Source organism: Erythranthe guttata, chromosome 13, assembly GCF_056151865.1.
Source record: "Erythranthe guttata isolate IM_541 chromosome 13, IM_541, whole genome shotgun sequence".
NCBI lineage: Eukaryota > Viridiplantae > Streptophyta > Magnoliopsida > Lamiales > Phrymaceae > Erythranthe > Erythranthe guttata.
In genome coordinates, this window is record NC_142545.1 from 3,998,954 (window position 1) to 4,071,042 (window position 72,089).

General features: G+C 33.9%; 4 protein-coding genes across 5 annotated transcripts; 1 reads left to right on the forward strand and 3 right to left on the reverse strand.

Annotated features, from left to right (window-relative positions):
- The first annotated feature begins 1,040 nt into the window (after positions 1-1,040).
- Positions 1,041-7,838, forward strand: LOC105966344 (protein DETOXIFICATION 40). 2 transcript variants are annotated; one of them, XM_088812026.1, is made up of 8 exons: positions 1,041-1,143; positions 1,303-1,389; positions 2,736-3,367; positions 6,039-6,095; positions 6,370-6,608; positions 6,894-7,012; positions 7,141-7,227; positions 7,613-7,838. In XM_088812026.1, the coding sequence occupies exons 1-8, from the start codon at positions 1,060-1,062 to the stop codon at positions 7,676-7,678; spliced, it is 1,371 nt and encodes a 456-aa protein (XP_088668152.1). In that variant the 5' UTR covers positions 1,041-1,059; the 3' UTR covers positions 7,679-7,838. The 2 variants fall into 2 exon arrangements, with proteins under 2 accessions (XP_088668152.1, XP_088668151.1); XM_088812025.1 differs by having other exon boundaries at positions 1,041-1,389.
- A 10,213-nt stretch (positions 7,839-18,051) lies between these two features.
- Positions 18,052-24,703, reverse strand: LOC105966345 (protein DETOXIFICATION 40). The gene is made up of 7 exons (XM_012990905.2): positions 24,268-24,703; positions 21,786-22,417; positions 21,064-21,120; positions 20,061-20,299; positions 19,548-19,666; positions 19,333-19,419; positions 18,052-18,488 (listed from the first exon to the last, which is right to left on the reverse strand). The coding sequence occupies exons 1-7, from the start codon at positions 24,655-24,657 to the stop codon at positions 18,423-18,425; spliced, it is 1,590 nt and encodes a 529-aa protein (XP_012846359.2). The 5' UTR covers positions 24,658-24,703; the 3' UTR covers positions 18,052-18,422.
- A 14,115-nt stretch (positions 24,704-38,818) lies between these two features.
- On the reverse strand, positions 38,819-41,582 carry LOC105966346 (protein DETOXIFICATION 40). Its single transcript, XM_012990906.2, has 7 exons — positions 41,152-41,582; positions 40,247-40,878; positions 40,049-40,105; positions 39,720-39,958; positions 39,473-39,591; positions 39,281-39,370; positions 38,819-39,050 (listed from the first exon to the last, which is right to left on the reverse strand). Exons 1-7 carry the CDS (start codon positions 41,470-41,472, stop codon positions 38,982-38,984), a joined length of 1,527 nt encoding a protein of 508 aa, XP_012846360.2. The 5' UTR covers positions 41,473-41,582; the 3' UTR covers positions 38,819-38,981.
- A 17,364-nt stretch (positions 41,583-58,946) lies between these two features.
- LOC148765705 (uncharacterized) lies at positions 58,947-60,406 on the reverse strand. The gene is made up of 7 exons (XM_088812309.1): positions 60,313-60,406; positions 60,039-60,135; positions 59,827-59,954; positions 59,639-59,723; positions 59,420-59,549; positions 59,273-59,331; positions 58,947-59,064 (listed from the first exon to the last, which is right to left on the reverse strand). The coding sequence occupies exons 1-7, from the start codon at positions 60,404-60,406 to the stop codon at positions 58,947-58,949; spliced, it is 711 nt and encodes a 236-aa protein (XP_088668435.1).
- Positions 60,407-72,089: the final 11,683 nt, after the last annotated feature.

The window sequence follows — 72,089 nt, forward strand, 5'->3', positions numbered from 1 at the left end:
ATAAGAAAGTCACCAAATATTCCCTTTCAACTTCTAGTGACAAATAAGCGGCTGATAGATTGGTATCTTATAGAGACGTGACATACACTTATCACCTATCAAAAAATACAAAAATCTTGAATTAGAAGTGGAAATGTAAATAATTGTGAGTCAGATCAGCAGGGCTGGTTCTGACTATAGGTGAGAGAGACGGTCGCTTCCGGCCCCCAATTTATAGAAAAAGATTAGGGGCCATCAAATAATATTTTTGTACGCTTTATATATACTGGTCATAGTATTAAATGGTATTTAAAATATATAAACAGTTCAATAATTTGAATAACCATAACTAAATTATTTTACATAGTTTAAGTATATGTTGGAAATTCTCACACTTATTCTTGCATTTGTGAAATGACTTAGCTCAGTTATAATTAGTTACATATTCATTTCTTCTATCAAAATTTTATCTATTTCAAAGATTTTAAACTTTTTTTCCATTAATCTTTGCAATTTTAGTAATCTACGCATCCTATTGCTAATTGAAATATACTATATTTTTTTTTATTTAAACCAATGTTACATATTTACTTGTTCAATAATATTTAAATGACTATTTTCACAAAAAAAAATCACGGTTCTGCCCTCAAACCCCATAAATATTTAATTTATTTTAACTTCGTTAATAATACAATCATATTTTCTCCAAAAATCTTAGTATCTAATCAAAAATTTCTTGTTCAGCTATGTTCCATCAAAATGAATTAGAGTGTACATTATATATCACAAACAGGGACCCATTTATACAAATTCTTAAAGCTAGCATCGCACTCCCAATTTCTCAGGAACGGTCCTGAGTCGACGTGCACGACCAAAATGCCAATTTGTATACAAACACCACTAATTAATTTTGATGTGACTAATTATAGCCCGAAAACCACATACAAATAATTAATTTTTGACCAACAACAAAAAAGAATATTGAAATGGTCCCAAATTATATATATAAGCCGCTACAAAATACCATATTTATCAGCCACACGTGAAGGCAGCCTTTTTTCTGCCGAGCCGAAAAAAGAAATGGGTTCCTCAGAAAACAAAGGGGCGGTGAACCAACCTTTGCTTGAGTCCTATAAACCGGCGCTGCCGGAGGCGGCGGAGGAGGTAAGCTCCGAGCTTGAGGAAATACTGTCGGACGCCACCTTGTCGTGGTGGCGCCGCTACCAGAAAGCAAGTGTAGTCGAGCTGAGGTACCTTTTCCGGCTGGCGGGGCCGGCTGTAATAGTATATTTGCTGAACAATGTAACATCAATGTCAACTCAGATATTTTGTGGGCATTTGGGAAATCTTGAACTTGCTGCTTCTTCACTTGGAAATAATGGCATCCAGCTTTTGGCCTATGGTCTCATGGTATATTACTTTTTATCCACACAATTTATTATTCCTTTTTCTTTGCATCTATTATTACTTATCCAACATAAATAAAATAAAACTTGAATTTAAAAATAAATAAATAAATAAAGTAGTATTTTTATTTTTATTTTTTTATAGAAAAAAAGTATTGTACCAATTTAGCTCTAGCTAAGTTCAATATCAATTATCAAGTATGGAATGTTGTAGAGAGTTTATTGCAATTAATACCCTCCGTTGTTTTGAATTGTTAGAAAACTAGCCTGTACTGTTTTATTGGCAAAACCCTGATTTAGGCAATGTTTGGATTTGTTTCGGAAGTTATTTCTATTTTACTTTGGGTAACTATATTTTTTTCATTTATTTACTATATTATTTTTCAATTTAAGATACTATGGTGTTGTAAAATGGAATACCAAATCATGAAATCATATGGTATTCATAGTATAGAAAATAGAGAAAAAATGAAAAAGAAGAGAGAGAGAGAGAGAGAGAGAGAGAGAGAGAGAGAGAGAGAGAGAGAGAGAGAGAGGGAGGGGGGTGGGTAAATAGAGAAAAATAAGGAGAAAATTATGGAAAAGAAGGGTATTAGAGGAATAACTAAAAAACTACACGGGTCATACAATTCAGAAAATATAAAATAGATTTGTTTACAAATCTCGAATTATGAATTGGACCCGGCCTTTATTATTTTATGTATTGAGGGAGTTTTCCTTTATTTTCCCTTGTTTATATTTTAAGGTGAGAGAAAATATATTGTATTAGTCAAATTATGTTTAAGTGTATTTTAGAAGAATACTTTGAAACTTAAAGTGCTGTCAATGTGCTTATTAGTGAAGACATTTTTTACTATAGTAGTAAAATCTAATGTAGCAGCCAAATCATGTCTGGATGAGAGAAAAACTTTACAAATTGATATGGGATTTTTTTATTTAAAAGCTAAATAAACACGAATTCGTTTTGGTGAAAGAATAAAAATGAAATGAAAACATAACCAAACATTGCCTTTTAGTTTTCTTTCGCAATTAGTACCCCTTATTCAGGGGGTTTGTGCTAAAAAACAATTGAACCATAGGGGGGTTTTGCTAAGAAAATAACATGGATACTCTATTAGCAATTCAATATAATATTGCAATAAAACCTTGTTTTAGTTTTGATTTGTACCGCAATTTTTGTAGCTATAAGTTCCGTTTCAATTTCCAAATGTAAAGATTTCGTGCATGATGATAAAAAAAAATCAATAAAACGACTCGCATAATTAAATTCGTACATGTTTATTGATACATGTGGATTTTAGAATTGAAACTTTTCTATGATCAAATTTGAATCTTGTTATTGACGACCAGCTGGGAATGGGAAGTGCAGTGGAAACATTGTGCGGGCAGGCGTACGGGGCCCACAAATACGAAATGCTTGGAATATATATGCAAAGGTCAGTAGTCCTACTAATGCTAACAGGGCTTCCCCTAATGCTTGTCTACATATTCTGCAAGCCAATATTGCTCCTCCTCGGCGAATCAAAATCAGTTGCCTCTGCTGCTGCTCTCTTCGTCTACGGTTTGATACCTCAAATATTTGCGTACGCCGCAAATTTCGCGATACAGAAATTCCTGCAGGCGCAGAGCATAGTGAACCCGAGTGCGTATATATCGGCCGGTGCGCTGGTTGTGCACATTTTGATGACGTGGGTTGCTCTGTATGTGTTCGAGTGGGGGCTATTGGGGGCCGGTTTGGTTCTGAGTTTGTCGTGGTGGATTATTGTTGTGGCTCAGTTTGTTTACATTTTGACTTCCGAGCGTTGCAAAAAGACGTGGAACGGGTTCAGTTTGATGGCTTTTTCGGGGCTTTGGGAATTTTTTAAGCTGTCTTCTGCTTCTGCGGTGATGCTCTGTTTGGAGACTTGGTATTTTCAAGTTCTTGTTTTGATTGCCGGTTTGCTGCCTGATCCTGAAGTTGCTTTGGACTCTCTTGCTATCTGGTAATTCATTTACCAACTCTTTGACATAATTTATTCTATCAAATAATAATCTTTTTGGTGTTTATTTTGAATTGGTTTGATAAATATATAGTTTCAGGTTCTTGTTTAGATATTTTCTGTTTTCGCACATTCCCCCATGAAAAATTCAAAAATAGATAAGTCCCCTTTGAAATATTTTGTTGGTTGTACTTTGCCCAAAAACTAGGTTTTTCGCCGGAATCAACATTCTTCAGTCTTCTTAATATAGTATATTTGTCCTTTTGGGTTATATATGTATTTTACATTGTCCATCTGAAATCCCTAATTTCATTTTTTTTTTGTTATAACTCAAGAAACGCAAAATTGGGGCATAGAAAATTAGGGTTCTTGTTTCCTAAATCGGTTCTCCTTTTCAAAGGTGAAATACTATTCTATTGTCTTCAAAGGTGAAGGGATTGTGCAAAGTAAGATTTTTAAGCTTTCACCTAGGTTTATGAAGTCCGAGCTTCGTCTGTGAATTTTATGATTTACGGCCTCCAAGATTTTTTAGCTAAGATTTTTGGGTCTATGAACTTTGAGCCAAGTATTTTGGCCCTCATTGTTTTCGAACCTCTGGATAACCACAATAGCTTGCTAACTGAAGATGAATAGAAGATTCTGATCTCAATTGTGAGACCACAAATTTTAGGAGAAAAATCCCTAATGTTTGCTTCATAAATTGTGTTTGTGCTTGTGGACTGTTAGAAACGAGAAGGATAATAGGGATTTGGGTGGGAATGATGAAATCACGAATATACCCTTCAATAAGACTGAAAAATGTCAATTCCAGTGAAAACATCCATCGGGAATTGGCTTATGGGGCAAAGTGCAACGAAAATGATATTTCAAAGGGGTGGTGTCTATTTTTGGAATTTTTAGAGGGGAAGTCCGAAAATAGAAAATTTCTACCGGATGAAATGCATTTTGTCCACATTGAACTTTATATTAATTTTCTTGTAGAAGCCTTCTCGTTGACTATAATTATATAATTTATATTGGGGCAAATGGCAAAAAGGCCCATCACATGGGACTTAAATGCATTTTGGTCAAAAAAAAAAAAGTATCTCAATTAAGCCCATTCCCATGTCTTTAGTCAAAAATACCCTCAATAATATAATTCTTATCAATTCCACCCATTATACTCTAACTTCCTTACTATTACACATTGACCCCGAATTTAAACAAATATATCACATTAACCCCCAAAACTTTTTTTTTTCAGAAATAATTTTTTTTCTGAAATGTTTTTTTCCGGCCAGATTCCGGCGTTGACTTTTTTTTTTTGAAACTTTTTTTTTTCCAGAAATTTTTTTCCGGCCGGTCAACCACCGTTGACCGCCGGTCTCCAGCGTTGACCTTTTTTTTTTTTTTTTGAATTGTTTTTCTTAGAAAAAAAATATTTTTATTAATATTACTGTCTTGACTACTAAATTACTGTCTCAGACAGTAATATTACTGTTTGGGACAGTAATATTATGAATATTATTTTTCCGAACAGTAATATTATTAATATTATTGTCTAAATTACTGTTGGAGACAGTAATTTAACATCTAAGACAGTAATATTAATTAAAATAATTTTTTTAAGGAAAAAAAAAAAAGTCAATTAACAGTTAAATTACTGTCTCCGACAGTTAAATAACTGTTGGAGACAGTAATTTAGCAGCCAAGGCAGTAATATTAATTAAAAATATTTTTTTAAGAATAAAAAAGTCAATTAACAGTTAAATTACTGTCTCCGACAGTTAAATAACTGCTGGAGACAGTAATTTAGCAACGAATACAGTAATATTAATTAAAATATTTTTGAAGAAAAAAAAAAAAGAGTCAATTAACAGTTAAATTACTGTCTCCGACAGTTAAATAACTGCCGGAGACAGTAATTTAGCAGCCAAGACAGTAAGAAAAAACAAAATAAAAAAAAAAAAAAATAAATAAAAGTCAACGCCGGAGACCGACGGTCAACGGCGGCGACCGGCGGTCTCCGGTGGTGGCGGGTCAAAATTGGGGTCAAAATTGAAATTAGAGTTAAAATTGGTTAATTAATGAAATTTGGCTAAATTGGGGTGTAAATCATGAAATTGGAGTTAAATTGGGTTTCAATGAATTGGGGGTAATTTTGGTATATATAAAAGGATTTTCCTTATTTGCAAATAAGTTTGAATGAGTTGGATTTATTTGAAAGACAAAAAAGTTGGATGTTCTTTTAATTAAGTGCCCTTGTCATGGGCCTATTTGCCATTACCCATTTATATTGATATTACCCATTTATATTGATGTGTCTGCCATCCAAATTGTACATTTCAACGTCATGCAGTGTGTAAATTTCTTACATCCCCTATAAAAAAGGTTCAATGTAAGAAATTTACAAATTGCAAGGGATATTTGCAGTAATTATGGAAAAATGAGGGGTTTTTTTTTTCGTAAATAGACCTTACCTCAGTGGGCGGTTGAAATTTACCCATGAAAAAATTGTTGTTACACATTCTAAAGACTAGTGAAGCTCAATCTAAATCACCATGTATGCCAACATTAATAGTCCATTTTGCCCTAATTTCAAAAGATGCTCATTTGCATAAGAGCTCATTTTTTTTAGCCATTAATTAAACTATATGTCAAAAAATTGAAATATCGTGTCAATTGCAATTTGCAGTGGGACAATCCTTGGATGGGTATTCATGATCTCAGTGGGGTTCAACGCTGCAGTTAGGTAATATATATATATATATATATATATATATATATATATATATATATATATATATATATATATATATATATATATATATATATATTACAATTTTCTAAGAGCTTGATTGGATTGATTGAATCATGCATGTGATAACTAATGGCTTTGAAATTCCTTCCTATTTGGAGTAATTCTGTTTGGTTTCATTTCAAATCGTTCAATCCAAATGCATATATATAATATATCAAATAATCCAAAATCTCTAATTATAATGTGTTTTGGCTCGTGTATATAGTATAAGGGTTAGCAATGAACTCGGAGCCAAACACCCAAGATCGGCTGCTTTTAGTGTGGTGGTGTCTACCGGAACATCTTTCATCATAGCGGTTATTTGTGCAATAATCGCAATTGTCTTCCGCCATGAAATGAGTTATGCCTTCACCTCCGGCAAAGTTGTTTCCGATGCAGTTTCGGACCTTACTCCGCTTTTAGCCGGTGCCATTGTGCTTAATGGAATCCAACCTGTTTTGTCCGGTAATTAAATATTATCTTCCTCTTTTATTTATTTTATTTTTTTGGCCAAAAAAACACAAACTGTTATTTTGTTAATTAATAGGGAGGGGGCCTTGTTAAAACCTTGTCACAATAACAAGGAAAAGTGTACCCCTATATATTATTTCGTTAATTCAACAATACTATTATTCAATGCGTATTTTTGTCACTAATATTATAGATTTTCTTCCTACTCATTATTGATTGTTTTTGCCGGGACGAAATATAATGTTACGTACTGTTTTATTTATTTATTATGACAATCAGGTGTGGCTGTTGGGTGTGGATGGCAAGCATTTGTTGCGTATGTGAACGTCGGTTGTTACTATGTGGTCGGCATTCCAGTCGGTGCAGTTCTAGGTTTCAAATTTAACCTTGGCGCCAAGGTATATATATTTTTTTTAAAATCATAAATAACATATTTATTGATTTTTTTTGTATTTTTTTTTATTGAATAATAATATTAATTGGTTGAAATTATATTAAGTTGTTGTGTGGTGAGCGGTGTGTGTAGGGAATATGGGCAGGGATGCTGGGAGGCACGCTCATGCAGACCTTAATACTAATATGGGTTACTCTCCGCACTGATTGGAAAAATGAGGTGCTATATATATTACCTATTTTTGTCACCTTTTGGTTGATAATTTTGGTTAAAATAGAAATCAGGGTAAATTACGGTTACCCGTTGAGGCATGCTCAAATTACAAAACCCCTCCTCATGTTTGGATAATTACAACACCCGTCAATTATGTATTGTCTTATACATCCATCCTTATGGTGTCAAATTTACCTACTCAATGAGGAGTTTTTTCGTGAGACAATACATAGTTGAGAGAGGTGGTTGTAATTATCCAAACATGAGGTGTTTTTTCTAATTTGGGTTTACCTGAGGGGATGACCGTAATTTGCCCGAGAAACTATAAAATACGTTGAAGTTAAATAATATATGGAGGTTTACTACAACGTGGAATTTCTTGATATTTCAGGTGGAAAAAGCAAGTATTCGGATAGACAAATGGAATGATTTGAAAGAGAGACTTCCTATTGAATGATTCACCACCAGAGGAACTGTCTGTCGTTTATATATATATATACACTAGTGAAGGAGCATCGCGCAAGGCACAGTTCCATTGTGTGAGATGTTTGTATTCATAGACTTTGAAGTAAAAACCAAAACAAAAGTTAATATGAATATAAATACATAATTTTATATCTATGGGAAATTAATAGCTAGGGATCAAGGGAGTACAGATTGTCGAAAGAACTATAAGATTTTTTTTTTTAAATGAATAAGCTGCAAACCCAAAACATCAAGTAGATCGGAGATCTCCGCCGGCTCAGTCCTCGTTCCCAATGTCCTCGTTCCCAATGTACCTGTGCTCAACATACAAAGTATACACAATTTATTTGCAGAAAAAGAAAAATATTAAGCTACAAAAGCAATAAAAAATGAAATACAAAGTAAATCAACCATTGAGTCGAATTTAAGAAGAATTTCCAATCAAGATCTGAATTTCTCAATCAACAGGCACTTCGTTCCCATATATGCAATCGATTAAATTCGGATGGGATCTTCTCAAGTTTAATTATGCCTTTTTCAACTATGTCTCGATTAAAGTGGAACTTAACATCAATGTGTTTAGTTCTATGGTGAAATGTCACATTTTTCAAAGTTGTATACATCATTTTTGTCCTAATAGACAATTATTTCACCTTTAGCAAAACCAATTTTCGTGAGAAGCTCTTTAAGACAAATAACTTCTTTTAAAGCCTCAGTTGCAGCAATATATCCTGATTTAGTAGTAGATAGAGATACTATATGTTGCAACTGAGATTTTCAACTAATGCACGAGCCAAATAGAGTGAAAACATATGAAGTAGTTGATTTTCTATTATCTCTATCATTGAAATAATTAGAATTCAACCATCCAATTAATTCAACACCCTTACTAAATTTGGAAAATTTAACCCCAAGTTCAAAGACCATTTCAAATATCGAAGAAGTCATGTACGCGCTTTCCAAAGCAGCATACCGAAATTTTGACTGTTTTATTTTTGTTGTTGATAGAATGGAAGTCGTGTGTGGGGAATTTCTGCGGATCGGAAGTTTCCTTCCTTGATTTGTGTGAGTCGTGAAAATTTGCTAGTTGTGTCAAACGCTAGCGGTTGTACTCGTTGTTGGATTATGTGTTTATGGGAGCCGATGGAGAACTCTCCGATGTACTTGCTGTTTTGGGTTTGCAGTTTATTTATTTTTAAATATTTTTGTTCTTAGTGTTCTTAGAATAATCTGTACTCCCTTATTCCCCAGCTATTCCCATAGATATTGTTAAAACTAATGAACAATGAACATAGTAAAATATTTTGTGTGTGTATTGTTGGGTGCTAAATACCCACACGCAAGTGCACGTATCGCAAACTAGTAAAGTAGACTCGTGAGAGTCGGATGTCGATCCCACAGGGAATACGCAAATTATTTAATCCTAAGTACCAAATCTTAACAATTACGATTTTTATCCAGCCTACGCAAGTTTGTCAAATTAATTAACTAAATAAATTAAACTAATTAAGAAAGCAATTAAACAAGAGAAAATATCAATATAAAACGGATCTAGGATTTTATCTTCCCCCTATGCGATAATTCTTCACCCAATTAATCTCCTATCATGCAAGTTACGATTCCCGATTATTAACCCAAGACACGAAATTACTCATAACCAGCTGTCGCTGTGTTACAAGCCTATTATTCATAAAAGATTCACTATATGTCTATGCAAATCTAGTATAAATAAAGCATTAAATAACAAGTCTCGTAAACGGCTACCTAAGGTATTATCTGTATGTCTACGATAATACATGCAATCAACACACGCATTCGGTGAAAAACTACTCGAAGGCTCTTCTATCCCTGTTCTAATTATTAAAACGATCAGTCAATCAATTCTAACAATAACAAATAGCAACATAAATTAGCTACGTTCATGCGCTAAATAAGATCAAGATAGAAGAAATAATCGAAGAATTAAACTTGCATAAAAGTAGAAAAATAGGTTCGAATTACCACATAGGGTTCCAACAAAATCCTAGAATAAAAACTTAGCTACTCATGTTCGTAACGAAAAGCATAATAAAAATACGAAAATTCATAAAAGTCAGAAAAGAAAAGTAAAAAGGAAAACTAGGATGAAGATTCGTCAAGTCTTCGTCTTCGTTCTCTTCCTCCTCGATTGCTTGTAGAAAGATGAAAGATAAAAACTAAAAAATAAAGCTAGATGATAAAAGATAAAAGATCCCTCTAATTGTGTGCTTTTGGCCTTTAAATAGGGTGCAAAAATATAATAGGGCGGGTTTCCTTGTGTAATTAAACTTCCTTCACTGCGCCCCTACGCCCATCCGGACGGCCGTGCGAGAATAGGCTCTAAAATCCGGATGGCCGTCCGGTCTTCAATTCTTCAGATTTTCGATATTTTCACTTTTGGCCCATTTTTTCTCCGAATTTGCAGTTTTCACCCCAAAAGTTGCCAATTCTTCAATTTGCACCTAAAATACAAATATTAACCATTTTAAGCACCAATTATCGTTAAAACACACCAAAAGTTCCAATTAAAAGGTACAATTAAGTGTATAAATATACACTTAACACACCCCCAAACTTGAACTTTTGCTTGTCCTCAAGTAAAATCAAATAAAAGAGCACAAAACACGACTATACATCTCATTACATAGATCGATTGGTCAACTTCGTGTTTTCAGAACTTGCAACTATGATGATAATTCCTAGGTATTCGCAAGCTTAACATTCAACGGCACTTAGTCACTCATTATTACCAAAAACCACAAATCATACAATTGCTTCAAGTATCCAATATTTGCAAGTTAAAGAAAGAAAGAATTTATACTTACATGCATATATTTGACTCCAAATACTCACCAAATTATTCTACTCAACTAATATCGAACAATAAGCTCTTGGGATCATTGGGACTTTGTGGCTTTCAATTGTTAGGCTCTTTGGTCCGAGGTAGGTAATATGGGTATGTGTGGCTAATTTTCTTGAATTGAGGTGATTACGCCAAAATTTGAAAGATAGGCGTTTGAAACAATGAATTCACCTCTAAGGACTTTAATAAACTCGATTCTTAAGAGTTCAAAAGTCTCCACTTTTGCTCTTAAGAGAATGGATCGAGCTTTCAACACAATTCAACAACTAGTCCTTATTTCTCCTTTCTAGTCTATTCTTCTTCTTTTCGCTCTCTCTCTTTTTTTTTTTTTTTTTTTTTTCGAATTTAGATATATATGTGTAGAATTGCACATATATTTTTCTGTTTTTTTTTTCGAAGAAGAAGAAAGATCTTATAAAACATTTCGACCGAACTCCAAGGGATAATTATTCAACAATCTCCACTTTTCTACCTTCCACATATTGGCTAAAAGAAAGAACACCTTTTCTCCGAGGCTCAAATCAAGGTTCTAAGGATAATTTGACAAAAAAGGTAGGCTTGAAAGGCTCAAACGGTTCAAAGAAGGCCCAAATCATATCCCAAATTACTTATTACCCAATACTTCGTATCATAAATGTCCTAAGGTGAGATTTAAAACCGAACAAAGCATGATTTAGCACAAATAAATTCCAAATTTAAAATACAAAACATTCAACCAAAGCAATGCATAAGGTGTGATTCCTAGCAATAATTCACTTCTACGTTCCGTTGAATCGAAAGCTAAACAAATACCAACTCCTTATCACATAAAGCAAGCAATTTCATCATCAAACATTGGCCATCTCCCATCATCATAATTCATCGATGCGTCGAACCAATTTTTTTTTTTTTTTCTTTTTTTTTTTTGTTTTTTTTTTCGAATAATAAAACGATAACTAAAACAAAAAAAATAACGCAAGCAAACTAACAAACAAGCAAAACACAAATATAACCACCCCCAAACTTAAAATTCACATTGCCCTCAATGTGATTCGCCCAAAGTTTAAGGATAGAAAACACCTGTTTAAACGGCGGGACCATCGTCGGGTTGCTCACCAACTCCACCATGTGCATGAGCATCATCCTCCTCGTCATCCTCCAATAGCTCGGGTACCGGCTCAATAATCGGTGCGGGAAAATCGTCAAACACCTTGTGGGCGTTCTTGGTGGAATGGGTTTTTCGAGAAAATTGCACCGTTCTTGAATCTCCCTGCGCAAATCAACAACAAACCCCCTTGATTACGTATTATATGTGTGTAGTTGGTAAATTTTCGGTGAAATTTGTCAAAGAAAAGGGAAAATTTCGAAAACAGAAGGCGAGGGTTCGAAGTGGGGGAGAGAGGGGATTTGGGAATTATGGAAATTGTTTTTTTTTTTTTTTTTTTTGATTCGCACGGCCGTGCGAAATTTAGGTGAAACATCCGCACGGCCGTGCCATTTCTCATAATTGGGCAGTAGCCTCTTCAAATTTCGCACGGCCGTGCGAGATTTAGGTGTAAAATCCGCACGGCCGTGCCCTTTTCCTATTTTGGGCAGTAGCTTCCCCGAAATCTCACACGGCCGTGTGAGATTCCTGCCCTTTTCTTGCACGGCCGTGTGAATAATTGCAATTAGGTCCCTGCAAAATAAAAACTTCCTATTAGTGCCCCTAAAACATTTTTTTTTTTTTTTTTTTTGAAAAATAAAATAAAATAAAAGCCAAACTAAAAATTTAAAATAACATAAAATACAAAAAACGAAAGCTCGGGTTGCCTCCCGAGAAGCGCTAAGTTTACAGTCTTCAGCCGGACTTTGTCTGCTTCTTTGTTCAAGCTAACGTGACCGAAGTCACTTGGCAATTGAATTCCTCTCCCCGATGACGCTCGTTTGATTTTTTAGGTGGCCACATCCTCCTTGCACGTTCATCACCGTTAGCACCCCAACTCTTTTGACTATCTCTCGGAGGAGTTGAAATTGAGTCCGCACAATATACTTGCTCCTTTTGACTGCCGTTTCCGCCGCCATCTCCTGCACTCAAAGATGCTTTCCCATGGTCTAAGATCAAAACGTCAAAATCTTCATGATTTGTAAAATCCACAAGATCAATAGCATAACAATCTTTATTATCACATGGATTTTTATTAGCGCTAAAAACGTTAAATTTGATCGTTTGATCGTGCACCGTCATTGTAAGATCACCACTAGCACAATCTATTAGAGTGTTTGACGTGGCTAAAAACGGTCTCCCTAAAATAAGAGGTATCTCCCTATCTTCATCAATATCGAGTACAACAAAATCAACCGGGAAGATAAATTTGTTCACCTTTACTAGCACATTCTCTAAAATACCTTTTGGGTAAACCAAAGACCTATCGGCTAATTGAAGAGTTATAGCCGTAGGTTCAATCTCACCTAACCCAAGATTTTTATAAGTGGAATAAGGCATGAGATTAATGCTAGCACCTAAATCAAGGAGCGATCTAAAATTTTTACCTCCTATAGTACAAAGGATAGTGAACTTACCTGGATCGCCGAGTTTTTGTGGAAGGGGTCGTGTAAGAATTGCACTACATTGTTCCGTGAGTTGGATCATCTCGTTTCCGTGCAATTTCTTTCTCTTTGTCACGAGATCCTTGAGGAACTTCACCCACTTTGGCATCTTTTGAAGGGCTTCAATAAACGGAATATTTATTTGAATTTCCTTCAACTTGTCCAAAAATCTTTGATAATCGGCATCGAGCTTCTTCTTTATAAGCTTCTGAGGATATGGAATTGGAGGGGCTCGTGATTTCACTGGAGATGATAGTGGTTCTTCGTGAGTTGCTTCTTTTTCCCCCATCACGCTCGGTTCCTCGATTACCGTGTTTTGCTTCTCCTTTCGTGGGGCTTCCTCCAATTGCCTCCCATTCCTTAAACTCACAGCGTTGCACTGCTCGACGTTGTTCTTCCGAGGATCTTCAGTATGTGACGGCAGTGCTCCCGATGGCCTCGCGGTTAGCTGGGTTGCAAGTTGACCCATCTGTGTCTCCAAATTTCGGATGGAGGCTTGGGTGGTTGTCATAAATTGCGCCAATATATTTGCGAGATCTCCTCCTTGAGGTTGAGCTTGAGGCGGATTTTGAAATCCGGGAGCTGGTCGTGAATAATTAGGCGGTTGGCCTTGAGGTGGTGCTTGCCTTTGCCCTTGCTGATTTCCTCCCCACCCAAAGTTAGGGTGATCCTTCCATCCCGGATTATATGTGTTGGAGTACGGGTTCCTCTGTTGTCGGTTGGTGTCATGCACATAATTCAGAGACTCCGTTTCTTCTACGCGCTGGTCGGGAGCTTGGACTGCATGGACTTGCTGAGTCTGCAAAGCCGCTACTTGCTTCGATAGCTTCTCCAATTGGGCCGTGATTGCAGTGACCCCATCTAACTCCAAAATTCCTCCCGTCTTGACCGCTCCGCTATTCGACCGGTCCGATGCCCGCATGTATTTATTTCTAGCGATTCGCTCCAAAAGCTCGTATGCTTCATCGTAAGTCAAACTCATGAACATTCCTCCAGCTGCGGAGTCGAGCACGGTTCTCGAGTTGTCTTGTAGCCCATCGTAAAATATTTGCACTTGGCGCCACTCTTGGAGTCCGTGATTCGGGCACCTCCTTACTAGCTGTTTGAACCGGTCCCACGTCTCGAATAATGCTTCATCGGCTTCTTGTATGAAATTTTGAATTTCTCTCCGGATTCTCTCAGTTTTTGTTGGGGAGTTGTATGTGTTCATGAAAAGTTGTGCTAGCTGGGCCCAAGACGAGATGGAGTGGGGTGCGCGAGTTTGTAACCATTCTCGGGCTGCTCCTTGCAGGGAGTGCTTGAACAGGCGGAGTTGCAGTGCTTCGGGTGTTACTCCGTTCATCTTGTGCGAATCACACGTTTCGAGAAAGTTGACCAAGTGAAGATGTGGATCTTCGTGAGCCAAGCCGCTGAATAACCCATTGTTTTGGAGCATCGTGAGGAGTCCCGCTCGAATTTCGAAATTGTTGGCTTCAATGGGGGGTTGCTGGATGCTTGATTGGAAACCATTGAGTGTCCGAACGGTGTACTCATGCAGTGCTCGTTGACGAGGTGGTGGATTAATTAGCTGGCGTTGCTCTTGCTCGATAACGACTTTCCCTGCCGCATTCGGTAGGAGTCCTTGACCCTCTCCCCTACGATTAATTTCTTCTTCCATCGTTGCGGGAGTGTTTCGAGTTAACCGTTGATTTCTCCTGGCTTGCCTAAATGTCCGCTCAATTTCGGGATCAAGAGGTAGCAAGTTCGTGTCATGTCCTCTTCGCATAAAAAGTACCTAAAACAAAATAAAAAAATAATTAAAAAAAATAAAAAAAAAAATTGGCTGAAGTAAGAAAAATTGCTCAAATTTAATATTAGGATAAATAAATAATTTAGCCGTATTCCCCGGCAACGGCGCCAAAAACTTGTTGGGTGCTAAATACCCACACGCAAGTGCACGTATCGCAAACAAGTAGTAAAGTAGACTCGTGAGAGTCGGATGTCGATCCCACAGGGAATACGCAAATTATTAAATCCTAAGTACCAAATCTTAACAATTACGATTTTTATCCAGCCTACGCAAGTTTGTCAAATTAATTAACTAAATAAATTAAACTAATTAAGAAAGCAATTAAACAAGAGAAAATATCAATATAAAACGGATCTAGGATTTTATCTTCCCCCTATGCGATAATTCTTCACCCATTTAATCTCCTATCATGCAAGTTACGATTCCCGATTATTAACCCAAGACACGAAATTACTCATAACCAGCTGTCGCTGTGTTACAAGCCTATTATTCATAAAAGATTCACTATATGTCTATGCAAACCTAGTATAAATAAAGCATTAAATAACAAGTCTCGTAAACGGCTACCTAAGGTATTATCTGTATGTCTACAATAATACATGCAATCAACACACGCATTCGGTGAAAAACTACTCGAAGGCTCTTCTATCCCTGTTCTAATTATTAAAACGATCTGTCAATGAATTCTAACAATAACAAATAGCAACATAAATTAGCTACGTTTATGCGCTAAATAAGATCAAGATAGAAGAAATAATCGAAGAATTAAACTTGCATAAAAGTAGTAAAATAGGTTCGAATTACCACATAGGATTCCAACAAAATCCTAGAATAAAAACTTAGCTACTCATGTTCGTAACGAAAAGCATAATAAAAATACGAAAATTCATAAAAGTCAGAAAAGAAAAGTAAAACGGAAAACTAGGATGAAGATTCGTCAAGTCTTCGTCTTCGTTCTCTTCCTCCTCGATTGCTTGTAGAAAGATGAAAGATAAAAACTAAAAAATAAAGCTAGATGATAAAAGATAAAAGATCCCTCTAATTGTGTGCTTTTGGCCTTTAAATAGGGTGCAAAAATATAATAGGGCGGGTTTCCTTGTGTAATTAAACTTCCTTCACTGCGCCCCTACGCCCATCCGGACGGCCGTCCGGTCTTCAATTCTTCAGATTTTCGATATTTTCACTTTTGGCCCACTTTTTCTCCGAATTTGCAGTTTTCACCCCAAAAGTTGCCAATTCTTCAATTTGCACCTAAAATACAAATATTAACCATTTTAAGCACCAATTATCGTTAAAACACACCAAAAGTTCCAATTAAAAGGTACAATTAAGTGTATAAATGTACACTTAACATGTATTCTTCTCAATAGAGGTATGAGTATTTATACACAAAATAATAAGCTAAACAAGGAAACCTAATCAAATCAATTCCAAAATTACATTCTAATCAAATCACATAATTATGGTACCTGTATATATTAGTATCTAATCATATCCTATAATTATGGTACTAATATATCTTAACATCCCCCCTCAAACTCAAGTTGGGTCAACACATATCAAATTGAGTTTGGTAACAAGGGTGTTGAACCGACTGGTGAATGCACTTTAGTAAAAAAATCAGCAGTCTGAGCAGCAAAACTTTCACAAACAGAATTTCCTTGATAGAACTCCCCTCAAATTAGAGGAGTATGCAGTAGACAACTCGATAAATCACGATCACAAATGGAAATTTTCACCATTCTCTTCTTGAACAAAGGATAAGGCTGCCACAAATGGCAGAGGAAAATGCTGCCAACAAAGGTAGAGGAAAAGGCTGGCACCAAGGGCAGAGAAAAAGACTGCCAACGAGGCAGATGACTAGGCTGCCAACAACGACAGAGGCTGCCAACGAGGCAGATGACAAGGCTGCCAACAATGGCAGAGGCTGCCAAGCAAGGGCAAACAAGGCTGCCAACAACGGCAGATGACAAGGCTGCCAACAAGGCAAATAAAAAGGCTGCCAACAATGGCAGAGGAAAAGACTGCCAACAATAGCAGAGGCGGATTTGCAGTAGCATGTCAAGCAAAAAAAAACACTTTGTAGAGAGAAAAAGTGGAATAAAATCACCAAGAAATCTCAAGCTAACCGAAATAGCAGATTACCAACCACAAGAAGATTTGCAAGAGGCCGGCGCGCGAATTGACGGAGAAAAAGACACCGAAAAAAATGAAGGCCGGAGGAGGCTTAGTTAGGTGGAGGTGGAGGATGGAAATGTCCTCCAGATTAGCGGCGAGCGCAGCCGTGACAAGGAGGAGAAGAACGACACAAGGAGGAGGCTTAGGCGATGGTGCGTGGGTTAACGGCGACGGAAGGTGGTGGCGCGTGGAGTTAACGGTGGCGGAAGGTGGTGGCGCATGGAGCTCACACGCGCGATTTTTCGACAGCAACAAGGACGGATGGCGCAGATCGGCGGCCGACGAAGTGAATGGAAGGGGCGGTGAGAAGAGAGGCGGCTGAAAATGCATTTTTGAGAGAGGAGGTTTTGGACAGAAGGAGAAAAAGCCTAGGATTTTATCCCGGCTCTGATACCATGTTAAAACTAATGAACAATGAACATAGTAAAATATTTTGTGTGTGTATTCTTCTCAATAGAGGTATGAGTATTTATACACAAAATAATAAGCTAAACAAGGAAACTTAATCAAATCAATTCCAAAATTACATTCTAATCAAATCTCATAATTATGGTACCTATATATATTAGTATCTAATCATATCCTATAATTATGGTACTAATATATCTTAACAGATATAAATTATGTATTTAGGATCATATTAACTGGGTTTTAATTTATTAATGTCTGATGACGGGTACCCAACACATTAGTTTTATTTTTAAGGGAAAATTGCACAGCACCCCCTGTAAAATTCTAATTTTTGCACTTTATCCCCTCAATTTTTTTAAAAGTGAATGGCCCTCTTCAAAATATTATTCATGTTGCACATTGCCCCAATAGCAAAACTCCGATAGATTATTCATCGCAGTTGAATATTTTTGTTATACATTGCCCCTATAAATGTTATTTTTGTACCACAATGCCCTCCAAAAATTGGTTTTGGGGGCAAAGTGCAACCAAAATAATATTTTGAACGAGAAATATCCATTTTTTTTTTATTTTTAGGGGGGAAAGTGCGAAAATGAAAAATTTATATGGGTGACGTGCAATTTATCCTATTTTTAATTCAAAGTTTATGAATAAAAACAACTCCGACGCTTCTACATGCAAATATGTTAATAGGGTACTGCGCACCGGCACTGTGCCCTTGAAGGGTGCTCCATAACATTTCTCAAGTCCCTATTATTTTTTATAACAATATAAAAAATCGTGTATAATAATATTAATGGCCCCCGTTAGAATTTTTTTTTTATGCATCGGGCTCCCCGGGACTAAAAATTCTGATTCCGTTAGTGGACACTGGAGCACCTGATATCAATCATATCCTCTGATGATGAATCATTCAATAGGAAGTCTCTCTTTCAAATCATTCCATTTGTCTATCCGAATACTTGTTTTTTCCACCTGAAATTTCAAGAAATTCCACACTATAGTAAACCTCTTTTTTACAGGGAAAAGTTTATAAAGGTTGTAACATTTAAGTGTCCAGAGTTGGCTACATTTGTCAACTATATTTATAATTTCATATGGGATATGCATGCATTTACTAAAAAAAATATTATATAACATTGTTTATTTTCATCAATTAAGTATGCGTACTAGTTTTTTTTCTTATAAGTTAATTTTGTTTTCATATGAAGAAAGCCAGGGTGCCACAATTTCTAACTTCAATATTTGAATTTTAAATGTATAAGTTATTCCTCTATATATATATTATTTAATTTTAACGTATTTTATAATTTTTAGGGCAAATTATAGCCCCCCTGAGGTAAACCGAAGTTACGAAAAAACACTCATATCCCACCTCAACTATAATTTTTAGGGCAAATTATAGTCACCCCTTAAGTTAAATTTGACACCGTAAGGGTGGACTTGTAAGACAATACATAGTAGATTAGGGGTGGTTGTGTAATTATCCAAACATGAGGGATTTTTCGTAAAAAAAATTTCGGTAATGAAGGAACCCGCAGCCAACCATATAAGTGCACTGGGTAAACCCACACTCTCGTATAATAGCTTGCAAACCATACGAGACATGTAAAACACACTAGGCTAACCATGAGTGCTCGACTTAGCAACCGTTAGCAAATGGATTCGAACCTGGGTCAATTGACACAGGCTAAACCGCTAGGCCATCTCTTGCGAGACTGTATTTTTCGTAATTTGAGCATGCCTCAGGAGGTGGTTGTCTAACCAAAATTATATCAACCAAAAGGTGATAAAAATAGGTAAAATAAATATGTAGCACCTCATTTATCCAATCAGTTCGGAGAGTAACCCATATTAGTATTAAGGTCTGCATGAGTGTGCCTCCCAGCATCCCTGCCCATATTCCCTACACACACAGCTCACCACACAACAACTTATATAATTTCAACCAATTAATATTATTATTCAATAAAAAAAAATACAAAAAAAATCAATAAATTTGTTATTTATGATTTAAAAAAAGTATATATATACCTTGGCGCCAAGGTTAAATTTGAAACCGAGAACTGCACCGACTGGAATGCCGACCACATAGTAACAACCGACGTTCACATACGCAACAAATGCTTGCCATCCACACCCAACAGCCACACCTGATTGTCATAATAAATAAAACTGTAGATCACATCGATAAATACATATTTTGTCCCGGTAAAAACACTTGGTTGGAACTCATCACTAAATGCATACAGGAAAATACGTAAAAAAAAAAAGTAATAATGAGTACGAAGAAAATTTATAATATTAGCGACAAAAATACGTATTGAATAATAGTAATGTTGAATCATATTGAATTCTTCCTTTTATAATCTCAATCTTTGTTTCTATCAACAATCACGAAACAAATGTTGTTGTAATCTAGGGGTACACTTTTCCTTGTTATTGCTTGACAAAGTTTTTAACGAGCCCCCTCCCTGTTAATGAAATAACAACTCTTTTGTCCAAGAAAAATTATATAAATAAAAGAGGAAGATAATAATTAATTACCGGACAAAACAGGTTGGATTCCATTAAGCACAATGGCGCCGGTTAAAAGGGGCGTAAGGTCCGAAACTGCATCGGAAACAACTTTGCCGGAGGTGAAGGCATAACTCATTTGATGGCGGAAGACGATTGTGATTATTGCACAAATAACCGCTATGATGAAAGACGTTCCGGTAGACACCACCACACTAAAAGCAGCCGATCTTGGGTGTTTGGCTCCGAGTTCATTGCTAACCCTTATACTATATACACGAGCCAAATCGCAATTATAATTATAGAGATATTGGATTACTCGCTATATATGTATAGAGGGTTAAATACATTTTGCACCCCTATACTATCATCACTATCACATATATCCCATGCACTATGAAATGCGATAAAACAACCCGACCGTCCATCTCTGCTACAAAAGTTGTCCCTTTCAATAGCTGTTGGAAAATTTCAGACCAAAATACGCCTTTGATTGTGTATAAAAGGTGTGCATCATTTTTCACTCATTTGTACTCAACGTCTTCCTAATTTTCATTCTCAACCCTTTTTTAACCAAAATTTCCGAACAAATTTGACATTCTAGAAATTAATTTTAATTTCTTTTCAAATTTATAAATGAATTACTCAATTTAAAAATGCCTTCCGGTGGTTCAAATTCTCAAAGTCATATTTTAGGTCCAAACAATACATGTCATATTTTTCTGGAACCACTTTTGTTTTGATGTACGTGTTCGAATTTCTTTTGCCCAAGTTACATTGAATTTCTATCAAAAACTAACACCGTTAGAGTTGATTGATAAGGTGAAGGGCTGTTTTGTCGCATTTCATAATACATTGGAGTATATGTGACAGTGACAATAGTATAAGAGTGCAAACTATATATATATATATATATATATATATATATATATATATATATATATATATATATATATATATATATATATATATATATATATATATATATATATATATATATATATATATATATATATATATATATATAATTTACCTAACTGCAGCATTGAACCCCACTGAGATCATGAATACCCATTCAACGATTGTCCCACTGCAAATTGAAATTGATACGATATATCAATTTTTTATATATATATCTTAATTAATTGCTAAAGAAATAAAGAGTCTTGAGCAAATGAGCATCTTTTGATACTAGTGCAATATACTATTAATGTTGGCCTACATACTGATTTATTACTCTAATGCTTGTTAACTGAGCTTCACTAGTCTTTAGAATGTGAAACAACAATTTTTTCATGGGTAAATTTCAACCGCCCCTGAGCTAAGGTTTATTTACGGAAAAAACCCCCTCATTTTTCCATAATGACATCCATCCCTGCAATTTGCAGATTTCTTACATTAACATCCTTTTACAGGGAGTGGTTGTAAGAAATTTACAAACTGTAGGAGGTTGGATGTAATAACTGTGTCATTCTTTTACTTTTTTTATTTTTTCTTCAAACCAATTCAAAATTAATTCCAAGAAAAATAATATTTAGTAGAATAAATTAGCTCAAAGAGTTGGTACAATTAAACCTCTATAAATTAATACAATTGTGACCATCAAAATTCTATTAATTTAGCGCAATACTAAATTATCAAACTAATAATTTAATACGTTTTTATCGAGTCGGGACCGAGAGAAATTATTATTTAAGGGTTTACTATTAATTTATTGAGTATTAATTTATCGAGGTTGTACTGTAAATGAATTACCAGATAGCAAGAGAGTCCAAAGCAACTTCAGGGTCAGGCAGCAAACCGGCAATCAAAACAAGAATCTGAAAATACCAAGTCTCCAAACAGAGCATTACCGCAGAAGCAGACGACAGCTTAAAAAAATCCCAAAGCCCCGAAAAAGCCATCAAACTGAACCCATTCCACGTCTTTTTACAACGCTCGGAAGTCAAAATGTACACAAACTGAGCCACAACAATAATCCACCACGACAAACTCAGCACCAAACCGGCCCCCAATAGCCCCCATTCAAACACATACAGAGCAACCCACGTCATCAAAATGTGCACGACCAGCGCACCGGCCGATATATACGCACTCGGGTTCACTATACTCTGCGCCTGCAGGAATTTCTGTATCGCGAAATTTGCGGCGTACGCAAAGATTTGAGGTATCAAACCGTAGACGAAGAGAGCAGCTGCGGAGGCAACTGATTTTGATTCGCCGAGGAGGAGCAATATAGGCTTGCAGAATATGTAGACAAGCATTAGGGGAAGCCCTGTTAGCATTAGTAGGACTACTGACCTTTGCATGTATATTCCAAGCATTTCGTATTTGTGGGCCCCGTACGCCTGCCCGCATAATGTTTCCACTGCACTTCCCATTCCCAGCTGGTCGTCAATAACAAGATTCAAATTTTGATCAGAGAAAAGTTTCATGTCTAAAATCCACATGTATCAATAAACATGTACGAATTTAATTATGCATGTAGTTTTATTGAATTTTTTTATCATCATGCACGAAATTTTTACATTTGGAAATTGAAACGGAACTTATAGCTACAAAAATTATTAGGAAATGATAAAGTAGGTGGTTCAAATCAAAACTAAAACAAGGGTTTATTACAATTAGTACCCCTGTATTATATCGAATTGCTACTCCCTCTGTTCCATATTACAGTTAAACCTCTATAAATTAATACAGTTGGGCCAATCAAAATTTCATTAATTTAGCAAAATATTAACTTATCAATAAATTAATAATTATTAATTTATACATTAATTAATAACTTATTCATTTATGAAATTAGTTTTATTATTATTTTCAATAAATACAATACATTCTTTTACGTGTATATTATTCATTGCACTATAGAGCCCGTTTCACAAACGGGAGCTCTTAAAGCAGCAATGGTATATACGATTATATTGAGTTATGAGAAAACTATACCGAAAGTTCTAACCATGTTAAGAAAAGTGAGGGACGAGATTGATGGTACTGTGATCTTCAACAAGAAACAAACTACAATTAAATTATATTGTATTAAGCCTTCATAGATCTATAAAATATGCATTGTACCATGTAATTTAAGAATTATTTTTATGCATTATTAATTTATATTATATATGGGGCTTTTTAAAATTTTCGAATGTATCTTATAAATTTAGTGAATTATTAATTTAGCACGTTGTCCCCGAGTCGGGACCGGAAAAATTTATTATTTAAGCGAGGTTATTAATTTATCGAGCTTCTACGGTATTTGTCTTTTTGGAGAATTTTTTTGTCCAAAATTATTTGTCACTTACGAATTTCAAGAAAATATTAATCACTTTTTTTCCCAATTTTACCCATTAATTTATCGAGCTTCTACTCCATTTGTCTTTTTGGAGAATTTTTTTGTCCAAAATTATTTGTCACTTATGAATTTCAAGAAAATATTAATTATTTTTTTTCCCAATTTTACCCATTATCACTCTTATTCCCTCTGTTCCACAATATCTGTCACTTTTAAAAAATTATTTTGTTCCATAATATCTGTTACTTTAGATTTCAAATACTGCATTAATTACGTAATTGTCAATTTTACCCTTATTACTATCGCCAACACTCTCTCACATTAATTATGGCAAGGGCATTTTAGTATAAAAGCATATATTTTCCTAAAATTAGGCAACATTTATTGAGATTTTTAATCCTTGTGCAGAAGCTAAAAACGACAATTATAAAGGAACTGATTGAGTAATAAGTTAGACGAAAAATAATTAATAACAAGAGTATTTTAGTAATTACTAAATAATTTTGTTATAAACTATGCATATTTATTAAGTTTTTTAATACGTGCGCAACTACCGAAAACAACATATAATATGTGACGGATGGAGTAAAAAGCTACTCCATGTTATTTTATTAGCAAACCCCCACCCACCAATGATTCAATTTTTTTAGCACAAAACCCCCTAAATTTTTTCGCCAATAAAATAAGATATGGTAGTTTTCATGCTATTAAGTTCGAGGGTATTAATTGCAATAAACTACCTAAAACAATCCATACTTGATAATTGATATTGAACTTAGCTAGAGCTAAATTGGTATTCTACTTTTTTTCTATCAAAAAAAAAAAGATACTACTTTATCTTTCATTTTTAAATTCAAGTTTAATTTTATTTTTTCTTGGATAGGTAATGATAGATGCAGATAAAAAAGGAATAATAAATTGTGTGGATAAAAAGTAATTAATTACCATGAGACCATAAGCCAAAAGCTGGATGCCATTATTTCCAAGTGAAGAAGCAGCAAGTTCAAGATTTCCCAAATGCCCACAAAATATGATAGTTGACGTTGAAGTAAGATTGTTCAGCAAATATACTATTACAGCCGGCCCCGCCAGCCGGAAAAAGTACCTCAACTCTATTACACTTGCTTTCTGGTAGCGGCGCCACCACGACAAGGTGGCGTCCGACAGTATTTCCTCAAGCTCGGAGCTTACCTCCTCCGCCGCCTCCGGCAGCGCCGGTTTATAGGACTCCAGCAAAGGTTGGTTCACCGCCCCTTTGTTTTCTGAGGAACCCATTTCTTTTGGCTCGCAGAAAAATATGGTATTTTGGAGCGGCTTATATAATTTTGGGACCATTTAAATATTCTTTTTTGTTGTTGGTCAAAATTAATTTATTATATGTGGTTTTCGGGCTATAATTAGTCACATCAAAATTAATTAGTGGTGTTTGTATACAAAATGGCATTTTGGTCGTGTACGTCGACTCAGGGTCGTTCCTGAGAAATTGGGAGTGCGACGTGAGTTTAAAAGAATTTGTAAAAGTGGGTCCCTGTTTGTGATATATAATGTATAACACTAACTCATTTTAACGAACACGATTGATCAAGAGTTTTTAAGGAAGTTAAGATATTTGGATAAAGTATGACTAAAATATTGACGAATTGTAAAGGTAAATTAAAAGTTTACGGGGTTTGGGCAGAGGCCTAAAGTTTTTATGAAAATAGTCGTATAAATATTACTCCCTCCGTTCCTAAATACAGTAGAACCTCGATAAATTAATACCCGATAAATTAATAATCTCGCTTAAATAATAAAATTTTCAGGTCCCGACTCGGGGACAACGTGCTAAATTAATAATTCGCTAAATTTATAAGATAATACACATTCGAAAATTTTAAGAAGCCCCATATAATTTATAAATTAATAATGCATAAAACGAAATTCTTATATTACATGGTACAAGTACATATGTATATATTTATAAAGGCTTAATACAATTTAATTTAATTATCGCTTGTTTCTTGTTGAAGTTCACATTACCATCAATCTCATCCCTCACTTTTCTTAACACGGTTAGAACTTTCGGTATAGTTTTCTCATAACTCAACATAAAATCATTCTACACCATTGTTGCTTTAAGAGCTTCCGTTTGTGAAACGGGCTCTATAGTGCATTGAACTAATGATACAATGAATAATATACATGTAAAAAATTAAAAGATACATTTATTGAAAATAATAATAATAATAATTTCATAAATTAATAAGTTATTAATTAATGTATAAATTAATAATTATTAATTTATCGATAAGTTAATATTTCGCTAAATTAATGAAATTTTGATGGTCCCAATTGTATTAATTTATAGAGGTTTAACTGTAAGTCCTAAATAAGTGTCGCTTTTCACTTTTCACAAAGATTAAGAAATTCAATAAATGTAGTTTGATTTTAGGAAAATCATACAAAAATAATTTAAACAACCTTTATCATTTAATGATTTATAAGAGATAATTAATGTTTAGAGATGCATTAATAAGGTTAAAATAGTAAAAATGTATTTAATGTAGTATTGGAAATCTAAAGTGACAGATAATATGGAACAAAAATATTTTTAAAAAGAGACAGTTATTGTGGAATAACGGGAGCATTGAACAAGTAATATGTAACATTTGTTTAAATATAATAAACTAAAATACAGTATATTTTAAACAACTAATTACATATGCAATATCGAGCATAGTACACAAACCATAAAGGACATAAGGTACAAAAACTCCACAGACTCTACATCACCACCTACAGATACCACCCCCACATCCACCCCAATATTTCAAAATACTCTCTCCCCTTTGAATACTAATCTAATCTCTTTAAATGCCTCATCTCAAATTCCATTCAAACTAGCAAAAGATGGAGGAAATTACGGATCCTGGAAATCTCAAATGACAAATCTTCTATTCGGTTATGGTCTGTTGGGTTATGTTGATGGTTCTCACCATGTCCATCAACAAATGATCAGGAACAATCCTTTTGGCTTCGACAAGATCGACTTGTGCTATTAGCAATTCAATCGACTGTTCATAGCATAATTGGTCCAACGATTAATACTTGCTCTACTTCCGCTGCAACATGGAGAAAATTGGAGACAAGTTATGCCAATCGTTTTAATACTCGTAAGCTCACTCTTCTGTCCACTTTGATGAGCACAAAGAAAGAAGAAAAATCTGTCGCTACTTACATGAACAAGATAAAAGGTCTCGTTGATGATCTTGGTCTTATTGGTCATCCCTTGAGTGATGCAGAAATAATGGCCTACACTCTAAATGGCCTTATTGACGAGTTTAAAGAACTAACAATGGCAGTTCGAGTTCGTGATTCTCCAATATCATTTGAGGATCTTTACGATAAACATCTTGATAAAGAAATGATTCTCAATCATGGAGAGTCCAAAGACGATGACACACAAATTACTGCCCAACTTGTTCAAAAACAAAACACTTATAAAGGCAAGGGCAACCAAGGAGGACCTAATGTCTACAACAATATGGATCATGGTTACTCCACACGACCTAACTCCTTTTCCAATCACTCTCGGCAACAACCAATCTACCGCCGAAACTCTTGATAAGTGTTCGTTTTGCACGATTTTTGCTTATCAATTCTTCGAGTTTTGGTCTTCGTTCGTCCGAGTTTTCGGCTTTATTTGTATATATTATGTTGTTTTTGTTTTATTTATACTTTAGGTAAAGAGAAGCTATTTTTGCCGATTCGAAACGATTTTGGAAGCGAAGCCGAAAATCAAACCAAACACGTGCAAAAGTGCATTATCGCGGGTGTGGCACTGTTTTGTATTTCAAGCATAACTTTTGCATACGACCTCCGATTGAGCTGACTCAAGTGGCCTTAGAAATCTCACTTCAAGATCTACAACTTTTGTGAAATGAAAATTTGTCAAATTCAGGCTAAAAAAGGGTCAAAACAGTGTTTTAAGTTGGCGCAGAAGCCCAGATCGCGATCCAGCCTTCCTAGATCGCGATCTGGGGGGTCTTACAGAAGGTTTTCTTGATTAGGATCCAGATCGCGATCATGCCTTCCTGGATCGCGATGTGGGGGGTCTCACAGTACATTTTTTTATCAAGAACCAGATCGCGATCCACCATTCCCGTATCGCGATCTGGAAAGGCGGTGCGCAGTTTCCAAGGCTGCCAGATCGCAATCCAAGAAGCCCAGATCGCGATCTGGGCAGAGAATTCGAGACAATATATTTTTCTTTGATTTCCTACTATAAATAGAAGGTCTCTTCTTCATTTTTATAATTCTCGATTATCTCTCGACTTCTTCTTCGGTTTTCTCTTCAGTTTTCGCCAGTTCTTCGCGGGAAGCTTCGACGAGGGTTTCGACGAGGGTTTTTCATAAGCTTTTCTCTACGTTTAGTTTATGATTTCTCGTGTTCTTCATTTGAATGCTATGTTTGTAATGAACTGAGCATTTTCTTTTAGGGAAATGAAACCTTGCATATATTGATTTTGATTTCTAGATCTGTAATCTATTTGTCGTTCTTTGATTCTGTTTATGTTTTCTTGTATTAAATGCTTTCGATTGTTTGGCCAACAGTTGAATTGATTCTAAATGGGGATGAACTCGAGAGAGAATTTCTCGTTTGATTTTAGGAAAACATAGCTCGGGTTGTGGAAACGGAGACGTGATGCACCTCGGGTAGCCCTTAAGGACTTAACCTAAATGCTCTCTTAATATCAGGTTATGAACGGAGATGTCGGACCTGTGGGTAGAATCTAACTACACTGGAGACGGGGGTTAGGGTATTTTAGTGTCTGGGTTAGCGAACATAGAATTGACAATAGATTCGGATTTGTAGATCTTTATCGATAGTACACTGGTGGATTTTACCCTAGAAGCCATCACACGTCGGAATTCCTCGCTTTTACTGGCGGACCGTTGTTTTTATTATTGTTTCTTTTTAGTTTTATTTCCCCCTTCCATTCTTGATCGTCTAGATAAAGTTTAGGATAGTATAATTACGGTACTTGGTAAATTTAGGAACTTAATTCCCTGTGGATCGATATCTGGAATTCACTATTCTACAAAACGCCATACTGTACACTTGCGGTTTTTCATACGTAGGTTTTAAGCGTATCAAGTTTTTGGCGCCGTTGCCGGGGAATTAGTTAATCTTGAATTTACTAATATCGTTACCAACTATCCTTGCTTTACTTTAGGCATTTTTTTTTCTTTCATTATTTTTGTTTTGATTTTTTTTTATTTGTTTTAGCAGATTTGTATACATTGATGGCCTCGATTTTTGATATATCTCTTTACGAGATTCAATCCGGAGCAGATTACATTCAACAAGAGTTGGAGGATATTGAAAGACATCGAAGGTTGAACCCAGAATATGGAATTGCACAAACAAATGAGCATTTATGCTATTTACAAGACTAACTCCAGTTTCTGGTGAATAATTTTGAAAATTTTCAGAGATGTCACATTCACAAACCACATCCGACCATCCTATATGAAGAATACGAGGTATTTACAGATTTTCGTATGAACGATGAGGTTGAATACCTTGAGGGAATTATTCATCCCAGTTCTGTAGATACTTTTGTGTGTGATAAGAGTGGGATGAAGATGATGGTAGAGGAACTTGACGAACAAAATCCTATCCACATTGCTACTCCGGATTTGAGTGTGAGCGAGCAGACAAGTTTCAAATTTGAGGTAGAGCTTACTCCAAAGCTCGAATATCTTGTATACGAGTTTGAGAGATTGGTAGGCAAGCAACCCATCCTAGTCTCCTACCGACTGATTTCCAAAGCAAACGAAAAGCGCCATGGGTTGGGATGGTCATTACAAGATTGCAATCTAGTCCATGATATGGTTGCAAAGTATGTATCAAGACTGATGGATGGACGCGCAATCTACAAGGCTTTGGATTGGACATAATCCTTCCAAATTGTGTCGAGCCGTCGACAGTAAAACATGCGCTGAATGGGAGGCAACCCATTATTTATTTCTCGAAATTTATTTTCTTTATTTTTGTCGTTTTTGCATTTTTTTTTTTAATTTTAAAGCTAAATTTCATCTGCTTTCTTGATTTTTGCCGATATCTCGTCCCCAAGTAAAGAAGAGTAAGAAGTCGGGAATCTAAACAACTCCGGCAAGTCGCCCTCGGTGCCAAAATCCACGGCACCACGTGCAACCAAAGAACACTTTCGTAACCGTAGAACACTGATCAATCTGCGACACGACTGTTCAGGGCATATTTCTTTCTCATATCTTTTATTTTTCGCATTGAGGGCAATGCATGATTTAAGTTTGGGGGTGAGTTTAGCTTATTTTTCTTTTTGGTCTTTTGCATGCATATCATATAATTTAGTTTCATTTATGTACTTCAATTTCCGTAATTGTGTTATGTTTGTCACATGCATTTCATTTAGGATCGAGTGTAAGTTGCATTTCCGGATTCTATTGAAGCAAAGCAATTAATGAATTAGTAGATGGGCTAGTTGATTTTAAAATTGAAATTATGGATAACCGGCTAATTATAGATGTACCTTCCGACTGCGTTTTTGCAACTTGTGTGGATAGCCTTTCGAATCCTTTCCGATTAAGCTTGAGCGCACTTTTCTGAGGGGTATAATACTCTGAGGTTTGGGGGGCGAGTTAGAATTGAATTATGTGTTCACGATTTCCAGTTGTTGGCTAAAAGTTCTATCAATGGTCTTTACATTTTTATTTTATGAAAAAAAAAAGAGAAAAATAATAATTTGTGGTATTGTTGTGATTCACGCTCTGATTTCCCCGCCTTTCTGACTCGAGCTTAACCCGTTGGGTGCACCTCGTCGCCTAAGTCTCTCGAGCTGTCGAGCTTGGGGGTTTCTTGGACTAAAGTTCGATACATGGGTCAGGGAGATAACACAGTGGTGTCGAGCCTTGCACGAGTCACGATTATGCTCGTTTCAAAAAAAAAAAGAAAAAAGAAAAAGTTGTGATGAAAATCACCGAAAAAATATTGTTGTTGTCATTTTTTCTTATTGAATAAATAGACCTACTTATGCCCAACTCGAGTTTTTGAATTTCAGAATCAAAACTCACTTTTCACCCACATTTCTACTCAAAACCCTCGATAATTGTGTTTATTGTTTAATTACGGATTCTTGAGTCTATCTTTCATTTTGGTGTAGAAACAACTAATTGTGTCGGTAAGAAAGTCGAATACCTTAAGCCGTATGCCATTCTAAGATTTTAGGTTATCTAGCTCGTTTCATCTTTCGAATTAATTGCAATGCTTTGATCAATCCGGCAACTTTGTGGGTGTGTTGTCTGAAAACCCTCACGAGACACAACTCGTCCTTTGGGGGTACCCAGGGGTTCAACGGCTTGTTACATACGCTAAATGCAATCGTGATTCCCTACGTCAGTGGCCTATATATAGTTTGTTGTTTTGTTTCCTTTTGGTTGTAGGTTCGTTTTGATTTACTCGGGACGAGTAAAGATCTAAGTTTGAGGGTGTGATAAGTGTTCGTTTTGCACGATTTTTGCTTATCAATTCTTCGAGTTTTGGTCTTCGTTCGTCCGATTTTTCGGCTTTATTTGTATATATTATGTTGTTTTTGTTTTATTTATATTTTAGGTAAAGAGAAGCTATTTTTGCCGATTCGAAACGATTTTGGAAGCGAAGCCGAAAATCAAACCAAACACGTGCAAAAGTGCATTATCGCGGGTGTGGCACTGTTTTGTATTTCAAGCATAACTTTTGCATACGACCTCCGATTGAGCTCATTTTTTTATCAAGAACCAGATCGCGATCCACCATTCCCGTATCGCGATCTGGAAAGGCGGTGCGCAGTTTCCAAGGCTGCCAGATCGCAATCCAAGAAGACCAGATCGCGATTTGGGCACAAAATTCGAGACAAGATATTTTTCTTTGATTTCCTACTATAAATAGAAGGTCTCTTCTTCATTTTTATAATTCTCGATTATCTCTCGACTTCTTCTTCGGTTTTCTCTTTGGTTTTCGCCAGTTCTTCGCGGGAAGCTTCGACGAGGGTTTCGACTCGGGTTTTTCATAAGCTTTTCTTTACGTTTAGTTTATGATTTCTCGTGTTCTTCATTTGAATGCTATGTTTGTAATGAACTGAGCATTTTCTTTTAGGGAAATGAAACCTTGTATATATTGATTTTCATTTCCAAATCTGTGATCTATTTGTCGTTCTTTGATTCTGTTTATGTTTTCTTGTATTAAATGCTTTCGATTATTTGGCCAACAGTTGAATTGATTCTAAATGGGGATGAACTCGAGAGAGAATTTCTCGTTTGATTTTAGGAAAACATAGCTCGGGTTGTGGAAACGGAGACGTGATGCACCTCGGGTAGCCCTTAAGGACTTAACCTAAATGCTCTCTTAATATCAGGTTCTGAACGGAGACGTCGGACCTGTGGGTAGACTCTAACTACACTGGAGACGGGGGTTAGGGTATTTTAGTGTATGGGTTAGCGAACATAGAATTGACAATAGATTCGGATTTGTAGATCTTTATCGATAGTATACTGGTGGATTTTACCCTAGAAGCCATCACACGTCAGAATTCCTCGCTTTTACTGGCGGACCGTTGTTTTTATTATTGTTTCTTTTTAGTTTTATTTCCCCCTTCCATTCTTGATCGTCTAGATAAAGTTTAGGATAGTATAATTACGGTACTTGGTAAATTTAGGAACTTAATTCCCTGTGGATCGATATCTGGAATTCACTATTCTACAAAACGCGATACTGTACACTTGCGGTTTTTCATACGTAGGTTTTAAGCGTATCAACTCTCCTGGTACACGTTTTAGTGCAAGTTCCCAATCCTTCTCACCTTCTTGGAACACAAGTTATCATCAGACACAACGAGGGAAAACTCGCATTGTGTGTCAACTGTGTGATAAGCCAGGCCACGGTGCAAGAGCATGTCGCTCTCGCGGTCGGCCCTCCTCGACAAACTCTCGACGTGAGGCATATACTGTTGATGGAGACCCGAACAATACCAACAAAAATTGGGTGTTGGATTCCGGGGCTACACATCATATTACATCCGATCTTCAAAATCTTTCCATGCACTCCAACTATGTAGGCAATGAGGATGTTATAGTTGGCAATGGTAATGGTATCTCAATATATCTCTCATATCGGTTCTTCGACCCTTAACTCTCCTCTTACCTCATTTACATTAGATAATATTTTATGTGCACCAATGATTCGGAAAAATCTTATCTCGGTTTCTCAGTTTTGTAAACAAAATCATGCTTCCATATAATTTTTTCCCAATGATTTTCTTGTGAAGGATTTGAGCACGAGAGCATCCTTGGCCCGAGGCCGGGGTAGAAACAACATGTATGAGTGGCCTGCGACCCTCTCCTCTTGACCATTTCTCTCCCTCGGCATTTGCTTCCCTCACATCTCAATTATGGCACCAATGTCTTGGACTTCCATCTCTACCCATTCAGAAGAAAATCATGATTCGCAATAAAATTCATGTTTCCGACTCTAATAATCCTTGTAATTCTTGCTTATGCAATAAAGTCACAAGTTAACTTTTAAAACCTCTTCAATTACTTGTGACAAACCCTTTCAAGTTATCTATTCTGATGTTTGGGGGCCCGCGCCTATTACTTCTGTTGGAAATTTTCGATATTACATATTTTTTGTTGATTATTTTACTAAATATACTTGGTTTTACCCACTAAAATTCAAATCAGATGTTTCTAATGTTTTTGAAATTTTTTAAGAAGCTTATAGAAAACTTTTTCCAAACTCATATTCAAACTATTTATACAGATGGTGGAGGTGAATATCAATCTCTTTCTCGTATTTTGGCAAAATTTGGTATTCAACATCTCACCTCACCCCCCTATACCCCAGAACATGTTGGCTCCGCTGAACGAAAACATCGTCACATTGTCGAGACCGGCCTTACTTTACTCCACCAAGCTTCTCTTCCGCTTCGCTTTTGGTCCTATGCCTTTCAGACTGCTACGTATTTGATAAATCGTATGCCCACAACCGTTCTCCCAAACGAGACTCCCTACTGTAAGTTATTTGGATATCATCCAAAGTACACATCTCTTCGTGTCTTTGGATCTCTTTGTTACCCGTGGCTTCGGCCCTATACCAATCATAAACTTGAGGCACGATCCCGACCTTGTGTATATCTTGGATTTTCTCTCTCTCATCACGCATTCACCTGTTTAGATTTTAAGACTAATAATTTTTTTATTTCGAGACATGTAGTTTTTTTTGGACACATATTTCCTTATAAAAATATGAAGTCATCCAAGTTGGATGTTACAGACCAGTCCTTCTCAAAGTTGCTCTCTCTTTTTACAGAAAAACATTTACCAAATACTTATTTTCAAATCCCGGATATTTCAACTTCTTCCATCTCCAATTTATCGCCCACAATAATTCCTACCACATCATCTTCTCTTGTGGTCCCCACTACTAGCTCTCACAATTTACCCACAAAATCATATTCATCACCTCTCCCCTTGGATACTAACTCGTCTCGTAATGAATCCTCCACTTCTCAAAAAGATATGCCTACTCCTCAAGAAGGTACTCCTACTTCAGCATCTTCCTTGGATGATTCTTGTGACTCTCCACATAAAGAAATTGATCCTCCTACTCCAACTCACAATCTCTCACCACCCCCTCATAAATTGCCTATTCCCTCTCGGATGGTTACTCGCGCCCAAAACAATATCCACAAACCCAAGAGACCATTGCCGTTCACTACTACCAATGCTATACAACCTAATATTCCAATCGAACCTTCTTCATTCACCCAAGCCAATAAAATTTCTCAATGGCGTGATGCCATGAATGAAGAAATCCTAGCCCTTAAAAAAAAGGGCACATGGTCACTTGATCCTTCCGAACCGACACAAAATATTATTGGTTGTAAATGGGTTTATCGCATTAAAAAAAATCCCGAAGGTTCCATTGCTCGTTATAAGGCCCGACTTGTTGCTAAAGGATTTCACCAACGCCCAGGCATCGATTTTCATGAAACATTCAGCCCGGTTGTAAAACCCGCCACTATTCGCCTTGTTCTCAGTATAGCGGTATCTCGTGGATGGATTTTGAATCAACTAGATGTAAATAATGCATTTTTACAGGGTTCTCTTTCTGACCATGTTTTTATGCAGCAGCCTCAAGGTTTTGTCGACCATCAAAATCCAACCCATGTCTCCAAATTACATAAAGCCATCTATGGTCTTCGTCAAGCACCACGAGCTTGGTATACTGAGCTGCACATTTTTCTTCTTGGTGCTGGATTTGTTAACTCCAAAAGTGATGCATCTCTTTTCATTCAGCGCACCACCTCTAATGTCATGTATCTTTTAGTATATGTGGATGATATTGTTCTTACAGGAAACAACCCAAGGACCATTCAAAATTTTACCTCACAATTGGCTACTCGATTCTCCTTCAAGGATCTTGGTAAACTTAGTTATTTTCTCAGAGTTGAAACTATTCGTTCGTCTACTGGTCTTTTCTTATCTCAACGCAGGTATATTCTTGATCTTCTCCGTAAAACAAATATGCATGAATCCAAGGAAATCAACACGCCTATGTCTTCCTCTGAAACTCTCAAATTAGATGATGGATCTCCACACCACGATTCTACCGAGTATCGGCAAGTTCTTGGGTCTCTTCAATATCTTTCACTTACTCGACCTGATATCAACTTTGCGGTGAACAAATTAGCTCAAAATTCATGCATCGTGCGTCTGCCACCCATTGGAATGCTGTCAAGCGCATTCTTCGCTACCTAAAAGGAACTCCTCACTATGGCTTATTTCTATCTGCTCGGTCTTCGTCATCTCTTCATGCATTTGCCGATGCAGATTGGGCCGGTGATGCCGATACACGCCATTCCACTTCTGCGTATGTAGTATTCCTTGGCTCGAATCCCATTAGCTGGAGCTCAAAGAAGCAATTCACTATTTCCCGATCATCTACTGAGGCCGAGTATAGAGCTATTGCTTCTGCCACTGCTGAAGTCAACTGGGTCACAAATCTTTTGGGTGAACTTGGTGTTACCTCTGCATCTCCAACCACTTACTGTGATAACAATGGTGCTACATACCTTTGTTCAAATCCTGTGTTTCACTCCCGCATGAAACATATTGCACTTGACTTTCACTTTGTTCGTGACCAAGTCGCTCGTAAGATTCTTCGTATCTCTCATGTCCATACTTCAGATCAACTAGCCGATTCCTTGACGAAATCCCTTCCTCGTAAACAATTCCATGTGCATCGAACCAAGCTTAGAATCCTTCCCGGATCCTTGCACTTGCGGGGGCATGATAGAGAATCAATTTAGGAATTAATAGCATAAACGTGGGGTGACACTATTCAGCCCCCTGATTAGTCTCAATGTAATATTCTCTTATTTATATTGATTTATTTTCCTTTTATGTGTTCATAATTATAGGAAACATATATCATGTAAATTCTATATATTGTAACAAGACAGTGAATGAAAATACATCACAATTTTACCAACTTCTTTAGTTTCAACCCATATAAAACTTTTTAAGCTAACACATATGTTCATTTTTAATTAGTAGGATCTACAAAGCCACCGGGTTGTTTCATATAAATCATTTCTTCTAATTTACCATGCAATAAAGCAGTTTTGAAATACATTTGTTTCAATTCCCAATTCTAATGAGTAACTAATGCAAGCATAATTTGGACAAGGGTAACATCGGGCAAAAACATCAGTGTAATGGACACCCTCTTTTCTAGTAAATCCTTTAACTACAAGCCTAACTTTATATCTAATAGAATCTACTTCATTATAGACCTTAAATAGCCATTTTCAATCAACTAATGAGCAATTGACAGACTTAAGCACAAGAATCCAAGTTTGGTTAACATGTAGTGGGTTCATTTCATCATTTACAACATTTAACCATTCAACACATGTATCAGATTTCAAAATATTTTTATAAGATTTAGGCTCATTACCATCTAAACGTTCAAACACATTGAATATCTGTTTGACAAATATGATAATAATCAAAGTATTGTGGTTTTCTAATATGCTCACTTCTAGTTCTACCTCTAAAAAATTGATAATCAGACAAATTATCCACATTAGGCAAATTAGATTCAACAGTTTAATCATGCAATTTTTAAGATAATTCAGAATCACACACATCATCAGATTTAACAAGCAATTTTATCCACCTCATGTTGAGCAAATTGACGAATATCAGGGTAACCTAAGAAAACGCATTTCACATAACGGGGTTCAAGTTTATCACTTTTATGGTGAACATATATAGAGCAACCAAAAATATGCAAATTTGACAAATCTACCTTCTTACCATATCGCACAAATTCAGGTTTCTCGCCATTTAATGGCACATATGGAGAGCAATTAATCAAATAAGTAGCAGTCAAACATGCTTCATCCTTAAATAATTTTGACAGTCCAGAACTAGATAACATAGCCCTTAATCTTTCGGGAAGGGATTTGTTCATTCGTTCGACTACACTATTTTGTTGAACCAAATTTTTTTTGCCTCCCAATGCTAGATTATGAACACAAAGTATCAAAATAAATTTTAAAAAGCCCAGTTCCGTTATCTCTTTCAATTAGGTGTTTTGATTATTTTTTCCATTTTGATTTTCAATCAAGGTTTTCCAAGTTTTGAACTTATCAGAAACATTAAATCTTTGTTTTAAAAGAAATACAAACACTTTGCGAGAATAATTATCAGTATTGGATAGCAAGTAATGGTTTCCACCATGCATTGAAACACTAGCAGGACCCCCCATACATCAATATAAATATATTCTACGATTTCAGTTTACTTAGATGGATTTGGAAAATGGCTATCATGAAAAGAAACACGTCAATATGAATATATTCTACGATTTCAGTTTACTTAGATGGATTTGGAAAATGGCTATCATGAAAAGAAACACGAGTTTGTTGTCATAAATGCATGAATCACATAAGGTCACATCTGACACTATATCATTTTCAAAATACCTTTTTTTAATACAAAATAATAAGTCTCTTATTACTCATTTGACCTAGACGTTTATATGATAAATTAGATATCATTTTGTACAACATGCGCAGAGGTAAAAGATTCAACAGACAAATATACATATTTTACATTGTAAGAGCATCTCCAACCTTGTAGGTTTTGGAGAGGCAAAAGCTAAATTATAAATATTTTACCATCTAAAACCTATAAAACTTGCTCCAACGGAGTGAGTTATAATTTAGCCGGCTGCTGAATTCAATGACCCAACAGGTATATATACCTGTTAACTATTCACATATGGTATCCAATATAATATTAAAATAATGGAGCCCCCACCCCACATTTTTACTATTCACGTATAGTCAGTCTTTTTTTTCAAGTTAAAGTTTCTAGCAGTTACATTTTTAAATTTTATTTAATTCAGTTTTTTGTTTGTTTATCTAATAATAATAATAATAATAATAATAATAATAATAATAATAATAATAATAATAATAATAATAATAATAATTATAATTATTATTATTATTATTATTATTATTATTATTATTATTATTATTATTATTATTATTATTATTATTATTATTATTATTATTATTATTATTATTATTATTATTATTATTATTATTATTATTATTATTATTATTATTATTATTATTATTATTATTATTATTATTATTATTATTATTATTATTATTATTATTATTATTATTATTATTATTAATTTATGTAAATTTTATTATAAAGATTTATCGAAAGAATACCTATTATTTTGTATATTATATATAAGATACCAAATATATTAATTATATATATCTATTTTAATCAAATAGTAAAAAATAATAAAATATAATAAAATGCTAAAATATAGATGATATGGTTGGAGCAGGATAGTAAAAACTGAGGTGCTATAGCACTGTTCATCAGCTATCATAGATATAGCATTCCGATTTTTAGCTTCTAACCTTGGAGATGCCCTAATAGCCTAAAATATTAAAATATCAGGAGAAAATTTAAAATTTCAATGAAAATCCAAATACGTAATCTCATAATTTTGGTCACCTCAAACGCATACCAAACCAAGCAAGTACCTAGCAAAAAGAGAAATTAACATAAACAAAATAAAAATTACTCCGTGGCTACGTTACAATTTTGAAATTTTAAAATCCATCAATATAATTAAGTAATTAACTGTGAAATTAAATTTGAGTGGTCGGAAAGAGAACTAAATGTGGTAGACGACTGTACGGTGAAGAAGATAGTGAAGAAGCAGTTGGACAGACATATATATTTACGAAATAATTAATCTAACTTTGAGTTCGGTATTCGACATGTATTGAGATTTTGGTTAACTCAGTAAAAGTTTACTGTGGATCGATTAACCGTTTCATCAGTATACGATACACTCATAAAAATACTAAATAGATGATAAAAAGGACTAGTAAGTACAAGAACAAAATTTGAATGACCGTGTCTAGAGTAGCGATGAGTAAGATCCTTGTTACTAATACAAAACCGACAAGAATATTAATTTATTTTCCTAGCACAACTTCGCCAAAACACAATATCGAATCCTTTTGTAACCGAATTTCCCTTTTGAGTCAGTATCATTCAACTACCGCAAGTTGCCCTTTTACATCATTCCATTTATTTATCCTGTTTCCTGCGTTCTTCACCTGAAAATTTCAAGAAATTTCATGCTATAAGAAACTTCGTTTTTCACAAAAAGTATTCAGAAGGTACTTTGTATATTTAATTTCTGCCGATTTACACTGTAGATTTTGCTAGTCCCGACTGTATTAATTTATAGAAGTTTAATTATAGAGATTTAACTATATTAGTTACATTTAAAATTATGTCACACTGAATTATCTATAACTAAGAAAGTGAAATAAATTAAATGTACCTCTGTTTCCCAATTGGTTCGGACAGTAACCCATATCAATATTAATGTCTGAAATAATGTACCTCCCATCAACATACCTGCCCATATTCCCTACAACAAAAACAAAACAAAAAAAAATTATCAATAACAATTTATATATGAATAAAAAAAGAAATTAATGTAATTAAATAAAAAAAAAAAGTTGCTACATACCTTAGCGCCAAGGTTGAATTTGAAGCCGAGAAGTACACCGACCGGAAGGCCGACCACATAGTAACAACCGACGTTCACATACGCAACAAACGCTTGCCATCCACATCCAACAGCCACACCTTCATTCATTCATTAATTATCGTCATTATATAAATAATAAAAATTCCCCTACGCAATTTTATCGAATAAATCGAAAAGCTGATGACGTCACACGCTAAAACTAGTTTAACAATATTTTAGTAATTACCGGATAAAACCGGTTGAATTCCGTTGAGGACAATGGCAACGGCCAAGTATGGGGTGAGATCCGAAACTGCATCGGAAACAACTTTGCCGGAGGTGAAGGCGTAACTGTACTGATCACGGAATACGAGCGTGAGGATTGCGAATACAATTGCTATTATCAGAGATGTTACGGTGGACACCACCACACTGAATGCTGCCGATTTCGGGTGCTTCGCTCCGAGCTCGTTGCTCACCCTTACACTATGAACAAATACATTTATTTTTATAAATAAATAAAATAAATAAAAAGGCAATTTATATTTTATTATAAATGTATAATTAATTACTAACCTTACTGCAGCATTGAATCCAACTGACACCATGAAAACCCAAGTAAGGATTGTCATACTGCATATATTGGAATTCATATAGTCAATCAATACACTCACAGATTATAACAACTAAATAAAAAAATTAGTAACAACAAAAAGACGTTGTCACTTACACAAATTAAAATAAATATATTAAATTCAAAAAGTAATTACTTACCAAATAGCAAGAGCATCCAAAGCAATTTCAGGGTCAGGCAGCAAACCAGCAATCAAAACCAGAATTTGAAAATACCAAGTCTCCAAACAGAGCATAACAGCAGAAGCAGCAGAGAGCTTAAAGAAACCCCAAAGGCCCGAAAAAGCCCGCGTACTAAGCCCGTTCCACGTCTTTTTGCACCGCTCGGAAGTCAAAATGTAGACAAACTGAGCAATAACGATAATCCACCACGACAAACTCAGAACCAAACCGGCACCCAATAGCCCCCAGTTGAACACATACAGAGCAACCCACGTCATCAAAATGTGGACGACCAGCGCACCGGCCGATATATACGCACTCGGGTTCACTATACTCTGCGCCTGCAGGAATTTCTGTATCGCGAAATTTGCGGCGTACGCAAATATTTGGGGTATCAAACCGTACACGAAGAGCGCAGCTGCAGAGGCGACGCGATCGGATTCGCCGAGAAGAACCAACAATGGCTTAGAGAATATGTATACAAACGTCAGCGGAATTCCGGTCAACATTAACAGGATTACTGATCTCTGCATGTATATCCCGAGCATTTCGTATTGTTGCGCACCGTACGCCTGCCCGCACAGTGTTTCCACCGCGCTCCCCATTCCGAGCTGCAATTAATTCGTAATTACTAATCAATCCCTTAATCTCAATTAAATTACACAGAGTACTACTCCCTCCTTCCCATTTTATTTATCAGATTTTTTTCTAATTTCAATTGTCACGATTTCCAATGAATTCCAATTAAGCATTAATTGTATTTTTCTCATATTTGCCCTTACTGTTCTCATAAAAAATCGAATTTAGTCATTTTATTATGATTTTCCCGGAATGCGTGCATCAGCTCAAAACGACAAATAAAACAGAAAGAAGAAGGTACAAACCATGAGTCCATAGGCGAGAAGCTGGACGCCGTTATTGCCGAGGGCGGAGGCGGCGAGTTCGAGGTTGCCAAGATGGCCGCAGAAGATCTGAGTGGACATCGAAACGACGCTGTTGAGCAAGTAGACTAAGACGGCGGGGCCCGCTAGCCGGAAAAGAGATCTCAGTTCGATCACGATGGCTTTCTGGAAGCGGCGCCACGGTGTTAAGGTGGTGTCGCAGAGCACGTCTTCCAGCTCGGAGCTGACCTCCTCCACGCCGCCGCCATAGCTAGATTCTAACAGAGGATCAGTAGTCTCTCCTTTGTTTTTTGAGGACCCCATTCTTTTTTTTTTTTCAAGTACACACACACCAATCACAAATGTAGGTTTCACATATACGTCTTGTTATTATATATAGAATCAAAGGAATGCTGAGTCACGTGGTCTTAGTTCTATTGGCCAATAATTGAGGGGCTAGAATATGATATTGGAAGGTTTAAAAAAAAAAAAAAAAAGAGAAATTTGACAGTTGTCTATTAGTTTTTGTGTAAATTAGGGTTACCTTTTGAGCTAAAGTCAAATAAAGAAAATATTATTTATATTTAAGTAATTACAATTAGCCTCTCAACTATGAATCTTATTATATGTTCATTTTTATGATGTCAAATTCAGCATAATGTTCTAGATTCCATGGAATGATCTCTTGTCTGTACTCGTTATGCACAAAAAATATAGTTTCTGATTGCACCATAATATGATATTTGTAAGCCAAGATACACATCATATGATCACCTTGTTTCAAAATGTATAGCTCGATGAGTGTAAAACAGGTACAAACTAGAGAATATTCCACATAATCTATAAGACTCTATTAAAATTTGACACTGGAAGGGTGGACGTGTAAGAAGATTCACAGTTGACGAGAGTGGTTGTAATTACCCAATAACAATAACGATTTTTTCGTAATTTAACATTACTCCAGGGTGTGGCCGTAATTTACTCTTAATTTTTTTGCACGTGCTTAGAATTTTGAAGTTTGAACTTCTTTATGGACTAAAATTTAAAAATAAAGATGAAAACCTGATTAAAGAAAATGAAATTAAAGAGAACATATATTTGTATATGTTGTATCAATAATTAAGATTTTCACACCTAAATGAAATGCAAAACAAACATTTCATTTTCAAAATGAATTTGTAGAGTTGGAATTAATTGCAGTGACATTAATATCCTGGCCCGGTTTGTAAGGACCGGGCCCATACTGTTTCGGCACTGGGACAAATGTGTCATGGATGTGTAGTAAATGAATATTATATATATTGTGTAATTAATGATATCTAATGCAATCTTTTTTTAATATATTTTATGAGATATTATAGTGGCAAGTAACTAATATAAAGGGTACACTCCAACAACCCCTTTTATGGTATGGTCAAATTACAAAAATACCCCCTTATATTTGGATAATTACAACTATCTCCATTAACAATGAATCTTCTTACACGTCCATCCTTATGGTGTCAAATTCAACATAATCTTCTAGATTACGTGGAATATTCTATAGTTTGTACTCATTCTGTGGCATAATGCAGTTTCTGATGCACCACAATTTGATACATACAAGCCAAAAAACACATCTTATGATCCCCTTACTCCAGAATATGGAGCTCGAATTGGATAAAAAGGGTACAAAGTTGAGAATATTACATATAATCTAGAACATTCCACTAAATTTGACACCGCAATGGTGAAAGTGTAAAAAGATTTATAGTTGAGGGAGGTGGTTGTAATTACCTAAACAAGAGGAGTTTTTTTTTATAATTTGACCAAACTTAAGGGGTTTGTTGTAATTTATCCTATTATAATGTGACCACTTTTGGGGCAAAATTCCGATAGACTTATATTTTTACTATTAATAAAACGTGTGGATCCTGTCAATTGTATTTTAAATGAATTTTGTTTGATTCGTGGTAGGTGTTGACTTTCGCTAATGAAATCACTTCCTCTTTGTGAGTGTGTATATATATTATGAATATCTAATACAATCATTTTTTTTTAATTTATTTTATTAGGTACTATAGATCAAAGTGATATTATAAATGTGACCAATAGTTTAATATTTATGGGCAATACCACTGATAATAAATTTAACAATTTTTCCAATCTGGTTAGATCCCTTACCCACGCCTATGTTTAGGCCTTAATTTATCGAAGGGGTAATGGCAAATAGACCCATAACAAGGGCACTTAATTAAAAAAGGGACATTCAATTTTTTTGTCTTTCAAATAAATCCACTCTATTCAAACTTATTTGCAAAAATGGAAATCTTTTTATATATCCCAAAATTACCCCAAATTCATTGAAACTCAATCCAACTCCAATTTCATGATTTACACCTCAATTTAGCCCAATTTCATCAATTAACCAATTTTAACCCTAATTTCAAATTTGACCCCAATTTTAACCCTAATTCTTATCAATTTCACCCATTATGCTCTAACTTCCTTAATATTACACATTGACCCCGGATTTAAACAAATATATCACATTAACCCCCCAAATTTTATTTTCAGAAAATATTTGTTTTTTTCTGAAATGTTTTTTTTTTCCGGCGTTGACTTTTTTTTTTTTTTTTTTTATAATTTTGTTTTTTCTTAAATTTTTTTTAATTAATATTACTGACTTGGCTGCTAAATTACTGTCTCCGGCAGTTATTTAACTGCCGGAGACAGTAATTTAGCTGTTAATTGACTTTTTTTTCCTTCAACAATATTTTAATTAATATTACAGTATTCGTTGCTAAATTACTGTCTCCAACAGCTATTTAACTGTTGGAGACAGTGATTTAACTGTTAATTGACTTTTTTATTCTTAAAAAAATATTTTTAATTAATATTACTGTATTCGTTTGCTAAATTACTGTCTCCAGCAATTATTTAGCTGTCGGAGACAGTAATGTAACTGTTAATTGACTTTTTTTTTCATTGTTTTTCTTAAAAAAAATATTTTAATTAATAGTACTGTCTTAGATGCTAAATTACTGTCTTCAACAGTAATTTAACTGTCTTAGACAATAATATTAATAATATTACTGTTCGGAAAAATAATATTCATAATATTACTGTTCGGAAAAATAATATTCATAATATTACTGTCCCAAACAGTAATATTACTGTCTCAGACAGTAATTTAGTAGCTAAAACAGTAATATTAATTAAAATATTTTTTTTCTTTTACGAAAAAGAAATTCAAAAAAATTAAAAAAGTCAACGCCGGAATCTGGCCAGAAAAAAATATTTCAGAAAAAAATTATTTTCTGAAAAAAAAAAGTTTTGGGGGTTAATGTGATATATTTGTTAAAATCCGGGGTCAATGTGTAATATTAAGGAAGTTCGAGCATAATGGGTGGAATTGATAAGAATTATATTATTGAAGGTATTTTAGACTAAAGACATGAGAATGGGCTTAATTGAGAGACAATTTTTTTTGTGGACCAAAATGCATTTAAGTCCTATGTGATGGGCCTTTTTACCATTCGCCCTTTATTGAATAATGGTTACATTGTTTTTGTGATTTTTTTTTTATGAATTTGTTTCTGATTTTCTTACTATAATTAATTTAATATGATAAATTTATTGATTGATTTAATTAAGCATACAGACAAATAGACTAAGAGAGAAAACTATTGTAGAGAGGGGAGGGAGATAATTGTTTTTTTTTTTTTGAAATATGAAAGGTATCAATAATTTTAAAACGACATTTAGCATTTTCGAGAATTATTTAAAGGTTTAATATTAATTAATATGAAATAGTTTTTATGTATAAGTGATTTGAAATAAAAAAGAAAAATATCCTATAAAAGAAGTTTTTTAAAGTGACCTTTTATATTTATTTTAGGTCACAGATCTCATTGTTAATTATCGAAAAATATTACTACAAATCGTAAATGTAAATAATACTAATTTCGATCAATTCCAAAAAAAAATATGGCTATGTTTGTTACCATTTCAATTTTTTTCACTTTTCCTCAAAATAAAAATTATCGTTCTAAAATGTTTTTAAAAACTTTTTAAAAAAAAATTCAAGTGTTTCTCTCTCTACCAACATGATTTGACTGCTACAGTAAAAAAATGTCTCCACTAAAATACAAACTAAAATCACTTTATCATTCAAATTCTTCTTACAATATACATTTTTCCTACAACTCTCAGACATGATTTGACTGACTACAGTACAAATTGTCTCATCCTCAAACTTAATCTAAATAATTACTTGTAGCTAACTTTCCATATTTTTTATATAGATTATATAACATATGCAAAGTATACTATCGAAAAACAGGCTTTTTGTGACGAAAAGTTTGCGACAAATTTTGTCATAGTCAAACGTCCAACACGTTTCCATCATTTATCTGTTGATGGAAATTGGTTTTGTCATATAGTAGTCACAAATGTTGTGACGGAAATTAGTTTGGTCACAAATCTGTCGTAATGTTTGCATAGAAATAGCGTCTTGATTAATATTAGTCACAAATTTGTTGCAAACTCATTTCTATCACAAACATATTACAAATAAATGATGAAATTAGTCACAAATTTGTGATGGAATTTAAGAAAAAAATATTTGTTCTTGATTGTGAGACATATATGACTGATTGTGTGATGGACATTGTGACAATACAAATCCGCAATCATTTTGTTACTAAGTTTTGACGAAAATTGATTATGTCACCAAAACCATCATAACATTATCAATGGTGTAATAATTTATCAATATCCGCCATAAATCACATGCATGTTATGATCGAATCATGTCATCAGTTAAAAGCATGATGCCTAGTGATGATAAGTTACCAAGTAACTTGTATAATGCGAGGAAGATGGATGCACAACTTGGCCTGGGTTATAAGAAGATTGATCTTTGCGTGAACAATTGCATCTTATACTATAAAGAAAAAAAATACATAAGACCAAATGCATATATTGTGGTCACGATAAATACATGTCCACCAAAAAAGATAAACCTCGTAAGATTTTGTGCTACTTACTGCTCATTTCCAGACTACGGAGACTTTATATGACGAAGACTATGACTGATCAAATGTCGTGCCACTCGACAATCAATGTGAAGAATGACTGATGGCTCACCCTTCACATAGTAAAGTATGGAAACATTTTGACAACTCATCCATTATTTTCATTAGAACCACGAAATATTCCTCTCGAATTATGTATCGATGGGTTCACTCATTTTAGCAACAATCTTGCTCCTTATTCATTTTGGCTTGTTATGATTCTTGTTTACAATTTTTCTCCTGGTATGTGCATGATACAACCATATATTATCTTGAATATGGTTATTTTGAGTCCTAAACCTCTCGAAAAATAATTGGATGTATTTTTGCCTCCTCTAATTGATGAATTAAATGGTTTATGGAGTGAAGATGTGAAAACTTATGATTTATCCAAACAACAAAATTTTCAAATGAAATATGCTCTTTTAGCGACGATCGATTATTTTCCTGCATATGACATGGTATCTTATTGGAGTACTCGTGGTTTGCTATCATGCCCTAATAGTTCGTTAATATAAAGAAAAAATGTTTATTATATAAAAGCACTAATTAAAACCTGTGCTTGGTTTTTATGTTCACTTGGATATTTTTTCACAACAACCTCTTTGAAATTTAGTGTCTCTTTGTGAACCTTTGTAAATCGTTTTGCATCATGCTCCTTCTCATTTAAGTTCACCATATTTGTAATTTATTCAAAGCTCAACTCCTATAAATCAAAGTTAAATTTTAATCAATTTAACACGAAAAAGGAAAAACAAATTATTCAATATTATATTTATAAATTTCAATTCTATCAAATCAACAAAAGAAATAAAAAGGCCACATTCATCATCTCAAATATAAAAAACAAAATTTATATAATAACATACTTGACTTGGTTGTTAGTTTTTATTTTATTTTAATGACCCATTAACCTTTGAATTTAAATTTATTAATTGTGGGTAATTCAATTATGGTATTAAGGTGATTTTATGGTAATTGATTTGTAACGTTAAAGGCAATAAAAGACCATGATGGGTGGGATTTGTCTTCTGCCGTTACAAATCAATCGTGGCCCTCTTCTCTCGTCTATAAAAGAAATCCACAACTCTTCTCCTCAACTATCAGACACAATTGAGAATTCCATCACTTACAGAATACTTTGTGAGTTGTGATATAAGAGAGATAGAGAGAAGAAGGTGTGCTACGAATAAAGTTCTCACAAGGAGATTCGAAGGAGGCCTGGCTAGGCTCGGCTTGTAGATTGCTATCGTTCATCATCTCTATCGGAATTCATGGCGAACGGTATGTCGATAATCTCTATTACGTGATTATATTCTTAAGATGAATTTGATTTCAAGATTCTGTGATTAAGGTTTTCCGCATAAAATTAAATAAAAGTCTTTCAATTGGTATCAGAGCAGGGTTTTGAAATCAATTCATCTTAGAACTCAAAATTTTTAAAATGTTCATCTTACGGCCGTATGATTTCGTGGATTTAAATTTTGAGATAAAATAATTGTTTTGTTGTACGTCTGATTATATATTAATTAATAACACGATCTTGATTGATATACATGTATTGATAACCGATAAATTTGTAGTTATCTGTACCCTTCGATATTTGTAATCTGTTTTGACGAATTAGATTATTCTTTGTGGTACTCTCCTGCAAAATCACAACTTTCACACAAATTGATGTTTTGACAAATGTGTCACAGACTTTTCTCTGAATTGGGTATATTTTTCATTTAATTAATTATCATATGTCTATCTCGGGAAAATCAATGGTTTGTACTGTGGGCATCCACAATACTGAACACACAACACGTGATATTGCATGCTGCACTGTGACAATATTTAGAATTGTTAATTATTGAAACCGGGGGTTTGCGGGTTTTACCTTCCACTTTAATATTTTATTATTTGTCAATGAATGAATTCAATTTGTTTGATTCTCCATGGATTTAATCAAATAAATTTGTCAATGCATGTATGATGTGTTTGTATCTTCTGTACACGCATATGCAATATAACATGACATAAAAAAAAAAAAATTATTTTTATTCTTTTAATTAATTGTTTCATATATTAGAAATAATCATCAAGTTAACTGTAATCATGCAAGTGTATTATTACATTCTGTTTGTTTTTGAATGTTCAATTTATGATTAATTTGCAATTAAAGGTATCACTCAAATTACAATAACGAGAATATTATTAGTTTTATATTTATGAAATTTACTAATCTTGTAGTTGCTAAAGTGACCTAGATTAGTAAAATCTAATAAATATAAGAACTATATGAAAGTTTAATCATTTACATGATATTAAAGATTATAATATTCTCAAATTGCAGTCATAATTAAGAAATTGAGACTAGCTCAAAGGATAGTCGATTTTAATTAATTATGAACTGGGTAGGGTATCATAATTTGTATTACTTAGCAATTAGAATTGTTTACCTAAAGGTAACATGAATAATTGACGAGTGAGACAAATTATGTTAGACCCTACTTAGGTGTTATAAAAGATCATTTACACCAACATAGAGTGAACAATAGGTATGTTGTATTTCACCCAAAGGCGAACTTGTAGTGATATCGATAGTTCATCTTATTTGACTCAAGGTCTTATGTGAGCATCCTTTTATCTTTACCTTATATATATTTGCTATATTTATTTCAGTTGCTATTCCTACTTCATTGTACTCGCATGCTTCTGGTATTAAGACTCTCAGTGGGTCAAATTTCTCCGAATGGTATGAACAAATTCAATTCACCTTGGGTGTTATGGATTTGGACCTAGCATTGCTTACTGAAAAACCTGGGGAAATAACGGATGCTAACAGTGAGGAAGAAGTTAGCCTAATTGAAGCCTGGACCAAATCCAATAGGCTTAGTCTTATGCTTATTAGAATGACTGTTGCTAATAACATTAAGACTTCCCTTCCCGAGGTTGACAATGCTATGGAACTGTTAACGGCTATTAAAGAACGCTTTAAATCAGCGGACAAGTCGTTAGCAGGGACACTCATGGCTGAATTGACTACCATGAAATATGGTGGTGATAAGGGAATTCAGGAACACATCGTGAATATGACTGATAAGGCTGCCAAACTTGGAGCTCTTGGCATGAAAGTGGAAGAGTCCTTCCTTGTGCAATTTATCCTTAACTCACTTCCATCAAAGTTCGGCCCATTCAAAATCCACTATAATACTCAAAAAGATAAGTGGAATTTGAATGAGCTGACTAGTATGTGTATTCAAGAGGAAGTGAGATTAAAGCAAGAAGGAAATCACTTTGCATTGGCTGTAACTCATGGAAGTATGAAGAAGAAATGGAAATTTGTGAAGAGTGGAAAGAAATTCGCACCAAACAAAAGATATGAACCTGGTGAAAGTAGTCAGGGTCATGGAAAGGCTTTTGTTGTCACCTGTTACTTTTGTAACAAGAAGGGACACGTAAAGAAGGATTGTGAGAAACGAAAGACTTGGTTCGAAAAGAAAGGTATTCATCTTTCTTTTGTATGTTATGAATCAAATCTTATTGAAGTTCCTTCTTATACTTGGTGGCTTGATTCTGGTGCTACAACTCATATCACAAATTCATTACAGGGATTCCTTACAACTCGGAAACCGGAGGAAAGTGAAAAGTACATCTATATGGGGAACCGTCTCAAATCTAAAGTGGCGTTTGTTGGCACTTATCGCCTCATATTAGAGACGGGTCACAAGATGGATCTTGAAAACACTTTTTATGTACCTTCGTTTTCTAGGAATTTGGTTTCTTTGTCAAAACTGGATGTTTGTGGTTATTCAGCTTTAATTGGTTGTGGAAAACTCAGTTTTATGTTTAATTCAATAATAATTGGTTCCGGTATTTTATGTGATAGTTTATATAAAATATCTTTGAATCATGAGTTTGAACAATCATTATTAACCACTCATTCGGAAGTTGGCGTAAAGCGAAGCCTAAATAACGAAAATTCTTCTATCTTGTGGCATAAACGATTGGGGCATATCTCCAAGGAAAGAATCGAAAGATTGGTAAAAACTGGAATTTTGGAAAATCTAGACTTTACTGATTTTCAAATGTGTGTTGATTGCATTAAGGGTAAGCAAACCAAACACAATAAAAGGGGTGCCACAAGAAGTAAAGAGCTTCTTGAGTTAATCCATACAGATATCTGCTCGCTACCTATTCCATGTTTTAGTGCAGAAAAGTATTTTATCACCTTTATTGATGATCTATCTCGTTATGGTTATCTCTATCTAATTCATGAAAAATCTCAAGCCGTTGATATGCTTGAGGTGTTTGTTACGGAAGTCGAAAGACAATTAGATAGAAAAATTAAAGTTATACGATCAGATCGGGGTGGGGAATACTATGGTAGATATGATGAGTCGGGACAAAATCCTGGCCCATTTGCTAAATTCTTAGAAAAGCGTGGTATTTGTGCTCAATACACAATGCCTGGAACACCACAGCAGAATGGAGTTGCTGAACGTCGTAATCGTACTCTCATGGATATGGTTAGGAGTATGTTAAGTAATTCAACTGTACCCATTTCATTTTGGAATGAAGCCTTGAAAACCGCTATGTATATCTTAAACCGGGTTCCCAGTAAGGCAGTCCCAACAACTCCTTACGAGTTGTGGACTGGTAGGAAACCTAGTTTAAGACATTTACATGTTTGGGGTTGTCCAGCAGAGGCTAGAAAATACAATCCAAATGAAAAGAAATTGGACCCTAGAACAATTTCTGGATATTTTATTGGTTATCCACTAAAGTCAAAAGGGTACAGATTTTATTGTCCTAACCATACTACGAGGATAGTTGAAACTGGAAACGCCAAATTCTTAGAGAATGGTGAAGTTAGTGGGAGTCTTGAATCAAGAAAGGTAGAACTTGAGGAAATTAGGGTGGATATTTTACCATCTTATTTCCCTCAAGATAACGTTACTCTTCAACCTATACAGCAGGTTGATGAAACAAATGATTCGTCACTCCATTCACCACTTCATGAAGATGTTATTATTGGCAATACTGTAGAACCACCACAACCGGTAGCTTTGAGGAAATCTCAAAGGGAAAGGAAATCTGCCATATCCGATGATTTTGATATTGGTATTCAAAATGATCCAGTTTCATATTCACAAGCCATGAAAAGTAAAGATTCTAATAAATGGATTGATGCTATGAATGAAGAGTTGAAATCAATGGACTATAACGGTGTCTGGGATCTTGTTGAATTGCCTAAGAACAGTAAGAAAGTCGGTTGTAGATGGGTCTTTAAGACCAAACGTGACTCTAAAGGCAATATCGAAAGATTTAAAGCTAGACTAGTGGCCAAAGGTTTCACTCAAAAGGAAGGCATTGATTATAGAGAAACTTTCTCTCCTGTATCTAAGAAAGACTCTCTTAGAATCGTTATGGCTCTTGTAGCTCATTATGATTTGGAGTTGCACCAAATGGACGTTAAAACCGCTTTTCTGAATTGGGATTTAGATGAAGATATCTATATGGACCAGCCTGAAGGATTTGCAAAACAAGGAAATGAACACTTGGCTTGTAAATTAAAGAAATCCATATATGGACTTAAACAAGCTTCTAGACAATGGTATATAAAATTCAATGATACCATTACTTCCTTTGGATTTAAGGAAAACACTGTTGATCAGTGTATATATCTAAAGGTCAGTGGGAGCAAGTTTATCTTTTTAGTCTTGTATGTGGATGATATTTTACTAGCAAGTAGTGATCTTGGTTTGCTTCACGAAACTAAGAATTATCTTTCAAAGAATTTTAAGATGGTTGATATGGGTGAGGCAAATTATGTCATTGGGATAGAGATCTTTAGAGATCAATCTCGAGGATTGTTAGGCTTGTCTTAGAAAGGATATATCAATCGAGTTCTTGAAAGATTTAATATGCAGTTTTGTTCAGCCATTAATGCTCCTATCACGAAAGGTGATAAATTAAGTGAAAAGCAATGTCCAAAGAATGATTTGGAAAAGGAGAAAATGAAATTGATTCCATATGCATCAGCAGTTGGAAGTTTGATGTATGCACAGACGTGTACTAGACCAGATATTAGTTATGCAGTGGGAGTACTTGGTAGATATCAAAGTAATCCGGGAATAGATCATTGGAAAGCAGCAAAGAAGGTTATGAGGTATCTTCAAGGAACAAAGGATTACATGCTTACTTATAGGAGATCGGACCAACTAGAGGTTATTGGTTATTCAGACTCCGATTTTGCTGGTTGTGTAGATAGTAGAAAGTCCACATCGGGCTTTGTATTTCTACTAGCTGGTGGAGCAATCTCTTGGAAGAGCGTAAAGCAAAGTATTATTGCTTCTTCCACAATGGAGGCTGAGTTTGTAGCATGTTTTGAGGCCTCGAGTCATGCACTGTGGTTGCGAAATTTTATCTTAGGGCTTAAGGCTGTTGACTCAATTGCTAAGTCTTTGAAGATATATTGTGATAACACCGCAGCCGTTTTCTTCTCTAAGAATGGAAAGTATTCAAGTGGATCCAAGCACATGGATCTTAAGTACTTGGTTGTTAAAGAAAGAGTCCAGAAACAACAAGTGTCAATAGAAAATTTAAGTACAACTCTTATGGTTGCTGATCCATTAACCAAGGGATTGCCTATAAAGACATATGAGGAACATGTTATTAGAATGAGTCTTTTGAGCAATCCATGATTTAATGAGTTATGATTATGTAATTGACACTTAATTTATTTAATGAAATGTTTCTGTTTTTCCTGTTTCCTATTATGTGTGCACATATTATATTTGGATTTAACAGGATTTGTCCTAACAAGACAAAAATTAAAGGGGCTATTATGGATTAGAATAGTAAGGGTTATTAGTGGCGTGATACATAGAAGGGAATATGATGAATGAATCATATAACCGCTATGATTCACATTAATAACTCAAACTAGTTCTAGTATTAAAGTACTCTATTTACCTATTATGGTAATCACCTTAATTTTCTTTTAAAATCGTGATCACGTGTCAAATGTTTTGTATGAAGAACCCACCGAGTCAAATATTTTTTAAACTTGTTTTTCTTAAACGGTTCAATGGGCCAAGTGGGAGAATGTTAGTTTTTATTTTATTTTAATGACCCATTAACCTTTGAATTTAAATTTATTAATTGTGGGTAATTCAATTATGGTATTAAGGTGATTTTATGGTAATTGATTTGTAACGTTAAAGGCAATAAAAGACCATGATGGGTGGGATTTGTCTTCTGCCGTTACAAATCAATCGTGGCCCTCTTCTCTCGTCTATAAAAGAAATCCACAACTCTTCTCCTCAACTATCAGACACAATTGAGAATTCCATCACTTACAGAATACTTTGTGAGTTGTGATATAAGAGAGATAGAGAGAAGAAGGTGTGCTACGAATAAATTTCTCACAAGGAGATTCGAAGGAGGCCTGGCTAGGCTCGGCTTGTAGATTGCTATCGTTCATCATCTCTATCGGAATTCATGGCGAACGGTATGTCGATAATCTCTATTACGTGATTATATTCTTAAGATGAATTTGATTTCAAGATTCTGTGATTAAGGTTTTCCGCATAAAATTAAATAAAAGTCTTTCATTGGTTTCATTCGTGTTTCGGAGTGTGGATGACGAGACTTGTCGGACTCAGAAGTCGAACCTTTATATTTGGATTTGTGTGCCATAAGCCTTAAGTCGGAGTAACATTAAAAAAAAAATCATAAAGATTGTAAAAATATTAGTCAAACTGTAAACTGTTGATAGTAAAAATTGTAGCAAGCAACAACATTCAATTTATCGAAAATGCACCTTATCTATTCTTAAATTAAAGACTCCCAAATACTAAATGTGTGTGTAAAGATGATATTCATGTATACAATAGCTGACATTTCTAACGGCAAAAGAAAATCAAAACAAAATTTATCAAATGACACTAAGCTAATTAATTTGTGCTCAAGATGTTGAAGTCAACATAAATGGAGAATTCTCAATATAATTTATAAATCTAAAGTTAAAGGTTTTGGGGTATCTATTTGGAATATGGTTATTGTTTTAACAAACTTCAATAAAACATAAACCAAGCACTTCCTAAAAGTTTATATGGGAACGTTATTAATGGATCTCTATATTTTGGAATTTTGTGTTCCTTCTCCATTTATCTTAACTTCAACATCTTGAGCACAAATTAATTAGTTTAGTGTCATTTGATAAATTTTGTTTTGATTTTCTTTTGCCGTTAGAAATGTCAGCTATGGTATACATGAATATCATCTTTACACACACATGTAGTATTTAGGAGTCTTTAATTTAAGAATAGATAAGGTGCATTTTCGATAAATTGAATGTTGTTGCTTGCTACAACGTTAACTGTACTTTACTTGGTATTTGTTGTTGTTTCGTAATCCAAGATGTGAAATGCAAAACTATTTTACAATCCACAGTTTATAGTTTGACTAATATTTTTACAATCTTTATGATTTTTTTTAATGTTACTCCGACTGAAGGCTTATGGCACCCAAATCCAAATATAAAGGTTCGACGTCTGAGCCTGACAAGTCTCGTCATCCACACTCCGAAACACGAATGAAACCAACTCAAGAATGTTATTATATATATATATATATATATATATATATATATATATATATATATATATATATATATATATATATATATATATATATATATATATATATATATATATATATATATATATATATATATATATATATATATATATATATATATATATATATATATATATGTATATATATATATATTTTATATTTGAGATGATGAATGTGGCATTTTTGTTTCTTTTGTTGATTTGATAAAACTGAAATTTGTAAATATAATATTGAATAACTTTTTTTTCCTTTTTCGTGTTAAATTGATTAAACTTTACTTTGATTTATAGGAGTTTAACTTTGAAGAAAAATTACAACTATTGTGAGCTTAAATGAGAAGCAGCATGGTGCAAGACGATTTGCAAAGGTTTACAAAGGGACACTAAGTTTCAAAGAGGTTGCTGTGAAAAAATATCCAAGTGAACATAAAACCCAAGCAGAAATTTTAATTAGTGCTTTTATATAATAAACAATTTTTCTTTATATTAACCAACTATTAATTATGTTTTTTTCCTTTTGTGAAGAATGAGATACAAGCATTCACAGATTTTGCAAAGAGTTAATTGCAATGAAGATTTTTTCAAATCTTTACTGTACACAACATAAAATTAAATGTTTTCGCCAGCCGAATCTGTCTTTCTCCAGTCATATTGCTAGCTCCACTTTGTTTCATATAGCAGCAAGAACCTGCTTGCTAGCTCCGGTGTGGGTGTGGGTGAAGCTTCAAACTACACCTACAAACTGTAAAAATTAATAGTTATGTTGTTTTTACATGTAATGAATGTATACATATATATATATATATATATATATATATATATATATATATATATATATATATATATATATATATATATATATATATATATATATACACATATATAGATTTTTTTTTAAATTCTCAATGTAATTTATAAATCTAAAGTTAAAGGTTTTGGGGTATCAATTTGGAATATGGTTATTGTTTCAACAAACTTCAATAAAACATAAACCAAGCACTTCCTAAAAGTTTATATGAGAACGTTATTAATGGATCTCTATATTTTGGAATTTTGTGTTCCTTCTCCATTTATGTTAACTTCAACATCTTGAGCACAAATTAATTAGCTTAGTGTCATTTGATAAATTTTGTTTTGATTTTCTTTTGCCGTTGGAAATGTCAGCTATTGTATACATGAATATCATCTTTACACACAAGAGTCTTTAATTTAAAAATAGATAAGGTGCATTTTCGATAAATTGAATGTTGCTGCTTGCTACAAGGTTAGCTGTACTTTACTTGGTATTTGTTGTTGTTTCATAATCTAGGATGTGTAATAATGTTGTTTATGTATTGATTCTATCTTGCTCGTACTTGCTATTTGTTGTTGTTTCATAATCCAAGATGTGAAATGCAATACAATTTTTACTATCCACAGTTTACAATTTGACTAATATTTTTACAGTCTTCATGATTTTTTTTAATGTTACTCCGACTGAAGGCTTATGGCACCCAAATCCAAATATAAAGGTTCGACGTCTGAGCCCGACAAGTCTCGTCATCCACACTCCGAAACACGAATGAAACCAAATCAAGAATGTTATTATATAATTTTTTTTTTATTATATATTTGAGATGATGAATGTGGCCTTTTTGTTTCTTTTGTTGATTTGATAAAATTGAAATTTGTAAATATAATATTGAATAACTTTTTTTTTTCTTTTTCGTGCTAAATTGATTAAACTTTACTCTGATTTATAGGAGTTTAGCTTTGAAGAAATAACAAATATTGTGAGCTTAAATGAGGAGGAGCATGGTGCAAGACGATTTGCAAAGGTTTACAAAGGGACACTAAATTTCAAGAGGTTGATGTGAAAAAATATCCAAGTGAACATAAAAACCAAGCAGAGATTTTAATTAGTGCTTTTATATAATAAACAATTTTTCTTTATATTAACCAACTATTAATTATGTCTTTTTTTCCCTTTGTGAAGAATGAGATACAAGCATTCACAGATTTTGCAAAGAGTTAATTGCAATGAAGATTTTTTCAAATCTTTACTGTACACAACATAAAATTAAATGTTTTCGCCAGACGAATCTGTCTTTCTCCACTCATATTGCTAGCTCCACTTTGTTTCATATAGCAGCAAGAACCTGCTTGCTAGCTCTGGTGTGGGTGTGGGTGAGGCTTCATGCTGCATCTACAAACTATAAGAATTAATAGTTATGTGTTTGCAAAATTTAGATTTTCGCATTTTTTATACATCGAAAATGACCGTAGTGCCAAATGGGATGCAAAATGTAAAAAATAGGGTAAAAGTATTTAGTTTTACTCTATAAACTAGTATTTCACCCATGCGTTGCGTGGAGGTGAGTTTAAAAATGAGAAAATTAAACTTATGTAAACGACTATCTCTTTATAAAAATACCAATTCAAGTAAAATAAAATGGAAGGAAATAAAAAACATAAACTTTGTCTCTTAATTAAGAGTTGTAACATATGAAATTAAGTTAAAGATTACAAATAAGAAAACATGAAGCGCGCAAAACACGATATCTAGATTAAGTGAAATCATTTAAAACATATAACTCTATTTCTTGGATTCCAATCTACTACACCATGTGCATCTTCTGCAAAATAACTAAGGTAACAACAAACACGGTAGCAAAGAAGTAACACAATAGATATTCAAATAACCTGTAAGTTTATCACTAATGGCGTTCAATTAGTGATGCACATTACTCAAACAACAATAAAACTTATAAATATTGCAAAAGAGAGATGATGTATACGCCACTACTAGTAATGATACCAATGTTGATACCAATACCGATACCAATACTGATACCAATATTGTTACCAATAGTGATACTAATTCGATTAATACAGATACTCATATTAATACAAATACTAATATTAATAATACTAATACTAATACTAATACTAATTCTATTACTAATACTAATACTCAAACTAATACGAATACTAGTACTAATACCAATACTAACACTAATGCTAATACTAATATTAATACTAATACTAATACTAATACTAATACTAATACTAATACTAATACTAATACTAATACTAATACTAATACTAATACTAATACTAATACTAATACTAATACTAATACTTTACTAATACTAATACTAATACTAATACTAATACTAATACTAATACTAATACTAATACTAATAATAATATTAATAATAATACTAATGTTAATACTAATAGTTATACTAATACTAATATTGGTACTAATACTAATATTAATACGAATATTAATATCAATACTAATACTAATACCAATACTAATACTAATACTAATACTAATACTAATACTAATACTGATACTAATACAAATATTAATACTACTACTGATACTAATAATAATACTGATACTAATAATAATACCCTTACTCGTACGGATACTAATACTAATACTCATACTCGTACTAATACTAATACTAATTATACTAATAATAAAACTAATACTAATATATTATATAGACTAGTAACTTGACCCGTGCGATGCACGGGATTGAACAAACAAACATAACAATCATTAAAAAAACAGAAATAAAAATATATTGAATATTTAACTGAAAAATCTAATAAAAACTATATATTGAATATTTTATTGGAAAATCTAATAAAACTCTATCCACCAAAGAATTAATCCGGCCACCAACAGAGTAGTTGTTTTCAAATCTTGATCATATGTCACCTGCACCGTAGGACAAAATGAAAGAAAAAAGAACTTTTTATAAATTGAAAATAAATGTTACAAAGCTCATTTATAAAACTTTGAAGACAAAAAAATCCATATATTAATTTAAACAAATATATAAATAACTTACTTAGCTCAGATTTTGGAAAACTTCTTTATAAACGACGTTCGTAGTAGTATTGGAGGTGTTCCCGTCGTTGTCACAAATAAGTATCTTCAAGCCTCTTCGACTCGTAACTCTTGAGATAGCAACATATAATTGTCCATGCGAAAACACTTGTTTCTGAAGATATATACCCACATGTTGAAGAGATTGGCCTTGACTTTTATTTATCGTCATTGCAAACGAAAGAGTTAATTGTACATAACTTATTACAGCAACAATACCTTGTTTTATGCACCACCTAGGAGTTCTGAAGCACTTTGTCCAATTAATTGCATGACAATACGATCAAACATTACGAATGAAGTCGATCCAGTACTATCAATGGCACTCACCTGAACTCTGAACCTGTACAAAAATATATATTTTATATACAAATTTCGAATACCAAGAGGAACGATGGTGCAACAATTCAAATGAACTTATTTCGTAAAATATTACCAAATCAAAGTATAATTACCTTGGTACAGCAGGAACAAACCCGTCACACTCTTCGCACCAATATTTCTTTTAGACGGGTTCGACCTTCTTCACACAATTTTTACATGAAGCATACCACCAATTAGCTGCCGACTCGATTTCCATAATTTTCGCCAGCACGGATCCAACACAAACCTACAATATATATACAACAATCGATTCTTAAGCATTATATTTGTTCATGTAAAAATATATCAGATATATGTTCGACAAATCAACGTACCTTTGTACTCTCAACGCACTCATCTATGGTCATTCTATCTGCCTGGAGTGGATCGTACGATCGAGTCAAAGAAAGTTGGGACGATAATTGACTAATTGATGGGACATAGACTTCTTCGCTCAACGCAAGCCTGTTAATTTACAGGTATTAAAATGTATAACGAATGATTATACTCAAGGTTATATATATATTAAAAGTTGAATGATCAAATGTTAGTACCTACACCTGTAGTCTAAAACTTCTTTCAAATTCGAATCGATCAGTAGTTGTGATCCATGTCGAACATTTGACAAACTCGTGGTTCCTAAGTATGATTTCAGGTGAAATAATATACAAAATATGCATCAATATTTTAACACATTCCTAAATATGCATCAATATTAGGGTATGCAAATATCAACACGAACCACAATAAGTTTTAGCCCTGAAACACTGAAGTATGACCACAGTAGATCCATTTTGGTCAGCATTCGTTACATATGCATCAATTTGTTGAGCAAATGCTTCCCATAAAGTACATTTAATTGTATTTTTCCTGTAATATAAAATAAATTACTAAAAATATTATAAGAATAAATCCATATAAAAATTGTAAAAAAAAATATAATATTTAAATTACTCTAAATCTTGCAGAATAACATCCAAAAGCTTGCTTTTCTCTCCTTTTGTAGTGACCTCATTTATATGCCCCTTCTGTACCACATGGCCAATTATATCTGTACAAATAAATAAATTAAATCAAATGTACCAGAGTTATATACTTAATCAAATTGCAACATTATTTTGATTACTGAGGATTTCTACATAACCCTTGTGATACAGACGACACAAATATATGAGTGATTAACGGTAAGACAGAACAAACATTTACCAAACTAAGTTACATGAAAAACTTGCGTAACCATTCTTCTTTATTGTGTCGAAAGAAACAAACTTGAAGTTGGTTGTCGGAATATTTTCGGCTACTATATTAGTAACTACAGTCATTCCGACAAAATTGAGCTTAAATCTGTACGTAGATACTCGAAATGGTAAATTTGAATCACCCACCAAGAAATTTTGAAACATATAAGTTTCCCCTTCTTTCACCAATTCCTTTAATTTCATAATGAGATTCTTTTTTATGGTAGCATGAATACGCATACCCTATTACAAAATCAATAAAATAGTTAGCTCCTAAATATTGGAAATATAAAACAAAAATAAAAATAAATAAATAGAAAAGAATCCGGCACTAACCATAGATGAATTACCCGTACAATTATCTTCCAATTAATACTGCTTGTATCAATTTCATGAAGCAATGAAACCTGTGTAGTTGAAATTCGTGGAGCCATAACTGCTTCAATGAATAAAAATCCTTTATCCTTCAATCCTTCAATGAAACAAAAATCAGGATATTTAAGATTTGGGTGAAATTGGGCAAACGAACTGAGACCGAAGCAAGTGAAAACAGATTAAAGAACAGGGACCAAAGCAAGGGAACGGAAAAAAGAACAGGGCTTTCTTTACCTGAGGTGTAGCAAATACAGGGAGAGATGCAGAGATAGGTAAGCTTATAAAGAGTGCTTATAAAGAGTTTGTGGGGAAAACCTAATCTTGTAAGATATATCTATATATATATATATATATATATATATATATATATATATATATATATATATATATATATATATATATATATTAGAATATTGTTCCCGATAACTCTTTGGGAAACGTGTGATAAAAAAATAGAGGAACTGTGTCATTGAAAAGTTGTGGATTTAAAATGTTGAAGCATTAGTAAAAATTAATATATAATTAAACGTGCGTGTCATTGAAATATTTGATAGATTTATGCCAATGTTTAGGAGAGTAGTTGAAGGATTAGTAGAAATTAATATTTAATTACGTGTTTAATTAGTAGATTATATGAAATTTAATAAAATATGAAAAAATAGTATTAGAAAATTAATTTAGATTTATGCCAATAGTTAGGAGATTAGTTAAGGCATTAGTAGAAATTAATATTTAATTACGTGTTTAAATATTAGATTATATGAAATTTAATAAAATATGAAAAAATAGTATTAGAAAATTAATTTAGACTTATGCCAATATTTAGGAGATTAGTTAAAGGATTAGTAGAAATTAATATTTTAATTACGTGTTTAATTATTAGATTATAGGAAATTTAATAAGATTAGAAAATTTAATTAAATTTAATTATAAGATATCCTCCAAATGAGCGGGAAAAATTGACCTTAGGGTTTTCTAGGGTTTCTCCAAGAACCTTTCTTTTGTTAATAAGATTATATAGATAGATTGTGTTTTGATACTTTTTATCGCGAAGCGTAAATTATATACCTTTTTTATGACGACTTTGTATTGTTTCTTCTAATTTACATGTTACAATATATTATCTCTTATATTTTAAAGTTTATTTACAAGTTTTTCTAAGTTACTTCGCGATTTGAAATTACAAGACATTGGATTTTATTTCATAATAACTTATTATGTATTTGAATGATAGTGGTACTGATAGTTTCACAATTGCAATTATCTAAAATAAATGTTTGTTTGTTTGTTTGGCTTTTTTTTTTTTTCTTTTTTATCAAAATCATATTTGTCTGAGTTAAGTTTTGTGATTCAAGTATAACAGAAAACTTAGTACATGGCGAAATAGCATCATGTGTGGGAATTTCAACACCAATGAGGGTTGGTTCTTTGTGGGCACTAAGTTCAGGTCCGCTATCCTAATGGGTCTTTAAGTTACGATGATTTACATTCCTCCATCAAATACTTGTCAGGCCAAGAGATGGGGGCCCTGGGGGCGAGGGATTTCGCCCCAATTAGTAATTAATTGGCGATTAATTCCACTTTGCACTCTTAAAATATAGATTTTTCGCATTTTTCACCCTCAAATTTATTTTATAGCACTATTCATCCTGGAAATATATTGAATCACGCATGATGCACTCCGAATGAATTTTTAAAATCTAATAAAGGTAATTTAATATTTTTTAGAATGCCAATGTCAAATCATTTTTTTCATTTATCAATCATTTTGAAACTACAAAGTGCAAAACTAAAAATATATCCCAACAACATAACATATCCATCAGCTATTTAGGTATCAAGTTATGAAAAATTGCATTTTTTTCTCCAAAGATTTCTTCCAAATATTTTCTAATTACAATAAGAAATCCATCAACCAAATAATTCAGTGAGAATTTTTTTTGAGAATTAAAATATTGTTTTTCTAGTAATTCGTTCTGAACTTTGTCTTTTCGCATTTTATATGCCCGAAATTATGTTGGGGCTGGAAGAAAATAATAATTTAACTTATTATTTTATAAGAAAAATAATTAAAAGAAAATTATCCTTATTAAATTTTAAATATTCAATTCAAGATGCAATGTAAATAATTTACCGTGGTTCAAGGATGCAAAAATTCTACCTTCATGAAATATGTACACCATGCACATTGCAGACAAACTATATATGTATAACAAATTCGATCTAAAAAAATAATTAATATTGGGTCAATATTGCATTTGCATCACAATCTCTTACAATCATTTGTGGATCCCGTAGCATTGATTGTATTTAATTAATTGCATGGATTTATTAGCAAGTTGGTATGTTTATTTTTTGAAATATATTGGTTTAGACTTTAGACAAGACAGCACACTAAACCATGCATGAATAACGTGATTGTGTCTTAAAAAACAATTAACACGTGATTGTGTGTCTAAATAGTAGTTGAACTGAATGGCGTGATTCCCTCTTTTTTCTGCGTGTATGTATAGTTGATTGATATCTAATACAATCTTTTTTAATCTATTTTATGAGGCATTATAGATGGAATTAATTAATATTAAAAAATGTGACCAATAATTCAATATTTTAGGACAGTATCTCCAATCATATTAAATTTAATATTTGTTGATGTGCCAAGATTCAGTATCTCTCATAAAGTCTAATCTGTACATTTATTTTAATATATATTAGTGGTTATACATGAACCACGTGATTGTATGTGCAAATAGAAGTTGAATGGAAGGTTTTTGTTTTTTTTTTTTTTTTTTTTTTTTTTTCTTTTCTCCTTTTTATTTTCCTAATTAAATACATTGTTTTTAATCTATAAAATATTACCACTACCCACGTCAAACAAGAACGTGACCTTCCCATGTTCGTTTTTTTTTTTTTTTACAATAAATATAAGAATGTGTGAATATTTTTATGAATTTTTTTTATTTATCATTTTCATACTAGTGTAATAAATGATCAGCACTCTTCCTACTAGTTTAAGTTTATTTTACAATAATGTCAATCTCGATGTGATATAATTTATGGGTTTATTAGGGAAAACCCCCTTGTTCATATTTTCTAATGAGGTAGATCCAATTTTTTTTCCCCTTTTTGAGATACACCCAATTTTGCCAACTTGGCAAAATATATTATATAATTTCCCTTTAATACCCCTGTTTTATTATTAAACGGCATTTATTTCCTTTAATACGTGATTTGAGATTTGTTGATACGTTGCCTAAAATCACGGAATAAATTTACGTGAGATCATTGGCCGCTATATCAAATCGTGTACAATATTTTTTGAAGATTCTCTGCATCGTTCCAGCGGGTTTTATCGTATTTGAAGATTTCTGCACCGTCGTGGAAATATGATCGATTTTTGAGCGTTTGTTGTTGGACGTTGTTAAGCGGGTATGAATGCGTTATTCGTTTTTATTTTTTGCTCAATGTCCATGATTGTCGTGTACGGTGGTTAGAAATTTTTAAGAGTTGTGTTGATACTTGATTCTATTAAGTAGAACGTTTTTTAACAAAATTATTCCGTCATATATATATATCGTTTTTTTTGGCCGATGATGTTTGTTTGGAAGAGGATTGACAGAGTTAGAAGAGGATGGTTCACGCAGATCGGACCAGTGTTGTTTTATATGAGCTTCGTAGTTGGTTTATGCAATAATCGGAATAATTGTCCGCTGTGGTCGAGTTCATGTTTTTATCCCGATCGATAGTTGGTTTATTTGTTTATAACAGCCGATTTAAGTGTGCTAGGTAGTACATTAAAATATAGTTCGTAGTCTTTTTTAATTTAGCGTATGGATTTTGCATTTTAAGTTTATTTTTGATGATATTAATGTATTATCATTCAAATGTATTTGCAGTCTATTTAATCATTTTTTAGTATTCTGCATTTTTAATTTTGTTTCATGATTTTAGGTTTTTTCGATGGCGAATTTCATACGGATTTTGTTGAGGTTTGGTGGGTTGATTGCTATAAAGAGGTGTTTACGATGTAATGGCTCGGTAACTTCGGTTAAGTGTTAAACCGTTGTAATACAGTAGTATACTATTATGAATACCGTATGATACTACCATTATTATTTTATTATACTATTATGAGATTATTAATGTACTAGAGTTTTTTAACTCGACATATTGGTTTGATTGTGTTATGATGTGTTTTATGTATTTTATCAAAACCCTAGATTGAAATTATGAGATTATTAATGTACTATTTTATTGGTTATGTGGAATACTTTACGTTGGTGTTGTTCTCAATGTTCTTGTCATTTCAGTGGTATATTGTTTGTAACACAATTTCATATCACTACTATAACCGTAATATACTATCATAGCAGATTAATGTACTATATTTAATTTATTAATATACTATGTGGTTGAATAATACGGGATCCATAGTCGATTAACGAGATCCATAGTCGAATTAGATCAATAAGATAGTCTATTACATGATATAAGGAAAATTACCCTAATTGATTAGTATTTCAAACAAACATATTATTCAGTTTCCATATATATTATTTTTTCATATATATTATTATTTACCCTAATCGTTTTCATATAATAAGGAAAATTACCCTAATTGATTAGTATTTCAAACAAACATATTATTCAGTTTCCATATATATTATTATTTTTCCAATAGTCAATTAACTAAACCCATAGTCGAATTAGATACATGGGATAGTCTATTAAAAGATATGAGATAGTCTATTAATTTTCAAACACAAATCCGCCGCCGTCACTTCTCAAATCTAGGGTTTTGATGAATTTTCGGCCCATAGTCGATTAACGAGATTCATAGTAAAATTATACCAGTGGGATAGTCTATTAAATGATATGGGATAGTATATTAATACAGATGTAATTCGACTATGCATCTCGTTAATCAACTATGGGCCGAAGAATTATCAAAACCCTAGATTTGAGTAATCCTAGATTTGAGTAACCCTAGATTGGAGCAGTGACGGCGACGGCGACGGCGGCCAACGACGATATCACTTCTGGTGGATGTCCTGCCCATCAATTGTTGCAATATCAATGATTTAGTGCTCGAATTCGGTATGCGATTATAACAGATCTGCAATTATACAAACATGATAGTCGATTTAGCCAAAACATATGAACAAATCGGGGGACGATAGCGATGCAGCGACCGGCGAAGACGTACCTACGGCGGCTTGCTCGGAGTCCACGAAAATCGTCGTTTCACGGCAGTGCAGATTTCTTCCCCTTCGATCGGCCGTACCGGGAAGTGGTTCTGGGAGGTTTTTGCAGTTTATTTGATAGTGGGTTTTGGGGTGATAGTGTTTTAACGGGAAAATAGGAAGGGATTTGATATTATTTCAAAAGGTAAAGTAACGGAATTTGTGGGATTTGATTGAGGGTAATTATGTAATTACGAAAAGCTTGGGCTTTTATCAAAATGGCAAATTTAAATTTGGGTCTACCCCTATTATTTGAATGTTTAAGGGGGTTATATCTAATAGACCCATAATTTATATTACGCATTTCAAGAAATTGATCACGCTATTAAAGAAACTGGAAATTATTCCTCCTATTTATTGTGAGATTAATTTAATTTGGATTAAGATTTGAAATTGTTTTTTTAGTGTAAAGGGGCGTCTGGAGCAATTCGTTGGAGGGCACTCGTGTTGACTAAGTGGCGGAGCCAGCATATGGCCATATGCTGGCTCCGAACATAAAAAAATTGTGTAGAATCGCGTATCTTAGGGGAGGCCGTTTATGCAATCGCATATCTCTCATATCGTACACAATTATAATTTATATAGTAATATAAAAAAAAAAATTGTGGAATTTCATAAACGGCCTTCCCTCATAATATTTTTAATGCATTCGGTCTCTAAACTTAAAATTTTGGCTCTTAGTCGATACAGAACTAGAGCTCATTTAACATATATGGTCGGCCGTTGGTGTTAGATAGTAGACCATAAGTCTCAATTTTGTTCTTGATTAATGAAAACAATAAATATAATTATTGTATTATTTTGTGAGAATCGATATCGGATCATTATCTTAAATTATACGCGTATATCTTTTATCTAACCGGAGCCGATTTGATGCTAACACAAAAATCATCATGTCCTTTGGTTGGTCCTTATAAATCAAAATAAAGTTGTATACAGATCTAGAATGAGAATTAGACACAATACTTCAGTAGTTATTTCTGGGCTAAAAAAAAAATTGAAATAGCTTTGCTATTGTTTTGCGTATTAAATTGGATGGGGTGAGCATAAGGTGATTTAATTGTATTATCAATGATTTGAATTGATGATGTGATGCGAATTTATGTATCAAAATTAAGAGCTCGAGACAATAACTTTTTTTTTTTTGGTAGAAAAAAAAAAATTGGTGGAAATATTTGGTTCAATAGTCAAAAAATACAATATTTGGTCAATGTATAATATTGGTTAAATTATGGCTTTAGGATGAAGTTAGGGTAAATTGGATGTTAAGAGGTTTGTTAATCTTTGGTAGAGTTGATACTATTTGTTGCAGAAGAGATTTTGGAGTCGGCAATATACACTTTATTAATCGATTAACAATTTCACCCTCCAATTCGTTTTTTTTTAGGGCTAAATACACTTTGCACCCATGAAGTATAGCTTATGCATGTAACACTTACCTCCTTAAAGTATTATTTGTAACACTTACCCCTTTCCACATCAATTATTTTATATTTTAAAATTTAAAAAAATAATAAACATAACAATCTAATAATTAACGGTTCATAGAAAATTGAAAAGGAACTAAAAATTAATTATTGAAAAAAAATTAAAAAGTAATATATATTGGGTAATAATGAATGAAAATATATTTAAAAAAATTAATGAACCAAAATAAATTGATATGATATATTATTTAATATATCGTTTATTATTAGTTTAGTTAATATTTTATTATTAATTAATTAGGTTAGTATATTTATAATATATATATTGCCGTGAGTTAGGGTTAGAAGAAATGTTTAGTATGTTATTAGTATAGGTAATTATCTTTCCTAGTTAGATTAGGATTCTAGGGTTTTATTCTGTTTAAATAGTCGTATTGTGCTAGGGTTTGGAATAAGAGAAATAATAAACAAGAGTTTTCTTACGTTTAGTAAAGAATTCTTATGATACACAAGAGATCGTATGGTATCAGAGCGAAGTTGCGATAACACCAACGCTTCGTTAGCAAAGCAGTGATTATATCAAAGCTAAGCTGGAGCAAAGTTGAGATCACATCAAAACTTTGTGAAAATCATGATGTCAGAAACAAGACGGTTGGAGCGATTGGAAAAATCCGTAGAGACATTACGGATAAGTTTTCAGAAATTGTTCGAACAAAGTCAAAGACGACGTCAACGCCATCATCAAAGCCGAAGGGACCGCCGCCAAACACCTCCCACGCCACCGCCGCTGCCGCTGCCGAGCCTATTGCCGGAGGAAGAGGAAGATGACAATGATGACTTTTTCGAAGAGCCACCACCACTGCACTGCCGCTGCCGAGCCAATCGCCGAAGAGAGAGGAAGAGGACGACGATGACTTTTTCGAAGAGCCTCAAGTTTTTGTGAGTTCGCCGAAAGAAGAAGGATCAGATTCAATTGAAGTAATTTGGGACGAAGACGAGAAATTAACCAGGGAGGAGAACGAAGAGATACAGTGGATATTAAGAGATTTCCATGGTGTTCAAAAAAAAGGAGACGAAGAATCGATGGTCAGTTTGGATGAGATAAGATCCAAAAAGACGATTGAAAAAGTTTATTTATCGGGAAAAAGATTGAATATTTTCGCTAAAGTAGCCTTTGGAATTTCGTTGGATCAGCATGAACAGTGTATTAAAAAGCTCGGTCATTCATCGTGTTTTTCGGAGTCAATCGGGAAGCAAGTCGATGAAGTCAAACATAGGTGGAAACGAAGGATCAAATTGACTCGAACCTTGAGGACAAGGTTCATTTCAAGAGGGGTGGTTTGATACGATATATTATTTAATTAATTATTAGTTTAGTTAATATTGTATTCTTAATTAATTAGATTAGTATATTTATAATATATATATATTGCCGTGAGTTAGGTTTAGGAGAAATATTTAGTATTTTATTAGTATAGGTAATTATCTTTCCTAGTTTAATTAGGATTATAGGGTTTTATTCTGTTTAAATAGTCGTATTGTGCTAGGGTCTTGGAATGAAGAGAATGGAATGAAGAGAAATAATAAACAAGAGTTTTCTTACGTTTAGTAAAGAATTCGTAAAGAATTCTTATGATACACAAGAGATCGTATCATAAATTTAAATACTTAAGATTTCTATTAGTTATGTATTGATTTCTTAAAATTTATCGATAGAGCATTTTTGATTAATTGGCCCAACAATAATTAAATGTTATTTATTGAATAAGTATCCAACGCAAGATAATATTTTTAAATTTTGTACTATTGTATTTTTCAACAGATATTTTTATTTGTATACTTTAATTATTCTTTTAGTTATTCCTTTCAATAAAATAATTTTTTTAAGGTGTTAAAATTTAAAATACAAATTAAATTGTGCTTGAGGAGGGTAACTGTTACAAATGATACTTTAAGGGGTAAGTGTTACAGATGGTATACTTTGAGGGTGCAAACTGTATTTAACCCCTTTTTTTTTATTAAGAATCATTTTATTCATCAAATATAAGAAGATTGCCACCAAATACCCAAAAAAAACTTAATCATATATGTTGACGCTAAATTTTTAAGAATGAAAAAATCGCCAAGTATTAAAGACTAAAGATTGACAAATGATTTATTTTCATATTTATTATTGGGAATTATTTAAATCCTATTTTAGATAAGGTTTAATTAGTTAGGATTGTATTTTCTTGTTACACAATTTATTGAATACCAAGTTAGGTTTTTTACGGCAAAATTCGTGCCTATTAAAGCCTTGCAAACCGTTTAATGGTTACACTTATTGGAGAAGAACACCTCATTGCATTGAAGCTATGGCATTTTCATTGCTGCGGGACAATATTTACATAGTTGATGTATACATCTCAGGAGAATCAAAGATGTTTGGAAGAGAAAACTGTTCTGCTCTATTCATTGAGTCACAACCCGTATATATACATGAGCAAGAAAGAAATCCTAAACACCTACAACTCCTATCATAGCTAGAAGATTATATTCCTATATAAATTAACAACCTAATATACGTATAATATAATCTTACGTATCTACACAATATCGTATCTAAATCGTATCTCAATACTCCCCCTCAAGTTGGCGCATGAAGATTGTGAATGCCCGACTTGCGAAGAAATTGATCAAATTGAGGTTTACCGAGTCCCTTGGTCAAAATATTGGCCAGTTGTTCATGCGTGCGCACATGTGACATAGCAATATTTCCATTCCGGACCTCATTGCGAACAAAATGACAATCGATCTCAATATGTTTCGTTCTTTCGTGGAAAACCGGATTGGCAGCGATATGCAACGCGGCTTGACTATCACAATACAAGTGCATTGGATTGGCATGCGAAATACCAAGAAACTTCAAAATTTCCTTCAACCATTTCAATTCGCAACAGGTTGTGGCCATTGAACGATACTCGGCCTCAGCCGATGATCGGGAGACAGTATGTTGCTTCTTCGTCTTCCAGGCGACAGGTGATCCACCCAACATCACAAAGAAACCCGTCAACGAGCGACGCGTCAATGGACAACTACCCCAATCCGAATCACAGTACCCATACAAATGCAAATCGCTATCGGAACGCAGCAACACACCTTGTCCAGGACGCCCCTTCAAATAGCGTACGACACGCAAGGCAGCCTCCCAATGATCTTCTCTCGGATTCTGCAAGAACTGGGCCAAAGTATGCACACAATAACTAAGCTCTGGCCTGGTTATCGTCAAATAAATCAGCCTACCGATTAATCGCCTATATTTCTCTGGAGCAGTCATAAGAGGTTGTTCCGATAAGGCGAGACGATGATTTTGCTCGATCGGAATAGAAGCTGGTTTGGCCCCTAACAGCCCGGTTTCAGCGACAATGTCCAGCGCATACTTGCGTTGACACAAAAAAATTCCCTCTGAGCTACGGCTTACTTCAATCCCGAGGAAATATTTAAGTACACCCAGATCTTTCATATGGAAACAACTTCCAAGGTACTTTTTGAGATGATTCACGGCCATAGAATTATTCCCAGCAATGACAAGATCATCAACGTATACGAGCACACTCAAGCGAATAGCATTGTTATAATATGTAAAAAGCGAGTAATCCGAATACGATTGAATAAAACCGTATTTTTTCAAAGCCGTTGCCAATTTTGTAAACCAACACCGCGGAGCCTGTCTCAACCCATAGAGCGATTTCTTTAGTTTGCACACCTTTGTTTGATCAGCAGAAGCGAACCCTGGAGGTAATTTCATATACACCTCCTCACTTAAATCACCATGCAAAAATGCATTATGTACGTCCATTTGGTGGAGTTCCCAATTTTTCGCTGCAGCTACGGCCAAGAAAATCCTCAAAGTTACCATTTTCGCCACCGGCGCAAATGTTTCGTTGTAGTCAATTCCTTCTCGTTGGTTGTTCCCAAGTATAACCAAACGGGCCTTGTACCTCTCAATGCTCCCATCAGACTTGTACTTAATTTTATATACCCACTTCGACCCTATAGCCTTCTTACCGTAAGGTAGAGTCTCCAACGTCCAAGTCCCATTATTTTCCAAAGCTTGTATTTCTGCTCTCATAGCTTCCCTCCATTTTTTGTCTTTCGCTTCAGAGAACCGAGTGGGTTCGAAGCCTGCATCAATCTTAGCCACGAAAGCTCGATGCCTAGCAGAAAATTTATCACACGTTACATAATTAACTATGGGATAAAGAGTAGTACCTGAGGGTCCTTTGGGAGAGTCGGGTGTCGTGCATACGGGGTCATAAGAGCATCGAGCGTTATATGTGACAAAGTCCTTCAACAGAATTGAAGGTTTGGGATCTCTACAGCCTCTTCCCAAACGCTCAAGTGTGGGCTCAATTGCCGTTACAACCGCCACTTCTCCTATTTCCCCGGCGCCATGGTGCACTACTGTATCTTGAACTTCAGCCGTGGTACTCCCCCTTACGTTGTGCGCGTTACTACCCAACTCATTCAAGTCGTCGTCAACAAAGATGTCGTCGAACTGCTGAAACGTGTTATCGGATTCGAGTGAGACGGGCGATGCAAAGGGAAATACATGTTCTGTAAACACCACATCACGAGAGATTAAAAACTCTCCAGATTCTATGTCATACACTCTCCATCCTTTCTTGCCGTGAGGATAACCCAAAAAAATGCATTTTCTACTTCTTTCCCCAAATTTATCTT

Bases quoted from the DNA above. Each gene is read 5' to 3' on its own strand.
- LOC105966344 (XM_088812025.1), top strand. From the start codon at position 1,060: ATGGGTTCCTCAGAAAACAAAGGGGCGGTGAACCAACCTTTGCTTGAG. The intron at 1,390-2,735 runs GTATATTACTTT...ATTGACGACCAG, and splicing joins TTTTGGCCTATGGTCTCATG to CTGGGAATGGGAAGTGCAGT. The intron at 3,368-6,038 runs GTAATTCATTTA...TGCAATTTGCAG, and splicing joins TTGGACTCTCTTGCTATCTG to TGGGACAATCCTTGGATGGG.
- LOC105966346 (XM_012990906.2), bottom strand. From the start codon at position 41,472: ATGGGGTCCTCAAAAAACAAAGGAGAGACTACTGATCCTCTGTTAGAA. The intron at 40,879-41,151 runs GTTTGTACCTTC...AATTAATTGCAG, and splicing joins TTCTCGCCTATGGACTCATG to CTCGGAATGGGGAGCGCGGT. The intron at 39,371-39,472 runs GTATGTAGCAAC...TTTTTGTTGTAG, and splicing joins AATTCAACCTTGGCGCTAAG to GGAATATGGGCAGGTATGTT.
- LOC148765705 (XM_088812309.1), bottom strand. From the start codon at position 60,406: ATGACTGTAGTTACTAATATAGTAGCCGAAAATATTCCGACAACCAAC. The intron at 59,955-60,038 runs GTAATTTAAATA...TTTATATTACAG, and splicing joins GTTATTCTGCAAGATTTAGA to GAAAAATACAATTAAATGTA. The intron at 59,065-59,272 runs GTATGCTTCATG...ATTTTTGTACAG, and splicing joins GAGTCGGCAGCTAATTGGTG to GTTCAGAGTTCAGGTGAGTG.
- LOC105966345 (XM_012990905.2), bottom strand. From the start codon at position 24,657: ATGGTCCCAAAATTATATAAGCCGCTCCAAAATACCATATTTTTCTGC. The intron at 22,418-24,267 runs GTAATTAATTAC...ATTGACGACCAG, and splicing joins TTTTGGCTTATGGTCTCATG to CTGGGAATGGGAAGTGCAGT. The intron at 19,420-19,547 runs GTATATATATAC...CTGTGTGTGTAG, and splicing joins AATTTAACCTTGGCGCCAAG to GGAATATGGGCAGGGATGCT.